The sequence below is a fragment of the Rhinoraja longicauda genome, chromosome 7, assembly GCF_053455715.1.
Source record: "Rhinoraja longicauda isolate Sanriku21f chromosome 7, sRhiLon1.1, whole genome shotgun sequence".
NCBI classification, from domain to species: Eukaryota; Metazoa; Chordata; class Chondrichthyes; order Rajiformes; family Arhynchobatidae; genus Rhinoraja; species Rhinoraja longicauda.
Genome location: NC_135959.1, coordinates 26,614,656 through 26,686,744, shown reverse-complemented (window position 1 = coordinate 26,686,744; position 72,089 = coordinate 26,614,656). Strand labels below are relative to the sequence as shown.

Here is a 72,089-nt window from a genome sequence, read left to right as displayed (position 1 = left end):
AGGACCAGAGGACATAGGTTCAAGGTGAAGGGGAAAATATTTAATAGGAATCCGAGGGGTAACTTTTTCACACAAAGGGTGGTGGGTGTATGGGATAAGTTGCCAGAGGAGGTAGTTGAGGCTGGAACTATCCCATTGTTTAAGAAACAGTTAGACAGGTACATGGATAGCACAGGTTTGGAGGGATATGGACCAAAAGCAGGCAAGTGGGACTAGTGAGCTGGGACATTGTTGGCCGGTGTGGGCGAGTTGGGCTGAAGGGCCTGTTTCCACACTGTATTACTGTATGACTCTATGACGTTATGTGGGAGGAAACTACAACACCTGGTGGGAAACCCACGTGACCATGGGGAGAATGTGCATATGTCCAAAAATGGAAGCTGTGAAGTCAGTGCCCAAGTACGGTTTAGATCTAACTATTCAATATATGGTCCCTATATTGAATATGGATAATAAAGAATAGAAGGCAGTTCCAAGAAGCTTTAGTAATAAAGTAATATTTTGAAAGTAAATCATTAAGTGAAGTGAAATAAATCTAAACCTAAACAACCCAAGAAAATAGTATTTGCCATCATGTGGTGACTTGCCACATGCATACTTGTCAAGGGCTACTGAATGACAGCAGGGAAACTTTGCATCATCTGAGGCCGCTGACAGCACCCTGCCAGGTTTCTCCAGTGACATTGGTCAAGAAAGGAATGTAGTCCATGAGACAGGGAAGATTTTGCATTCCCCATCGAAAAATGGCACGTGTTTATTAATATCCACTGAAACCTCATTAACGACCCAATGAGACATCAGTTTTTGATGCCTTGTTCAAATAAAACCTGATACAAAAACGAAATTTAAACATTTATCAATTAAAACTCAAACCAAAAAAGATAGGTGAAAGAGTGAGTTACATTTACGTAATGCATTTTGTTATCATGGGATGACCCATTGTACCTCTCAGGGGTCATAAAGTGAATTCATTACAGGATGTACAATGACCAATTTATACAAAGCCAACTCCCATAAACAGTGATGTGTCAATGACTGGATGAACCTGGTGCTGTGATGTTAATTGAAATATTGATCAAAAAAATTCCTCTGGTCATCTTCAAAATCGTCACATCAGACCATTAGCATCACCTAGAGTGAACAGGGGGAACCATAGTGTACTGTTTCATCCAAAAGATGATGTATCTGATGGTGCAGAAATCCCTCAGTACTGCACTAGTGTGCCAAGCTACACCAGAGCACTCCATATATTTCTGGAACTGAACTGTTTCCAGCCTTGGATTAGAGCTCTAGAAACATTTGCAGCTCTTTAGTTTGACCTCTGGTCTTTAGTCAGCGAGAATTGTGAGTAACAGCACTGAGATTGAGTACCAGAACTGAGTTATTTATTTTAATAATTATTAACAACTGGCTATCAATTCAAAGGGGCGGCACAGTGGCACAGTGGTAAATTTGCTCCATTTCAGCGCCAGAGACCCGAGTTTGATACTGACTATGGGTGTTGTCTGTATGGAGTTTGTACGTTCTCCCCATGACAATGTGGGTTTACTCCGGGTACTCCTGTTTCCTCCCACACTCCAAAGGCGTATAGATCTGTAGGTTAATTGGCTTCTGTTTTCCCAAAGATTTTCCCAAATGTGTAGGATTATGCTGGTGTATGGGGTGATTACTGGTTGGTGTGGACTCGATGGGCCGAATGACCTTAGTTTGCAGGGAGCGGATGCAAAAGTGGGATAAGATGGAACTAGTGTGAACGCATGATCACCTGTGCCTTCTCCCCCCTCTCCACCCCAACCCTTGTTGCGAGCCGCAATAATCGGGGACTTGTTCGCGCTGACAGTCCTGAGAAGACTCACTCGCTAAGTCAATGAGGCAGCTGGTGGCCTTTCTTCGACACGCCTCCCGCTCACACTCCCATCATAGCTGTTTCTGTAATCCTCTCCCACATATAGATGTTGTTCATTTATGCACAGAGTCTCTTGCCCAGAGTAGGGGAATCGAGGGCCAGAGGACATAGGTTCAAGGTGAAGGAGGAAAGATTTAATAGGAATCTAAGGGGTAACCTTTTCACACAAAGAGTGGTGGGTGTATGGAACAAGCTGCCAGATGAGGTAGTTGAGGCTGGGACTATCCCAACATTTAAGAAACATTTAGACAGGTACATAGATAGGACAGGTTTGGATAGATTTTGACTAAGCACAGGCAGGTGGGACTAGTGTAGCTGGGTCATGTTGGCCGGTGTGAGCAAGTTGGGCTGAAGGGCCTGTTTCCACACTGTATCACTCCAGGACTCTCTGATTTACAAACAATTCTCAGCAACACAACCTTGTCATAACCTGGGGACTGTCTGTACGTTTAAACAGGAGAGCTGCACACTGCAACCTCAAAGAGCATCTCATGGAGTGAGTTTGGTTTATTCTTCCACAGCACTAACTTGTTAGCCTCCATATCAGTTATCACTCTCCAAATATTCATGCATGTCTCTCTCTCTTGCACTATGTAGTTCCTCACCCATATCTCTAGTACTATATCACTTTTCAGATCAATCTCAATCATTTCCTGAGAGGGAGAGATTACATTTAAGATAGAGATGAAATTAAACAAAGTGGAGATGTGATCGAGATTGATTTAGATTTGGCCATCATAGGGGTGATTACATATTCCACCAAGTTTAATCAGACCAAGAGCAGGAAAATTGGAGCAGGTGGGGACTCCTAACACCCTGCCCGTGGAAGTGTAGGATAACAATGAATAATAATCCAACATTTACAGCAGTGTGCATTGATGCAGAAAGATAAAATCATAACACAATCAGGTCTCAACGACCAGATAATGTTGACTAGATACTTTGCAGTAAAAATTTTAACGACTGACTAAATTTAACTCAAAATCTCAGGTCATGTAGCAAAATATTCACAATATTAACCAAAAGATTATTACATCCTCTATTTCTTTCAACAGAGAAACTATATTGTTTATGTGTCTCAATTTATTCTGTGCCTTACAAGATAGATACAAGTTGAACTAGTAGTCATAGAGTTATAGAGTCATCTGGGCATTCATCCCATCTATTTCACTCATTATTTTATACATCTCTGTGAGATCCCCCTTCAGTTTCCTACGCTCCAAGGAATAGAGTCCTAGCCTGCACAACCTCAAGTCCTGGCAACATCCTGATTAATGTTTTCAGCACTCTTTTCAGGTTAATGGCATATTTCCTATTATTAGGTGACCAAAACTGAATACGATATCCAAAAAATGTTATTTGAATAATTCTACATTTATGATTAATTTAAGTAATTATCTTTAGATTGATCTTTACATGTTTTACTAACCAGATGAGCAATTTGATCATTTCTTTCTCATCCTTAAAAGTTTATTGTTACAATATGTACCGTGAAAAGAAAGAGGTGGGCGATCCAGTAAATCTACAATCTTTTTGTTTATATCTACTTTTCTGGTGAAATAGTTAATGGTTAAAGTATTTCTCCTTGAAGACAGATTCTCCTTGAAACCGAGTTCTCCGCTTTGAATTAATTGTACAACCGTGCCTATGTTCTGTTCTTTTCACTTTAAAAATACATCATGGGAACAGACCCGCCTATTCATGTTAGTTCTATGTTATCCCACATTCTTATCCACTCCCTACGCACTATGAGCAATTTAAGTGGCCAATTAACCTACAAGCCCACACAACTTTGGGATGTGTGTGGAAACCGGAGCACCCAGAGGAAACCTATATGGTTGCAGGGAGAACTTGCAAACTCCCAACAGACAACACCCAAGGTCAGGATGGAACCTAGATTCCTGCTCTTGTGCTGCCTTTCTCTTATCTTCCCTGTTTTCATTCAAAGCTTTCCATCTCCATCTCCTCAGGGCAAATTACCTGTGACTTAGCCAACCTTCTACTACTTGGTATCCACGTTACTGAAGAGAACCTCTTTTCCAACCCACCCTTCCCCTCCTTCTCTGCAACGTGAAGCATGTCTGATCTCCAAACTTTCCTGGTTCTGCTGAAAGGTCATCAAACTGAAATATTAATCGTGTTTCTTTCTCTGTGGATGTGGTCTGACCCGTTGAGTATTTCTGGCATTTTTAAATTTTATTTCAGATCTCCAACAACTGCAGTGTTTAGCTTTCTGAAAGCTTGTTGGTATACACATGAAATGCAAGGATTTTTTAAACGTAACATAGCTCACTTGTAATAAAGGATAAATCCATAAGTTGTTTGTGTGGCATGATGGTACAGTTGATAATGATGATTCTTATGAAGCGACTGTACATACATATAGTCATATAGAGATACAGCATGGAAACCACCCCTTCAGCGCAATGACCTATTTATACTAATCTATTTATATTTATTTATTATTTATGACCTATTTATACTAATCCTTCCCCAACCCATTTTTATCTTGTGATATTCCTATCAACTCTCCCAAGTTTCTAACTTTCATGTATACATTCAGGTAAATTTACCACAACCAATTAATCTACCAATCCACAAGTCTTTGGGATGGGATGTGGATTCTCGAGCACCCAGTGAAAACCTGGCAGTCACTGTGAGAACGTGCAAACTCCACACGTACAACACTGCTGATTAGATTTGAAGCCAGGTAACTGGTGCTGTGAGACAGTGACACTACCCACTGTGTTATTGTGCTGCCCCAAATTACAAACAGTGCTGGACATCTGCATTAGGTTGACAGATTGAACACTGGTTTCTCGGCAACTGATGTTCCGCCCACCCTTATAATCCGGCCAAAATTACGAGAGCTCAATTGAAATTCCCTGAGCGGCCACAGGTGGCATTGCGAGTGGTGAGTGCTCTTCCCATTCATGTCCCTCTGTCGTGAAAGAATCTACTATGCTCGGTTGAGCATTGAGTATTGTCGTTGCATTATCACGTGACCTCTGTTGGTGCGGAAAAATGGATAATGCAGAAAGGAGTGTGCCAGAAAATCATCGTTCAACCTGTAATAGCGTGTGCTGGGGCTGGCCATAAACATATGAGCATGGAATGTGCAGGGGGCAACAGTTAGATACCGTATGATGTTCACTCCCACATACCTTCAATGGCTCTTGGGCAGCACCTTGAAGTCATCAAGAGTACAACACAGAATCCCCTTAAAGGTGACCTTGAACCTGTGTAAACATGAAATACAAGGCACTTCCTCAAAATATCAGACTGAAGAATTGTTAATGAGACACACTGGAGAAAACATTTATTTTCGGTTATTTGAGGTAAAATTGGGAATCAGCACAATGTGGCAACAGTTAGTACTGGTGCCACACAGCTCCAATGATCTGCATTTGATCCTGACCTTGGGTGCCATCTGTGCGGAGTTCGTATATTTTCTCTTAGCATGGGTCCCTGCTCGCTTCTCCAAGCTACTTCACTTTCTTCTCACATCCTAAAGGCAGCTGGCCTCTTTAGGTGGATGAGATATAAATGGGGAGGTGAGGTATAAATGAACAGAATAATTTTATCTCTCGCAACTCACCCAATATTCAGTTCCAACAAGCACCGCACAGCTAGTAGAGACACGTCCTCTCTGTGCCGGACACACGGGTCCAATTCTGACCTTGGGTGCTGTCAGTGTGCAGTTTGGTCTTCTCCCTGAGACTGTGTGGGTTTCCTCCAGGTGCTGTGGTTTCCTCTCACATCCCAAAACATCAATGTTGGTAGGTCAATTGGCCATTGTAAATCACCTCCAGTGTGCCGATGTGTGGTAGAATCGGTGGGGTGGGGTTGATGGGAATGTGGGGAGAATCAAACATGAGATTAAAGCTTGTTCTGATTTATAGAAACATGGCTTTGCCCAAATTCACCCAGACGTTTTTAAAGCATTTTTTCAAGACAGTACTATGAATAGTAAAATGTTTTGTGATATTCATTAAAGACTGGATACAGTACATATGGCATTCCATTAGTTTAGTTATAAGTTGTGCATGGGTGAATAGCTGATGAAATGGAAGATTGATAGCAAGTGCTTGTAGAGTGATATGATAGGGGTAGCTATAGAAAATGTATGTTTCTGGTGTGTGGAGAAATCAGCCAATGAATAGTTTTCAGGGATGGGACCTTTAACCAACCCAGAGAGCACCTATATTGGGAAGAGGGGCAATAGACTGAAACTCTTGTCTAGCCAAAGATGAATTCCTAGCCCGAAGAGAATTAACAAAGAATTGAAAGATTTAATCGATTGTAAAATCGTGTGCACTTCCTGGGTTTATGTGCTGCATGCCTCAGTAACGACTTTTAGGTTAGATTCGCTGAGATCCAGTTATTTGTCCTCCGTAATGCAGGTTCCATTCCTCCTGTGGAGGGCCCCACAGTGTATCAGATTTGTATCAGATCATAAACAGATCATGTGCACTTTGATCATTGTTAACAACAAAACCCAAGTCATTATATACCTTGCCCAATAAACAAAACTGATGTATTGTAAGACAATTAAATATATCTTTTTGTGTACAATAAAAGTGTGCTTGGTTTCTCTTATTGTGAAATCCAGTTGGCCAAGCAAAGAAAGTTGATTTTTTTGTTGTCCAGGCAGGGCTGAAGTAGGTGAGAGGCTGGAAGTGTGGTCTGAAAGGTGATAAAAGAAAGTTCAGCAGACAGGATAGGCAGGAGCATGGCAGGGAAGGAGAAAGGAATTTTGGATTGAATTGGATTTATTTTAATGCAAGAGGCTTGACAAGTAAGGTTGAACTCTGGGACTGGGATGTTGTAGCTATTACAGAAGCCTGGCTAAGAGAGGAGCAAGACTGGCAGCTAAATGCTCCAGGGTTCAAGTGCTGTAGAGAGGAAGAGCTGGAGGTAAAGGTGGAGGGGTGTTGCATTTTGATTAAGGAAAGTGTCATGGCAGTCGACAAGAATCCCCTAGAAACAGACATTCTGGAAACACTCAGCAGGTCTGGCAGTATCTGTGCAAAAAAAAACCCAGTTAATGTTTCAAATCTGGGACATTTCATCAGAACTGAGAGAAAACAAGTTAGTCTAGTTCGCAAAGGTGGGGGGACATGATGGGTGGAATAGCCAACATAATCAAGGTCTATTAACAGTCCAGTCATTCCACCTTCCCACCTCTCCCATCGGGCAGAAAATACAAAAGCTTCAAAGCATGTACCGCCAGATTCGAGAGCGGCTTCTATCCTGCTATTATCAGACTCACGAACAGTCCACTCATAACCTAATGACCTATTTCTGACCTCCCAAACTACCTTGTTGCAGTCCTTGCACCTTGTTTTTAATCTGCATTTTCTCTGTAGTTGTAACACTATATTTTGCACTCTATTTATTTCCTCTTTTGTATTTACTTGATGTGCAAATGCAGGGGAGGATTTGCCTGGATAACACTCAAAACAAAGTTTTCACTGTATCTAGGTACATATGACAATATAAACCAATACCAATACAAAGGGAATTTCGCCAAGAGGGTGAAATGATAGTGTAGTTTCAAATCAGTTATCACCATTGACAAGTCTGAAGAAGGGTCTCGACATCACCCATTCCTTCTCTCCAGAGTTGCTGCCTGTCCGCTGAGTTACTCCAGCATTTTGTGTCTATCTTCGATTTAAACCAGCATCTGCAGTTCCTTCCTACACATTTTGCCTGCTTTACTGTGAAATCTCCTCAAGGTATGTCTACTTTGAAGAAGTTCTCCTCCTCTCTCCGACGAGAGTTCAGCAACATCTAGTCTGAGGAAGGGTCTCGACCCGAAACGTCTCCCATTCCTCCTCTCCAGAGATGCTGCCTGTCCTGCTGAGTTACTCCAACATTTTGTGTCAATCTTCCATTGTCTGCCTAATGTGTGCCTCGTCTGTGTAACCCTACAGCCTTGCTCTAATGCCTGTTTGACAGCTTATGCTGATCAGAGACATTTAGTTGGATAAATTACATTTAAATAATTTGAAGAGCTTAAAGTTTTGGAAAAAAAAGATAATTGTTCTAGGCACTTTCAATTTATTCTTACCGTTTCCACACAGATTAAATGAATGGGAGCGCACTGCATGCATTGGCTCTGTGAAGCTGCAGGGCCTTCGTTTCAGTGCCTTATGGAAGCTTCCCAGACACATTGTCGAGTCCAAGGGTGCAATGGAAAATTAGGTGAATATCCAGCACATTCCAGACCTTTTGTGCTGCAGGGCACAGGCGTGTAAGTCAAGAGTGTACTGAAACATGAAATGGGGGATAGATAGCAATCCTGTGCAAAACTGCTGGCCAGGCATCAGTATAAAGCAGCCCAATACCTGGTTATAACTTTACTGTTAGTGGGAGCCTGCTATGTTCAAATTGATTGCTGTGTCCTGCATTATTCTTGAAAAGCCTCACATTGCTTTTCAAAATGAGGGACACAAATGATGCCACTGGGAGGGATGCAAAATGAGCTATCGAAATGCAAATCAGTTACATCCTTTCAAACTGTGCGATGGAAGCAAGCAGAAAGCACTCCCTAATGTGAAAACACATACCTCCCGATTCAATAGACAATAGACAATAGGTGCAGGAGTAGGCCATTTAGCCCTTCGAGCCAGCACCGCCATTCAATGCGATCATGGCTGATCACTCTCAATCAGTATCCCGTTCCTGCCTTCTCCCCATACCCCCTCACTCCGCTATCCTTAAGAGCTCTATCCAGCTCTCTCTTGAAACTGAACTAGATTCAGGGACAGGTTTTTTTCCCAGCAGTTATCAGGCAACTGAACCATCGTACCAACAACTAGCGAGCAACCCTGAGCTACTATCTATTTCATTGGAGACCCTCAGACTATCTTTACTGGACTTTATCTTGCACTAAACATTATTCCCTTTTTCATGTATCTATACATTGTGGAGGGCTCGATTGTAATCGTGTATTGTCTTTCCACTGACTGGTGAACTTAAGTTTTTCACTGCACCTCGGTACACGTGAAACTAAACTAATCTAAACTAAACTAAACTAAACTAAACTAAACTAAACTAAACTAAATTAAGTGAGAAACAAACAAGGAAGATTGCTTCTATCTCATTCTGACACATGTCAAAGCCTCAACCTCAAAGCAGGAATTCCTATTACAATGTAATATTTCCACTCATGCAGCCTCTTCTGCTAGTGGAATTAGCTAAATTAAGAGATTTTTTTTACATTGATATCTGTCTTGAGGTGATTATGTTCATCCCTACCTGGGCTGCATTTAAAACCAGGCTGCACAAAAACTCAGGAGCAAATTGATGCAATTTAAGAAAAAAATGTTACAGCATTAGAAAGTTAATAATAATTGAATTTAGGTGGTAAAGTAATGCTGGGGTTAAGATGACTAAATACAAATTACTCCAATTTGCTTTCATAGTTCATGAGGTAATTTGAAGCTCTCACGTACTTGCAATTCGCTTAGCCTTGCTTATTATACACTGCCTTCCATTAAGTGAATCATGAGTACAATGACTTAAGAGACGTACAGCATAACAGAGTTGCACATGAATAAATTACTCAAGATTCAGAGAGCATTAAGGAAACTAAAGCTTGCAGGCTAATTACACTGCACTTGAAATATGTATTTGAGGCATTTGATTAAAAGTAGCAGACATCTGATTAGTTGCAATTGACTATCATGAGCTAAAAGCTCCGTGGTGGGGGCCCAATGATAATTAATTGATAAAAAATTAAACAGTTGGGTAACTTCTGATTAGACCAGTTAGGATTCAGAGATGAAATCATAAATGCTACCAACCTAATGCAATATTTCCCTCTCCCACTAAATCTAACCAAAAGTTAAAAGTAATCACATCTTAGAAAATGCATACAAATCCAACAATTGTTCTGCTGAGTGCACAGGTTTCATAAATCTTTGAACTATGGAACGGCATTTCTTACTGCAATTAAAAAAACTGCAGGCTTCAGACAATTCATAATCTCCAATGCATTCTAAGATCTTCTTGCATGTTGTACCATTTATCTCTTCTTGGATTTGGACTCCAGCAAATGTCACTGCTCCGATGAAGAGCATGCTTTTAAAACCCTTCTTTTCTCACATGAAAGGACTTCATCGAACAATCATAAAATAATTATTACTTATTTAATGATGAAACATATTATTGAATCAAGTTGAAGAAGGTAAAACAAACCAATAGAGTAAAGAGTTATTGGCGAGACCAAGCGCAGGCTCGGCGATCGTTTCGCTGAACACCTCTGCTCAGTCCGCCTAAACCTACCCGATCTCCCGGTTTCCAAACACTTTAACTCTCCCTCCCATTCCCACACTGACCTTTCTGGCCTGGGCCTCCTCCATTGTCATAGTGAGGCCCAGGGCAAATTGGAGGAACAGCACCACATATTTCACTTGGACAGCTTACACCCCAGCGGTATGAACATTGACTTCTCTAACTTCAAGTAACCCTTGCTTTCCCTCTCTCTCCATCCCCTCCCCTTCCCAGTTCTCCGACCAGTCTTACTGTCTCCGACTACATTGTATCTCTGTTTGCTTGTTACCTTCTCCCAACTAATAATGATCTATTCTACATTTTCCTTGATCTCTATTCCCTTTGACCTGTTTTCACATCTTACACCTTCTTATCTATACACTTCCTTATCTATGAACCTTTCACTCCCCTGACATCAGTCTGAAAAAGGGTCTCCACCTGAAACGTCACCCATTCTTTCTCTCCAGAGATGATGCCTGTCCCGCTGAGTTACTCCAGCATTTTGTGTCTATCTTCGACTAAAACCAGCATCTGCAGTTCCTTCCCACACAAAGTTTAGTCTGCTCTCTCATAGTGATATTTGAAATATTCTTTGCACCATTACAACAACAAAAATAGAATTAAAATTACATGCAATATCTGCTTGCAAGGAAGTAAAAGATTTGCAATTCTCTAGCGAATTTTGCATCCCTTTCAATACATCTGCAAATAAAGATCAAATTAATTAAAACAACTGGAGGAAGGTAAATTAAAGTCCCACATGTAATTAGCCTCCTATGTTTGCAAATTGTTCAATCCAATGTTATTTGCTTTACTCCAATGCTCCTCACATCTTTTCCTGAAACAATAATACAGGTGCTTGCAAATAGAAGGTTCAGAGACTCTCCTTGTAAAAGCATTAAGTCTTCAAACAGAATCGTAATTCAATAGCCTAGCCAATTTTATTCAAAGCAACTGCAATAATAGGTTAACATAACAGGCTGACCATATGAATCGTTGGGCTACTTATGAATGCAGGAATCAAAACAACAGGGGTCCCAGCACCGAGCCTTGCGGCACCCCACTAGTCACTGCCTGCCAATCTGAGAAGGACCCTATTAATTCCTACTCTTTGCTTCCTGTCTGCCAACCAGTTCCCTATCCATGTCAATACCCTACCCCCAATACCATGTGCTCTAATTTTGCATACTAATCTCTTGTGTGGGACCTTGTCAAAGGCTTTTTGAAAATCCAGATACACCACATCCACTGGCTCTCCCTTATCCATTCAACTTTTACATCCTCAAAAAATTCCAGAAGATTAGTCAAGCATGATTTCCCCATCATAAATCCATCTGACTTTGACGGATCCTGTCACTGCTTTCCAAATGCGCTGCTATAACATCTTTAATAATCGACTCCAGCATCTTCCCCATTAACGATGTAAGGTTAACTGGTCTATAATTCCCCGTTTTCTCTCTCCCTCCTTTCTTAAACAGTGGAGTTACATTGGCTACCCTCCTGTCCACAGGTACTGATCGAGAGTCGAGAGAACATTGGAAAATGATCACTAATGCATCCACGATTTCTAGGGCCACCTCCTTGAGTACTCTGGGATGCCGACCATCTGGCCCTGGGGATTTATCTGCCTTCAGTCCCAACAGTTTACCTAACTCCCGTGCTCCTAGCCTGCCCAACCTCTCCCTATAGCTCAACCACTCAAATCCTGGTAACATCCTTGTTTAATCTTCCCTGCACTCTTCCCAGCTTAATGACATCCTTCCTATAGCAGGGTGACCAAATCTGAACACAGTACTCAAAGTGAGGTCTCACCAATGCCTTTTACAATGTAAAACATAACATCCCAACTCCGATACTCAATATCCTGACGATGAAGGCCAATGTACCAAAAGCCTACTTGATCCCTCTATCTACCCGTGATGCCACTTTCGGAGAATTATGTTGCTGTGCATCTTGATCCTTCTGCTCTACAACACTCCCCAGAGCCCTGCCATTCACTGTGAAGGTCTTGCCCTGGTTTGCTTTCCCAAAATGCAACCCATCACACTTATCTGCATTAAACTCCATTAGCCATTCCTCAGCCCATTTGCCCAGCTGACTAACAGTCTGCTACTGCAGTATCTGCTCGATAGTGAAGATGGTTAATTTTAATAGCCATCTTCACTATCTACAATTTCTCCCACTTTATTGGTGACATATTGTCATATGTGGTGAGACTTTGTGAAAAACTTTGTTTTGCATGCTATCCAGGCATATCATACCATACATGAACACATCAGGTAGTGCATCATTGTGCAGAATATAGTGTTGCAGCTACAGAGAAAGTGACACATATAAATAAATGCAAGCGTACAGTCATGTAGATTGGAAGCATCCGTCAGAGATGTGGCCTGACCCATTGAGTCACTCCAGGACTTTGTGTATTACTTTTAAATAAGCCATTCAGTTCCTCGTGCCTATTACACCATTCAGCAAGTTCTACTTGAAGCTCAGGCCTAATCTGTATATCTGATCTATTAATCTGCCTTTGATCCAGGTCCACAATTTATAACGTTATCTCAGAAAAATCTCACCATCTCGCCTTGGCATCTTCAATTCAATTATGGAACACACAAAGGAACATGTGGCATGGCTTTGAATTCATTAATTTCAGTTGAAGAAAACACTTCATCAAAGCAGTACACTTACTCTAAAAACTGGCAGATGTAAAAGAATCACTTGAGCTTGGTTTTTAGAAGGTGGTGTAAGATTTGAGAAGTTTTCCCTCATTCTGCAAGCAACACCAAACCAAAGAGCTGCAGTTTGGACATTTTAAACGGGAGACTGGGGCTGATAGCGGAGAAAGGCTGCGGTCAGTTTACCAAGGGATGTCACAATCCGTGGGTCCTAAGATGGCCGCAGGACCTCGTGACCAGCCACAAAAGCAAAAACCTTACAGCCCAGTCTCTAGGTTTCTGCAAAGCCACGGCCAGAACAATGGATGGATATTGGCCATGCAGAAACCTGCGAAACCAGGTCGAAGTCCAGACACTGGGGCGCTGACATCAGCATACTCACAATGCCCCAAGCCGACCTACACAGTTAATCTCGTTAAGGGGGCACAATAGCCCATAGAAAACTACCTGGTAGGTGATGGGAAACCAGTTAAACCCATCACCTCGCAACGAAATACCAATTAACACCGTCTGGCCATCCCCGGTACCCCCCCGGACATAAGCGCAGATCAAAGGGAAAACTCAATACATATCTTTTAAACAAAGAGATCCCAAGATCTGGCGGGAGATAGGACGGGTCAGAATAGTATAACTGGCCACGTCTTTTGGGTTTTAAACTCAAGAAGAAACCTGCAACTCATGCAAGAAAACCTGCAAGGAACGCAAGCCAGGAGGAAGACGAAAAAGACAGGCAAGAAAGACACGCTCGCTGCAGGGACAGCAACGCTCGCAACGACTGGCCAGGAACGCTCGCAGCAGGGACAGCAACGCTCGCAACGACTGGCCAGGAACGCAAGAAACGGAAGGAAGAAACTCAGGGGACAAGCACGACCCTCACGGAAAGCAGCGGAGAAGCAGCACGAACAGCCAGTAACCCCAGTAATAGCCCCATGGTGAGCATGTACCCCAATCCTGCACATCCTGGACATAGTTTTAGTGTAGAGGGGAGGGTGTTTTGAATAAACGTGGGTGTGTAAATGAATATGTGTTGGTCAAGTTTGCGATGTGTCGTACGTTCCCCATCTTACAGTCAAGAATATGTCTAGTAGAACTGTGTCTAAGTATTCGTGTAGTTATGCATATGTCTTTTAGAACTGTGTCAAAGTATTCGTGTAGTTATGCATATGTCTTTTAGAACTGTGTAAAAGTATTCATGGACAATAGTCCCAAGTGCACAATAAAAGCCTTTTCTGTTTAAACCCTGGTTTTCAAATCTGGTCTGGTTGAATTTTTCTGCACTATAAACGCTCCTGCATCTAAGTCCAGTGTCTAGAACCGTAGGGGGTGAGTGGGTTGAACCACTCACGGGGAACCAGTGTGCGAGGCCTGGTCGAGGGACCAGAGCAAGGCACAGGGACCTTAGGTCGGGCGAAAGCTCGGCGCAGAAACCCCTTACAGTGGTGAAGCACATCTTAGATCGAGTTGTCTTTGAAGTGTAAGGGTTTGAACACCTTTAGGGTTGTAGAATTGTCACAGCACCGAAGAAGGCCCTTTGAAATGTGATCACTGCAGGATACAAGACATTTGCTTAAAACTTGGACTGCACCTATTTTTTTGGCATGGAAAAAATAAGGTTCAGTGTGGGACACAATTCAGATCTCACACTGCACAAGTGGGCAACATCCACTATGAAACCATCTTAGGATAATTTGCATGCTGGGAAGGGTAGTGCAAAGGCACAACAGTTAGTTGTAGCAGTCCCAAAAGCCATTGAAGGTGTACAATTCATCAAGACATTAAAATAAGCTGCCAGTTAGTATCAGCTGTTTAACATATTCATTTACCCAACGGAGAGAGAGGGAATGCAGGAGCTACTTGATGTTAGAGAAATAAATATTCATACCACTGGGCTGTAAGCTGCCCAAGCAAAATACGAGGTGCTGTTCCTCCAATTTGCATTTAGCCTCACTCTGACAATGGAGAAGGCATTGGACAGAAAGGTCAGTGTGGGAATAGGAAGGGGAATTAAAGTGTTTGGCAATCAGGAGATCAGGTAGGTCCAGGCAGTAAACCTCTTTTGCAGACCTCCCAACATTTGATTTTACGAATTCAGAATTTTGATGTCCAAAATTCAGAATTTTCCATCAAAATTCATAATATGGCGCGTAATGCAACTTTTCAGCAAACAAAAAGTATGCACGCCAAATGCATGCACGCATTGCGCTACATTCACATGTAAAAATGACTTTTATTTCCAACAGCCTGTAGTTCTTGGACTACATGTACAATATCAGGTCTATCATGAGTATATTCTAGTATTATAGAAAGGTTATTGAACAGAAATACTTTATACAACAAATAAAAAATTGTTTTGTTTTGTTTTTTCAATTTTGCTTTTTCCTTACACATCCCGATTCTCTTGGTATTGAATAAAAGAACAATGGTCATAAAATGTATATCAAGAAAGAGTTTCATTTAAAAAACTGCACATACCTAATTAAATTGAAGACATACTTGCTCCAGTGGTCTTCAAATAGCAAATCACAACGGTCCATGTCCCCCCCAACCCTACTCCCCCCCAATCCTACTCCCCCCACCCCTCTCCCTTCCCCCCACCCCCACTACTCCTCCCACTCCCCCCAGCCCTCCCCTTGCCTCATATCCACTCCCCAACCCTACTCCCCTCCCACCCCCACTCTCCCCATCCCTCCCCCCTGCCCCAAATCCACTACCCAACCCCTACTCCCCTCCCACTCTCCCCCTCCCTTCCTCCACCCCCCCGACCTCCACTCCCTCCTCCCACTCCACTACCCCCCTCCCCTCCCCCCATTTCTCTCAACATCAACGGGCCTCACGCTCTGCAGTGAGGCTAGGCCAGTGGTGAGACCGGGAGGTGAGGCGAGGCCGGGCCAGCGGCGAGGTAAGGCCGGGCTAGCGGCCAGGCCAGCGACAAGGCGAGGCCGGGCGAGCGGCAAGGGCGGGCCAGCGGCGAGGCGAATACAGCGGCAAGGGCGGGCCAGCGGCGAGGCGAGTGGCAGGGCATGCGTTTTGCGGAAAAATGTGAGGCAAAATCAGAATGGTGGAAATGAAATAAGAAAGCGAAAACTTTCCACCAAATTCGGAAGCTTTGGGAGGTCTGCATTTGTACCCTCCAAAGCCTCCACATCCTTGCAGTAATGGGGTGGCCAGAACTGATTGCAATGCTCCAAATATGGCCTCAGCAAAGCCCCTTAAAGTTGCATCATGACTTCCTAACTCTTCTACTCAATGCCACAACCAATGAAGGCAAGCATACTGCATACTGCAATTATCCTCGAAGCAATTTTATTTTCAGTTCCTTTAGGAGCTTACAGAATCTTTGTACCTTTCAGAATAAACTTACTGTAAAATGTTAATGAATAGGCAAGGAAATTGGATTTTCTTTTAAAACAATTTATTACAGATTTTTTTTACATGTGCCCCTCTCAAAAAAAAGCTAATTTATATAATGCAGATTGTAAAACGCAATATAACTACAACTTAAAGGAAATACAATGTTAAACTCAGTTGTGCCAAATTAAAAAGACACTTTTTCTCAGTTGTTCAAAGTATAACCTTTGTAGCATTTAAAAAAATTATATACATCCTCAACCATTCTTTACACCTTATCATTGCAAATTGCTCTTGGCAATGCCGTCACACAGAACGCGATAATTTATCATGTCTGTAAAAGAACCATTTAAGAAAACAATTATATGATTAGAAATAAATAAAAGTGGATAATTATCTTCCACATATTTCTTTTGTGTTACAAAATCAGAGCCAGTTAGAGGTTAGCCTTTGGTTTCAAACAACTTCTTTAAATTAGTTAGCCCTTTATTGATAATGTCCATTCCTCTGAAATTCCCACTTAATTAAGAATTACAGTATAATAATTAAACAGTTTTAACAGCAAACTGTGGTCCTTCCCAGTTTTCTCCCAAATTGTTGAAAAAGAGATCTGAGGTGATCGGATTAGGAATTCTGCATAATAGGGACCACAATTTTCTTTGGATAGGACTGCCACGATATGCAAACAAGAGATAATTTTGCTCTGAATCTTTCTGCACACAAAATTAATCCAACATCCTGCGTCTAGCTACATTTTAACTTAATTCTTAACAGCCTGACTAGGCTTCTAACACGACAGAGGTTTATCAGAAAAAAAAGTCATGTCCAATTGTTCTTTATTACAAAAAAAGTCTTTAATAAAACACAATAGGAGAATAGATCTCCTATTTTTGAGTGCAGAATGAGACGTTCTACTCAGTGTCAGTGGCACTGTCTGTACAGTATATATATATACACACACACACACACAAATATAAATACCTTTATTGCAGCAGTAGTTTTAAAGTGGAATGGAGTGCTAAAATGACTATAAACTCACGAGTCAGCCTCTTGAGAATAAGTCCAATTCCTTAAGGCTTTGGTTATTTCCAATCCACAGAGGATATTTTTGGCCATATTTATACACTACTTATCACCTCGCTGTGATGTTAAAGCTGGAGAGTAAACTCTGAGCCAGAGAAGTAATAGCATCCCTAATCGCACGTGGAACTGAAAAGTAAAAGCTCCTGTAAATTGAGGTTTCAAACCCGAGATGCAGTTCCCCGATTGTCAGGAATTTGGCAAACAAGACCCAAAGTTTTTCCTCCAGTTAGTGCCATGTACGAATATGGCAGAGGAAAAGAATAAGAGAACATGGCTATGCAGGACCAGTGTCAGCCAGCTCTTCAAAAATCTCAAAGGCAGTTGGTTTCCCATTTGCAGAAAGCAACATAAAAGCACTCCAAAAATATGCTGATTCTGTGTTATTGCCTCATTAAGCCCAGGTAAGCTGGCTCAGCCAAGGCACCCATTTGCAGTTGTACAGTTAAATTCAACACCCACATCCTGCTGATATACTTCCATAAAGTGGTTCAATAACCTCAAGTATTGAGGTTGAATTCTCTTTCTGTATTCAGTAGATAATATTAGCTGTGTTAGCCCACGTTGTGTCCTCTTTACCCAATGTCGTCAGCTCCATTTACTAAACACTGCCAAGACCATACAGTGCTTTGGTCAAAACATTAGAAAAAGTTTTATGCTGCGAACTTGGCAGTCGTAAATAACAATATTAGCATCTACACTGTAGTGCAAGTGTGTCTATGAAATGGACGAGAGCTTAGTTTAACATACAGTAAATTTAAAATAATCAGATAAATCAATCCCTATTATACATTTCATAAATCTTGCTTATTCAACACAGTTCCCAAGTCCCACGGAGTATGTACAAAATATACAAAGTTCCAGTTTTCAAACCTTAAAGCAAGATTATGCATTTAATTGAAACCTCTGAGGGAAAAAAAAAAGAGTCCGGTAGTAAGGTTTACATAAACAGTATCCTGGAGTTTGTTTGGACAATAACATCTTCTTGACGTGAAGAAGAGCCACTTGAGGGTGGATTCATGTCCTAGTTTTGATGTCTTTTCATGTGCAGAGCTAAGTGATCGGAGCGCGAGAAGCTGCGGCTACACACTGTGCACTGGAAGGGCTTTGCCCCAGTGTGTTTCCGGAAGTGGCGAGTCAGTTCGTCAGAGCGTGCAAATCTCCAGTCACAGCCTTCCCAGCTGCACTGGTAAGGTTTCTCTCCTAGAATGGAAGAGACACCGACATTAATAAACTTGATAGCAACATCACTAGTATTTCAGTCAGTCCACAGGCAGGGTCTCGACCCAAAACAGCAACAATTACATTCCCCCTCTACTGATGCTGCTCCACCCACTGAGTTCCTTCAGCAATTTGTTTATTCTCACAAAATTTCCAGGACGGATGGCACAATCTCCCTTTATTTTTCTTAACTAAATGCTTGTGGATCAAATCAAGTGAGAATTTCATTGTCCCATTTCACGACACAAGACCACAACATTCTTCTTGACTCTCAAAACCCATGCCCAAAATCATTGAGATTTTCAAATGCTGGGAGATTAAACTCCATTTACAAGTAATGTAAGTCAAGGTGGTACCACTTTTGAGCAAAGAATGTTTTATTCTATTGAAGACTGTAACATACATTTCTAAGCAATAACCAGCCTTTAAACACTTACAAAGATAGAGACAAAAATCTGGAGTAACTCGGCGGGACAGGCAGCATCTCTGGATAGAAGGAATGGGCGATATTTAGGGTCGAGATTCTTCTTCAGACTCTGAAGGGTCTGGACTATCTCTGACATCTCCCTCCCGTTTCTGGACCTCACCATCTCCATCACAGGAGAAAAATTAGTGACGGACATTTATTACAAGCCCACCGACTCGCACAGCTATCTGGACTACACTTCTTCCCACCCGGTCCCCTGCAAAAAGTCTATCCCCTACTCCCAATTCCTCCGTCTACGCCGCATCTGTGCCCGGGATGAGGTGTTTCAGACTAGGGCTTCCGAGATGTCCTCGTTTTTCAGAAAACGGGGCTTCCCCTCCTCCATTATAGATGAGGCTCTCACTAGGGTCTCTTCTACATCCCGCAGCTCCGCTCTTGCTCCCCATCCCCCCACTCGCAACAAGGACAGGATCCCCCTCGTTCTCACCTTCCACCCCACCAGCCAGCGGATCCAACATATCATCCACCAACATTTCCGTCACCTACAACAGGACCCCACCACTGGCCATATCTTCCCATCCCCTCCCCTCTCTGCATTCCGCAGAGACCGTTCCCTCCGCAACTCCCTGGTCCACTCGTCCCTTCCTACCCAAACCACCCTAACCCCGGGCACTTTCCCTTGCAACCGCACGAGATGCAACACCTGTCCCTTTACCTCCCCCCTCAACTCCATCAAAGGACCCAAACATTCTTTCCAGGTGAGACAGAGGTTCACCTGCACCTCCTCCAACCTCATCTATTGCATCCGCTGCTCTAGATGTCAACTCATCTATATCGGCGAAACCAAGCGCAGGCTCGGCGATCGCTTCGCTGAACACCTGCGCTCGGTCCGCATTAACGCCACTGATCTCCCGGTGGCCCAGCACTTCAACTCCCCCTCCCATTCCCAGTCTGACCTCTCTGTCATGGGCCTCCTCCAGTGCCATAGTGAGGCCCGCCGGAAATTGGAGGAGCAGCACCTCATATTTCGCCTGGGCAGTTTGCGGCCCGGTGGTATGAACGTCGACTTCTCCAACTTCAGATAGCTCCTCTGTCCCTCCCTTCCCCTCCTCCTTCCCAGATCTCCCTCTATCTTCCTGTCTCCACCTATATCCTTCCTTTGTCCCACCCCCGACATCAGTCTGAAGAAGGGTCTCGACCCGAAACGTCACCCATTCCTTCTCTCCCGAGATGCTGCCTGACCTGCTGAGTTACTCCAGCATTTTGTGAATAAATCGATTTGTACCAGCATCTGCAGTTATTTTCTTATACTTCTGAAGGGTCTCAACCTGAAACATCACCGATTCCTTCTATCTAGAGATGCTGCCTGTCCCGCCCCGCTGAGTTACTCCAGCATTTTGTCTCTATCTTCGGTATAAAACAACATCTGCAGTTCCTTCCTACCCCTTTAAACATGTCCAGTCTGCTCCAGCATCCAATATGATCCTGGGTGATTGAATCTTAGCCCCACGTCCATTTGCCTGCACTACCCTCAACTTCACTCTGATCCATTAAGGATGTAGTAACACAGCATTTGAAAAATCATAATATTATGCAGATGCAATAAGGCTTTATGAAGGGGAAATCACTTCTGACATATTTATTGTTTTTTGCAGATGTATTATGGGACCTAGCAGATCTGATTTCTGGATTTTCAAAAGGCTTTGGTTAAGGAAGAATATACAGGTTTTCACATAAAGCAAGGACTCACAGTTATGGGTAATATCTATCTATGCCTCAGAAGGCAGTGGAGGCCAATTCTCTGGATGCTTTCAAGAGAGAGTTAGATAGAGCTCTTAATGATAGCAGAGTCAGGGGGTATGGGGAGAAGGTAGGAACGGGGTACTGATTGTGCATGATCAGCCGTGCACCGGTGAATGGCGGTGCTGGGACTAAGGGCCGAATGGCCTACTCCTGCACCTACTGTCTATATTTCGAGATGGATATGGGAATGGGTACAGGATAGGATACCGACGGAATAAATTAGTAATTTTCAGGTTGGCAAACCAATTACCACCAGAATCTCACACATACTTCGACTCCAGCTCGGCATAATTTACACTAATAACTTGGATATAAAAAAACAGATACACTAAAAGAATGGGAAAATATTATGCGCAAAGGACCCTGAATAGGCAAGAGTACATAGGTTAGAAATAATGTACAAATAGTTAGGAACCTGGGAAAATATGAAATTGTTATACAATCCTTTGAGCAAAAAGTTGACAAAACGTTTTCTTGAATGGAGAGAAGCTGATTAATGTTCATGTGGAGCGAGATCCAAGTGCAAGGGTTCTGGGAAGAAGGAGCAAGAAAGCATGGAGGTACACCATACAAATAGGAAGTCAAATGGTAAATTAGCCTTCAATGGATGGGAAATAGAGTACAGAAAAAAAGTAGGTGCTGCTAAATTTATACAAACTATTGTTGAGGCCACATTTGGCATAATATGTGCAATTTGGGTCTATACTCATGAAAAGATATATCAATCATGGACGAAACCCACTGTACATTTACATGGATTTATTCCTGGGATAGATTAATGGAAGAACCCAGGCTTCTTACTCACTTTAGTTCAGAAAATGAAAGTTGATTCCAATGAAATGTATATCATTCTGGGCAAGATTGCAACAAATAGCAGCCAAGAGGTTGTTTCTACACAAATGAAGAAACCAAAAGGGCATAATCTTGGGATAAGATAAAGGGATAAAGGAAAACATCTCTGAAACTTGGACTCCAAAGTCCAACTTTTGAGTCCAAGTTTCAGAGATATTTTCCTTTACAAACAGCGATTCTTTGAAATGCTTTAGTTCAGTAGGCTATGCATGTCAAGCAGAAATATGTTTTGGTTCTGGTGACTGGATAGAATAGGAGGCTCGAGGCAGAATCATATGAAAACAGCCCCAGAGGCCAAATGGCCCAGCTCTGTTTTTATGTCATATGTTATTACCTTTCTTATTTAACCATGTACAAAAAGGTGTATACTCTGCAATTTTCTTGACTAAAAAGAGCTTCTTTCCAAATTATTGAACCTACCCACCCTACCAACCCATTGATGAAATTATCATTAAGAAACATCCCACGTTCAAGGAGACGAAAAATGCTTTGAAACCAAGTTTCTTATTTATGACATTTCTTTAAGCTTTTGCATTTTCACTCGTGTTAAATTTCTTTTCATTAAAAATGTTGAAAGACGGTCGAGCTAAATCGATGCAAAATTTCATTTCTAATAATGCAGCTATTTTGTCTTCAAACATCTTTCTTTGTCAGGACCCATCATTAGTCAGAGGGTGGTGAATCTGTGGAATTCATTGCCACAGAAGGCTGTGGACGCCGTCAATGGATATTTTTAAGGCAGAGACAGATTCTTGAACAGTATGGGTGTCCGGTAAATCCGAACAGTAAATCCATTTGTATTTTAATTCTGCAACTCTGATGTGATGTGCCTCTCAAATATTTATAAATTTTAGCATTATTACTCTGTTGATTTTTCTTTGCATTTTACAAATGCAAAATAAATTGCATAACAGGTGCAAAAGACTATTTACACGTGATACATAGGTCCATTTTAAGATAAAGTTACCTTACAATAAAGCACAATATTATCAAAGGCTTGCATTTATATAGCAGCTTGTTATGAATTCAGAGCATTCCAGAGCTTTGTTCAACCAATTAATTACTTCTGAAGTCATTGTTGTTATGTAGATTCAGTGGTCATTGAGCACATTGAAAGACTTCACAAAAGCAAGTGAAGCCTGAACGAGTATACCTCAGTCATCACTGGCTTCATCAAGAAATGCACGGACAACTGCATTCCAAAAAAAAAGATAATTAGGATCTAACCTAACCGCAAACCTTGGATGAACAGAGTGATTCACTCTCTACTAAATCCAGATCCTGTACTGTAAGGCCAAGTGTGATCTTTGCAAAGTTAGCACAGATGTCAACAGAGAACCCAAGGACAAATGGGAGGAGCAGTTCAATAGAGTAGATACTCGGCAACAATGGCAGGACCCAATTACCATCACAGGCTAGAAGATAAAATCAGGAGCAATGTCTATCAATGCCGCCTGTCCACTGAATGAGTCTAATGCCATTTACAACCATTTTGAATAGACAACACAAAGCTCCACCTGGGCCCATCTGCCATCCCCTGCTGGCTATCCTATACATCTCAGTGGCAGATATCAAATCTGCTTTCACAAGGCTAAACCCTCGAAAAGCGGTCAGCCCGATGGAGTCCCGAATGGTTCTGAAATCACGCACCAATCAACTGGCTAGAAACTTCACCGACATTTTCAACCTCTCACTTTCGTCTTCTGCCCCATAATCTTCATTATTCCAGCTCGAAAGAAAAAGTGATCCGTTTCAATGACTACCAACCAATATATCTAACATTCACTTCAATGAGGTGCTTTAAAGACTAGAACTGGCACACATCTGCAACAAGTCAAGTCAAGTCAAGTCAATTTATTTGTATAGCACATTTAAAAACAACCCACGTTGACCAAAGTGCTGCACATCTGACTAGGAAAAAAAAGAAACATACAGTGGCAGGCAGCCAAACACAACGGCGCGGCCATCTTGAACAAAATGTTAATTCAATCACCCACAGTCCAACAATAAAAGCACTAAACAGGCACCCAAATTACCCAACCCCAAAAACCCCCCAAAACACAGTCCAACAATAAAAGCATTAAATAGGCATTCAAATCACACACCCCAAAACCCCCAAAAACACAGTCCAACAATAAAAGCATCAAACAGGCACTCAAACCACCCAACCCCAAAAACACACAAAAAAAGAAACATCCATCAAAGAAACATCCATCACAGTGAGTCTCCTCCAGTCCTCTCTCTCCTCACTGTGATGGAAGGCCACAATGTCTTTCCTTTCTCCTGCTGTCCTCGCCCGCAGTCAGGTTGTTGTGGTTGCAGGCCGCACCGGACGGTCTACAGCGGGCCAAGCCCAAGGCGCGTCGCGTCGCAGCCGCAGCCTCCGAAGACGGCCGGCTCCGCCGATGATAAGTCCGATCCGGGGCGGGCGAACACGCTGCTGCCGCTGTTGCTGCACGTCGGGGCGGTCGTGGCTCCCGACATTGAAGCCCCCGCCCAGCAGAGAAATATCCCGCGGCCTATCTTAGGCCGCGCCGGACGGTGAAATGTCCGCGCCCCAAGCCCCGCGATCCGGGGCGGGCGAACACGCTGCCGCTGCCGGAGCTCCCGATGTCGGCATCCACGCGGCCCGAGCCTAAGGCGAGTCGCAGCCGCAGTCGCAGTCGCAGCCGCTCCCGCAGCCTCCGAAGACGGCCGGCTCCGGTGGTGGTAAGTCCGATCCGCGGGCTCCGCGAACCAGAGCCCCGGAGGCCGACAGCTCCAGGAGTTGGGCCGATGGTAGGCCGCAGCAGGAACGGAGACACGGCCCAGAAAACAAAGGTCGGGTCTCCGTTCTGAAGGGACATCTATTTACAGTGTTAGTTTCCCCCTCCCCCCCACATACACACATAGTACACAAACACAAAAACACCACATCACAACTACAATTAAGACCAAAAAAAAGACCAAAAAAAAACCCAACAAAAACACAGACAAATGGACCGCAGGTGAGCGGCAGCTGCTAGGGCAGTGCCGCCATTTTGACCCCTTTTGACAATCTAGACCCCTTGTAATTTGCCCACAGGAAAAAAAGAGGATGCCATTTCTGAAGCACAACATTCATCTGTCAATCACCTCACCAATAGGAACACCCATGTCAGGATGTTTATCTTTGGCAGCAGATAAGCATTCAACACCGTAATAATGCAAACGTTGATCCCTAAACATCTGGGCCTTGGCTTCTGTGCGTCCTGGCCTGCAGACATCATTTAGTTCGAATTGGTCAAGAGCATTTTCTCCACCCTGATCCTCAACACAGGGGCCCCTTGGGTTGTTTTGCTCAATCCCTTGCCCACCTCTACGTACACCTGAACTGCAGGGAAGAGATAAAGAACCTTGTGTCATGATATCACACCAACATAGCCCTTAATTTCTGGAAGACAAAATAATTGGCTATTGACCTATGGAAGCAAAAGGGCGAATGAACCTTGTCATTACCAAGGGAGCTGCTCTGGAGATCAAAGGTTCAAATGTCTGTATATTGTCACGTGTACTAATTAAGGTACAGTGAAACTCAAATTTGATGGACAACAGGTTCAAGTTCCTAGACATCCAAATCACCAACAAATTTGCCCGATCTTTTCACAATGGTGGAGTGTTTGAGAAAGTACATCAGCAAAATGTACTTTCTTAGGCATACAAGAAAATTTGGCATGTTCACAAGGATTTTCTCAAACCTCTACACTTGCGCTATAGAAAGCATTCTGATCAAATGCATCTCAGCTTGGTATGGTAATTGAACACCTGAATCTGCAGAGAATGGTGGGCACAGCACAGTTCATCACATGTGTAGGAAGGAACTGCAGACGCTGGTTTAAACCGAAGACATAAAAAGCTGGAGTAATTCAGCAGGATAGGCAGCATCTCTGGAGAGAAGGAATGGGTGACGTTTCGGGTCGAGACCCCTGTCCAGCTGAATTACTCCAGCTTTTTGTTCATCACATGCCCGGCCCTTCCTTCCATCCAGCCATTGAAAGGATCCTGCCACAGAAACACATCAGAAGTCACTTTACCAAATTGGCAAAGTTAAATTGGTAGCAACAAAAGCTTTAAAGAACAGATGTCTGCATTTATAAAAATTGAAAATGTACTAAATACAGAACATTCCACAATTTTATTACAAGCCATATGTTGGCATTACATCAGTTTTCTTTTTTGACTAAAATTATTATATCTACAGAAGCCAGCTAATATTAAAGACCCATATCACTCTGGTCATACACTCCTCTCACTGCTACCATTGGGGATAAGGTACAGGAACCCGAGAACTGTTACCTCCAGGTTCAAGAACAAATTCTTCCCATCAACTATCGGTTTCTTGAACCACCCTGCACAGTCTTAACCACAACTTTACCTCAGCACCCAACAACTATGAACTTTTCATCACTAAAGTTACACTAAGTACTTTGGCTTGCATTATTATGGTCTGGTTAACCTTGAATAAGTGATAATTTGTTGTGTATTTATTTAGTGTTTAATGTGCCTGTAAAGCTGCAGCAAATTTCATTGTCCTGGTCCTGATGCACATGGAAATTAAACACTCCTGACTCTCGACAATAAATATAATTGATAAACATTATTCTTTGCATTCATTGTATCAGCAATTCAAAATTTTCTCGTTCAATGTGCCAGGTGGAAACACACAGCTTATATCTTGATCAAAATAGTGCTGCTTCCCAAGTCCCACACTTTATTTGACCCCCTTTCAATCCACTCAACTCAATTGTTGTATACCTCAGTCCTCCTGAAACAGACCCCCCAGCTCCTTAAGGTAGTCAAACTTGATTGAGAAAGGGATAGAGGATAGGTCGGGCCATTTACTGGAGAGCTTGGCTTCCCTCTTCATACATTTTACACTGACTCCCAATGTATCTCAAACTGGTCAGTCAATCTGTAGACAGACTATGTATCCAAGCAGAAGATGGCAACATCATCAATGTACAGGGATCTGAGTACATGCACTGGCTGGTACCCCCTTATGGCTTTGTCTTTCCTGATGGATTCAGCAATAGTAATTAGTACTAACAATATTTTGGATGTAAAATGGCCTTCTTTGAATATAGCTTCTACTGAAGGGACAAAGGAATGAGTTCGAATAAGTAGGATAATACAGCCATTACAGACAACAGGCAGCTTAAAAATTCAGGGTACAGGTGATAAAAATGTGAAGGTAAAATAAGAGGGAGAGTTGATTTATTACAGCAGTAGTCAGAGATGACATTACTGAAGGATTGTCCAGTGAGGCGAAGTCAGAATAAATGTATTAGCCAAGTATGTGTACATACAAGGAATTTGACTTGGTGCTTCGTTCACACATGGAAAAAACACGATATTCATAGTAAACGTGATATGCAACAGACAATGGTTGGAGCTGAAAAATTTAAAAAATGGGGATGATCACTTTGTGGGGATTGCACCACAGGACCTTAAATGGTCAATGGAAAATAGAAGAACAAATGTGCCAGGAGACTGCAGGCAACATTAGGCTTGCCATGGTAGAGTGATTTTTCACTTTCCCAATATAAACTGAGACTGCTATAGAATCAAAGGCTTAGATGGGGTGGGATTTGTCAAATGTGTTCAAAAAAAAGTTTCCTCAGGCAATATGTAGAGGGCCTTACAAGGAAGAGGACAAAGTTTGATCTACTATTAGGGAATTGGGCAGAACAAGTGACTGAAGTGTCAGAAGGCGAGCCTTTTGGGACCAGCAACCACAGTTTCATTAGCTTTACAATATTTATGGATAAGTATAGGGCTAGTCCACAAGTTAAAGTTCTGAATTGTACTTTGAAGGTATTAGAGAGGAACTTGCAAAAGTTGATTGGAGTAGGTTGTTGGTGACCAAAGGGACGTCCAGAAAGTGGGATGATTTTAAAAGGGCAATAGTGAGAATTCAAGATATGCATGTTCTTGTTAGAGTGAAGAACAAGACAGGTAGAAGTAAAGAACTCTGGAAGATGAGAGAAATTGAGGCTCAGTTCAGATAAAAGGAGAAGGCATGGATCAGGTATTGGCATCTGGGATCAAATGTATCCTTATTAACATCAATGGTGTGTGCAATGGATCTTTAAGATGCACAGTCTTTGCACTGTCAAGTATTGCACTCCCAGCACAAAGTTGCACCTGGAATCACAGTGAAAGCAATATAATCCAGGGGAAAATAGTCAAACAATTCCAGGATAAATGGAAGATGAGTCTTAAGTAGTTAAGGCACCACAAACAATGTGAGCAGAGACCACACCACTGACCACATCATTTGTTAAGACTGGATGAGTTCATAATTACATCTGTTGGAAACACCAGCTGTAATATTGTGATTACAAAATTCTTGAATAAATGAGCATAGAAGTACACATGCTCCCGGCTCAATCCAACAGCGTGAAGCTTTGGTGCAGGCAGCTGTTCCACCACAACTATCCTTGGTGGAAAACTCTTTCAGATTGCAATTTATTCAACATTTCTGGAAACAATGATATTTGTTCTTGTTTACAACTTTTTCCAAACCTCTCACAAGTGTTAAATGAATACTCATTTAAATCAACTCTACAACAACAAAATATTACTGGTCATTCTTGTGAAATGCAAAACAAAAATATAGTGCCATAAATGCTTTTATGAAGATGATTTGCAAATCCAAAACATGAATAAAAGGCTGTACAGCAACATAACCAAATTAGTTTTATTCCCAGTATTGTTGCTGAACATGCAAAATAGTTTTAAATATCTAATTGGTACATACATTCATGAAAACATGTTGTAGCATTCTGCAAAGCACCTTATCAGCAGTTCTTTTGGAGTTAACATTCCTTTGAATACCAAAGGATTGAATATTGAAGATCTGAATTTTTTTAAAGAAAACACTGGTAGTGTCCAATGTTCTCCTGTGTTTCCTGTTTCAGTGGTTAGGTTGGGCAGGGCTAGGCAAACTCTACAGTGGGAACTTTTAAACTGCCATTAACCCACACAAAGTGACTCAGGGGGCATGGAAACAGACCCTTGGCCTCCTTGCTCATGCTGACCAATGTGGCCCATCAATATTAGCCCCACCTGTCCTGTTTAGTCCATATATCACTCTAAACCTCTCCTGTCCATGTACCTGCCCTAATATCTTTCAAATGTTGCTATAGTATCTGCCTCCAATACCTCCTCTGGCAGTTCATTCACCACCTGCTGTGTGAAAAAAATTGTCCCTCATGTCCATAATGAATAGGACAACGCACTACTGTACAAAACTGCAATAAATGAAAATGATTAAAAAATACTTCAGAGGCCGGAAATCTGAAATAGCAAAAGAAAATGCTGGAAACACTCAGCAGGTCAGGTAGGAATTATGGACAGAAAAAGAAACAGAGAAATTAATGTCCTCCATTGAATTGTTTATTCTCCATTTCATGTACTACCACAAAACACAGATGGTCGGGGTGGAGGTGGGAAGAACAAAAATTATGGAGAAAGGTTCTGAAGAAGGGTCCCAGCTCAAAACGTCACATGTCCATTTCCCTCCAATTTACATTACATAACATTGGTTCAAGTATTACGTTTAGTGTCACATTTTCCATATTATTCTCCTTCTGAAAGACTTAAAATTGCAAAAAATTTAGAGAACTGAAAAGGGTTATGAGCTGAACAGCTATTTAAATAAGCAACTGGAGTAGCCACTCATCTCCTCAAGTCCCATCTCAAGTTGAATAAGATCAATAACTAAATTATAACCTCAATTCTGCATTCTTATCTACATGCAGTATTTTTTAAACCCTGTAACCTATCTCCATCGTAAACATAGAAAATAGGTGCAGGAGTAGGCCAATCGGCCCTTCGAGACAGCACCGCCATTCAATATGATCATGGCTGATCATCCTAAATCCTGTTCAAGTACATGTTTAAGTACTCTACTTGCACCACTCCGAGGTAAAAATTGCCCATGGATTTTTGCCCACCAACTTCTCAATTTACCATGCAAAAAGATTTCAAAGCTCAATTTCGGAAATGTTTTGCCAATTAACCTAGGGTAAAGATGGTATATCTGTAGAAGCAAAAGTTGCTGGGAAATTGAAGTGGGGTGTTAAAAATAACTCGTTTCAAAAGCGTGGGAATCTCAATGTCAAGAGAAAAACTACATCTCAAAGTAATTCACTGGCTATTACATAAATGCAAGTATTTCTTTTCTTTCTACTACTTTATATGGTACAGCTATATTTAACTAGTTGTGTCAACCAAATAAGGTGGATCCCTATTTTAAATGAAAACACTTCAGAGTGAATCCATGTCTATCCCATCTTGAGTATTCCATTAACATTTTATTTTTAATTAAATTCTATTTAATTCTGATGAAAGATCATAGATTTTTCTCTCTCCACATTTGCTGCCAACCCATCTTTGTTTTTTTAAAATTTCAGATTTGAAAAAATCTGCTGCTTTTGGCGTTTCATTCCACTTTTGGCATCACTCCATATCACGTAGCATGAACTTGTTTTTATTTGTTAAAACATGACTTGTGTTTTATCATTGTACCCCAGGCAAAGAAATATTACATTTGAGGGCAGTCCAGTTCAAATTACACAGGGGCATTGCAGCAAATTTGGAACCAACTGAGGCACGTCTTCACAGTTCACTTCACCTTCGACTTATACTTTACACTGAGAACACAATGCTCTGACAAAGGGTTGCCATGTCCGCATTTTTGGTATTCCATTTGACGCTTAAATCCAATGTATCAATGACAATCCAAACAGATTCATTACAATTAAGTCTAACTTAAGTAGATGATGCAATTTGGGGCAAAATGCCCTCTTTGCAAGATGTCAAACTGGAGCATAGTTATAGGTGGCTCATCACCAGCTTGGTTTGGTTGCTTAAATGGCTGTAATCTGATCCAAATATACAGCATATTTTGTTGGACCAAAACTGTTACACAAACAATGGTAATTTAGTTCAACTTTTAAAATACCACATCAATTTGTTTCAAGATTGGTCTCTAGTAATGTCTAAGCCATCTTAAAGGCGATTTTCTCCAAGAATAAAAACTGCGTACCTCTAATGCTTCTCCTAATCACAGTTGGAGTTAGAAAATTCACAGGGAACTTAACGATGCATACTTCCAGAGTGCTTAGTTGAGTTTTGAGCTATGACGCGGAACCAGGCCCTTTGGCCCACTGAGTCCACGCTGACCAATGATCACCCAAACACTAGTTCTAGCCTACACACTAGGGACAATTTACAGAAGCCAATTAACCTTCAAACCTTTATGCATTTGGGTCGTTGGAGGAAATTGGAGCACCCATAGAAAACCCATGCGGATACAGGGAGAACGCATAAACTCAGTATAGATAGTACCCATATTTAGGCTCGACTCAGGTCTCTGGTGCTTAAATGCAGCAACTCTACCTCTGTGCCATTGTGTGCTCAAGTGGTGGGCAAAACAATTAGTGGGACATAATTTCCACTAACCATGTGGCAATCATTGTTTTTGTTGATAACCAGCAATTCCCTCACTTATATAGCTGTAAATTGTTTACTATTTTCCAGGAATCCAGAATTACCCATATTATTGTGCAAGTACAGTAATGGTAAAAAAAAGAACCAACATTTGACAGGATATGGTACCTAGAATTTTGTTATCTCACATGAATAATAAGTAAACCATGGAGTTACTCCCAAATAGATAGTCTCCACGTGTTACAATTACATTAGAGTCAAAATGTTGAAATTATAGTGGAATTAAAAGACTAATCCTTTACCCAAGTGAATACATCAAAATCATTGAAAGGTGATGCAAATTACTACATTCTGTTGAATATAAAGTCTAATTTATAAACACACAATTTAATTATCATGATCACAGGTTAAAAACTAGTTATCTGCCAGCATTAACTAATATAATAAACTCTCGACACTCCCAAAAGTAAAGTGTGACAATAGATTAGAGTGTGAACATACCACTCGGGGTGAAGTTGGTGCAATTCTAATTGTTTTAATGTACAATATGTCGACATACACCTTTACTTTACAAAGGAATGTCAGAAATAGGAAGAGGAATTGGCCATCCCACCTCCAGAGCCTGCTCTGACATTCAGCAAGGTCATCTACCTCAATATACATAAAATGCTGGAGTAACTCAGCAGGTCAGACAGCATCTCTGGAGAAAAGCAATAGGTGACATTTTAGGTCCAGATTCTTCTTCAGACTGAGATTCAATTAGATTCTTTAGTCTGAAGGGTCATAACCCAAAACATCACCTATCCCTGTTCTCCAGTGATGCTGCCTGACCCGCTGAGTTACTCCAGTATTTTGTGTCTATCTTTGTTGTAAACCAGGAGCTGTAGTTCCTTCCTACTCATCTACCTCAATGCTTGGTTAGTCACAATAACTAATTGTTCTAATAATAAACTAATAAATCCAATAATGACTTATCCACACCCATCCTGGATGATTCACCCGAGTATAAAATAAAATTCTCCTCATTTCAATCCGAATGACTTTCCCTTTATTTTTGAAAGTGTTCAGAGATACAGAGCGGAAACAGGCTGTTGGTAACATCATGGCTGATCATCCAAAATCAGTACCCCGTTCTGGCTTTTCCCCCGATATATCCCTTGATTCACTTAGCCCGAAGAGCTAAATCTAACTGTCATGACTTCTCCCGATAACCAATGTTACCCTTACTGATCAAGAATCTGTCAATCTCCGCCTTAAAAATACCCAATGACTTGACTTCCACAGTCATCTGCGGTAATGAATTCCACTGATTCATCATCCTTTGACTAAAGAAATTCCTCCCCATCTCCTCTCCAAAGGTATATCCTTTTATTCAGCTAACTACAACAAAATCCATCTAACTCCAAGAGAAATTATCATCTCGTCACGACCAGCAATGAGATGCCAGGGAGACAAACACAAGACGTGGCAATACTCCAGACCCACACTCCGACACCCATTAGATTCCATCACCATCTGACTGAAGGACTGCAAGAACATCCCCCTCTTTACTGAACACCACCTTTACTGAAGGCAATGGCTAGCAAACTGACCACTACCTGCAGCAGCCGGACTCAAATCAAACATGGCATCAAAGAAAATATTGCTGCAAGAAAATTAATGCTGGGTGTCCAAAGACCTACAAAGATGGCTCCTCGCAGACAACCAGCAGGTGCAATGAGTGACCATTAACTGGGCTGCTCCAAAGCACCTGCAAAGAGACCCTAGGCTTCACTCTCAGAAAATATCCGTGCTTGGCAACAAACACTAGAAGTTCCAGAAGGTAGTTAACTGCAAAAGCAAGGCATTCTTGAATTGGAAGTCACTCCAAACCTCAGTAGAAACATAGAAAATAGGTGCAGGAGGCCACTCGGCCCTTCGAGTCAGCACCGCCATTCATTGTGATCATGGCTGATCATATCATATCATATCATATATATACAGCCGGAAACAGGCCTTTTCGGCCCACCAAGTCCGTGCCGCCCAGCAATCCCCGTACATTAACACTATCCTACACCCACTAGGGACAATTTTTACATTTACCCAGCCAATTAACCTACAAACCTGTACGTCTTTGGAGTGTGGGAGGAAACCGAAGATCTCGGAGAAAACCCACGCAGGTCACGGGGAGAACGTACAAACTCCTTACAGTGCAGCACCCGTAGTCAGGATCGAACCTGAGTCTCCGGCGCTGCATTCGCTGTAAAGCAGCAACTCTACCGCTGCGCCACCGTGCCGCCCTATCATCCACAATCAGTAACCAACTTCTCCCCATATGGCTTGATTCCACTAGCCCCCAGAGCTCTATCTTGCTCTCTCTTAAATTCATCCAGTGATTTGGCCTCCACTGCCCTCTGTGGCAGAGAATTCCACAAATTCACGACACTCTGGGTGAAAAGGTTCCTTCTCACCTCAGTTTTAACTGGCCTCTCCTTTATTCTAAGACTGTGGCCCCTGGTTCTGGACTCCCCAACATTGGGAACATGTTTCCAGCATCTAGCTTGTGTAGTCCCTTTATAATTTTATATGTCTCTATAAGATCCCCCATCATCCTTCTAAACTCCAGTGAATACAAGCATAGTCTTTTCTCATAGTCTTTTCTCATATCTTTCCTCATATGACAGTCCCGCCATCCCAGGGGTCAATCTCGTGAATCTACGCTGCACTGCCTCAATTACAAGGATGTCCTTCCTCAAATTAGGAGACCAAAACTGTACACAATACTCCAGATGTGGTCTTACCAGGGCCCTATACAACTGCAGAAGAACCTCTTTACTCCTATACTGAAATCCTCTCGTTATGGTCCAACATGCCATTAGCTTTCTTCACTGCCTGCTGTACCTGCACGCCAACTTTCAGTGACTGGTGTACAAGGATACCCAGGTCTCGCTGCACTTCCCCCTTACCTAACCTGACACCATTGAGATAATAATATGCCTCCTTGTTTTTGCCGCCAAAGTGGATAACCTCACATTTATCTACATCATACTGCATCTGCCTACTCACGCAACCTGTCCAGGTCACCCTGCAACCTCCTAACATCCTCTTCGCAGTTCACACTGCCACCCAGCTTTGTGTCAACTGCAAACTTGCTAGTGTTACTTCTATTTCCTTCATCCAAATCATTAATATATATGGTAAATAGTTGCGGCCCCAACACCGAGCCTTGCAGCATTCAATTCAGCATTCCATAAGTCAATTCAGAAAAAAGTGTTCTGAACTTAAAGAAAGGTAACTTTGAGGGTATGAGACGTGAATTGTCCAAGATAGACTGGCAATTTATACTTAAAGGGTTGACGGTGGACATGCAATGGAAGGCATTTAAAGATTGCATGGATGAACTACAACAATTGTTCATCCCAGTTTGGCAAAAGAACAAACCAGGAAAGGTAGTGCATCCGTGGCTAACAAGGGAAATCAAGGATACTATTAAAACAAAAGATGAAGCATACAAATTAGCCAGAAAAAGTATCATACCAGAGGACTGGGAGAAATTCAGAGTCCAGCAGAGGAGGACAAAGGGCTTAATTAGGAAAGGGAAAATAGATTATGAGAGAAAACTGGCAGGGAACATAAAAACTCACTGCAAAATCTTTTATAGATATGTGAAGAGAAAAAGACTAGTTAAGACAAATGTAGGTCCCTTGCAGTCGGAAACAGGTGAATTGATCATAGGGAACAAGGAGATGGCAGACCAATTGAACAACTACTTTGGTTCTGTCTTCACTAGGGAAGACATAAACAATCTGCCGGAAATAGCAGGGGACCGGGGGTCTAACGAGATGGAGGAACTGAGGGTAATCCAGGTTAGTTGGGAAGTGGTGTTAGGTAAATTAAATGGACTAAAGGCCGATAAATCCCCAGGGCCAGATAGGCTGCATCCCAGAGTGCTTAAGGAAGTAGCCTCAGAAATAGTGGATGCATTAGTGATAATTTTTCAAAACTCTTTAGATTCTGGAGTAGTTCCTGAGGATTGGAGGGTAGCTAATGTAACCCCACTTTTTAAAAAGGGAGGGAGAGAGAAAACGGGGAATTATACGGGGAGTTAGCCTAACATCGGTAGTGGGGAAAATGCTAGAGTCAGTTATTAAAGATGTGATAGCATCACATTTGGAAAGTGGTGAAATCATCGGACAAAGTCAGCATGGATTTATGAAAGGCAAATCATGCCTGACGAATCTTATAGAATTTTTCGAGGATGTAACTAGTAGAGTGGATAAGGGAGAACCAGTCGATGTGTTATATCTGGACTTTCAGAAGGCCTTCGACAAGGTCCCACATAGGAGATTGGGGTACAAACTTAAAGCACACGGTATTGGGGGTTCAGTGTTGAGGTGGATAGAGAATTGGTTGGCGGACAGGAAGCAAAGAGTAGGAATAAACGGGTCCTTTCGGAATGGCAGGCAGTGACTAGTGGGGTACCGCAAGGCTCAGTGCTGGGACCCCAGTTATTTACAATATATATTAATGATTTGGACGAGGGAATTGAATGCAACATCTCTAAGTTTGCGGATGACACGAAGCTGGGTGGCAGTGTTAGCTGCGAGGAGGATGCTAGGAGGCTGCAGAGTGACTTGGATAGATTAGGAGAGTGGGCAAATGCATGGCAGATGCAATATAATGTGGATAAATGTGAGGTTATCCACTTTGGCGGCAAGAACAGGAAAGCAGAGTATTACCTGAATGGTGACCGATTGGGAGAAGGGGAGATGCAACGTGACCTGGGTGTCATGGTGCACCAGTCATTGAAAGCAAGCGTGCAGGCGCAGCAGGCAGTGAAGAAAGCGAATGGTATGTTAGCATTCATAGCAAGAGGATTTGAGTTTAGGAGCAGGGAGGTTCTGCTGCAGTTGTACAGGGCCTTGGTGAGACCGCACCTGGAGTATTGTGTACAGTTTTGGTCTCCTAATCTGAGGAAAGACATTCTAGCCTTAGAGGGAGTACAGAGAAGGTTCACCAGATTGATCCCTGGGATGGCAGGACTTTCATATGAAGAAAGACTGGATAGACTGGGCTTATACTTGCTGGAATTTAGAAGACTGAGGGGGGATCTTATTGAAACATATAAAATTCTTAAGGGGTTGGAGAGGCTAGATGCGGGAAGATTGTTCCCGATGTTGCGGAAGTCCAGAACCAGGGGTCACAGTTTAAGGATAAGGGGGAAGTCTTTTAGGACCGAGATGAGAAAACATTTCTTCACACAGAGAGTGGTGAGTCTGTGGAATTCTCTGCCGCAGAAGGTAGTTGAGGCCAGTTCATTGGCTATATTTAAGAGGGAGTTAGATGTGGACCTTATGGCTAAAGGGATCAGGGGGTATGGAGAGAAGGCAGGTACAGGTTACTGAGCTGGATGATCAGCCATGATCATATTGAATGGCGGTGCAGGCTCGAAGGGCCGAATGGCCTACTCCTGCACCTATTTTCTATGTTTCTATGTTTCTATTCCAGTAGACCAGTAGAACAGGAAAAAGCTCTTCATGGCCCCAAAAGCCGGAGACCAATATAAAACCAGTGACCCAAAGAACAGATCGAGACAGATAATTTGTTATACGCAATAGATATGAATGGGAACAATGAAATTCTTCCGTGTTGCAGGTTTAAGGGCACTTTAAATGCCACATCAAAAATAAATATCCAGTGAATTATCAGTTATCCTAAGTAAACTAGATCACAATAACACAAAAACAAAGTATGTCGAGCAACCATAGTAGTACAAAGTCTGTAGCGGTTTGGTGGGGTTGTGGTTAGGATTGTGTAAAGCAAGATAAATGTCACAGCAGGTCCAAAAACTGATTGTCACCCATCACATGCAAGGATTCTCAGGCGGCACAGCGGTAGAGTTGCTGCCTTACAGCGAATGCAGCTCCGGAGACTCAGGTTCGATCCGGACTATGGGCGCCGTCTGTACGGAGTTTGTACGTTCTCCCCGTGACCTGGAATTAAACTAACTTTCATGTCTTACCACACAATTTGTGCGCCAGTTCTATCATATGAGTATTTCCCCAAGGAAAGCCTCTGAAGCTTTTTAAAAAAACCTTTACATAGCAATTCTTGTCTAAATCGACCTGATCATTACCCAGATGAGGCCAGGCGCTCCTTTAAAAGATATAACTCGTAATTTGAAAATCCCTGTATTAAGAACATGCTTAAAGAATTTCTGGGATAACAGCAATGGCATGCAGACTGTCTAGACTGCCAGCAACTGTGTTCATATCCTTCTCACAATGTAATGAATAACAAAAGAATAAAACATGCAGTACATTTCCGGTGATATCAAGCCTCATCAAAGTTGTAGAATTAATTGCTAGTCAAACACACACACACACACACACTAAACATGCTTATGCCCGGAAACAATGAGAATTTTTTTTCAAATCCACACTTGTACATTTTTAATTTTGGTATTTGCAATGTTAACTTTGTGTAAAACATTACTTGAATATGGGGCAGCACATTGGTAGAGTTGCTGCCTTACAGGGCCAAAAGTGCGGGTTCAATCCTGGGTGCTGTCTGTACGGAGTTTGTACTTTCTCCCTGTGCTCCGATTTCCTCCCACAGTCCAATGTGTGCTAGATTGTATGTTAATTGGGTTCTATAAATTGTCCCTTGTCAGTAAGAGTATAGCATCCAACACATTTTTCTGATTTCCACACATCAAATGAATGCGTTTAAAATTCTAATATAGCTCTCTTAAACTTAGGATAAAAAGGGGAAGTGGGAAAAAAAGTGATTGAAAACTGAGGGGCTGTGGGGTGGGTAGGGAAAGCCTATCTGAAACTTTATCTAGAACAGTGAAGCATAATACCAAAACACATGCATGGCATAACACGTTTTGTGATGCCCAACGCCATACAATTGAAAACAGATTCTTCCTGACGTGGAACACAATCAGCATATTCACTTCATTCCAAATATTCAACCGCACACTTCCTGGTCTCCGTGAATTTGCTATTATGTTGCAATTTCCACACTCGGTTCCACAGGGGAAGCTGGGATCCTGTTGTCCTAGAGATGGCCATTGTCAAGCACACCAAATAGCATTGCAACAGTGGGGATGGGGGGCGCACAGTGGAGCCCCCACCCTCACATTGGCCCAACAGGCCCGCATATCCAATTATTCACGGTCTATTTGGGACCCATGTTGCTGCCAACTCCACTCCAAAGACAAACCTGTGATTTCACTACCCCCCCCACAAATCCAAGGCACAACTGTCACCGGTATTCCAAGCCTACCCCCCCTCAAGTAACAAATGATGGAGTACAAAACTCCTCCCACCCCCAGAGCACCGTGCTCCAATACCTTGAGCCCTAGGTGAAACAGAAGAATTTAGTTGGCCAACAGCCACAAGACTCAATTGCACCTTGTTACAGTCATTCTTGGTGGTAATTTCTGAGATGGTAAATTTTCTCTCTGGACTCATATTGGCCTCCAAGCACTGGCTACTTTCAGTATTTTAATGAAAATAACCAATGTAAATCCGGCAACCTTGCAGGCCTTGTGCCAAAGTTTTCTACGAAAGAGAAATCTCGCAGACCAGACAAAAAGTTCAAAAATAAGAACAACAGTTAAGTTAATCATTCTTGATCTGGATCTCAACGACAGATTACAAAAAGTGAATAAAGCCAAATTGCAACAAATTTCTCCATGCCAGTACATGTGCTGTAAATGAAGACAGTTGCACAAAAATTAAATTCTTCGGAGGCTTGCTCACATTTGGAATGATCTCATCGGTTGACTGTATGTGCATATAAGTTAATTACCAGTCAACCTATCATTCTTTGCTTCAACATACAAACTTTCAATCTATGCGTTTAGGACCTCACCAAATGACTGGGCTGCACAACTGATCCATTTTACCTGAAATTACATGTTTGACTGTCTTAAGGTAAATTAGTTTGCCACACATTGTACTTCAAAGCAACAGTATTGGTTTTATGAATAGTTGGCTGTGTTTCCCAATTGCTTATGCAACATGTCACGTTGATCTGTCCACTTAAATTCAGCAAGTCTGAAACCATACATAAACTCAAAACTATACGGAAACAGGAAAACTGAAATATCTATGTACTAAAACTCTCGTTTGTTTGTTTGTTCCTGAACTACAGCCAATACGGTCAGATAGCGCAACAATTTTAAGCCCACCTTACTCACCTTTGTCTCTTTGGTGCTAATGGAAGTTTCATTGAAATCGGTGTTATATTTTTTAAGTTATTTGCATTTTAAAGTTTAAATCTATCTCCTAGGGAGGGAGGGGGGGGAGGGAGGAAAGGAGGGGGATGGAATGGGGGGAAGGGGGAGAGGAAGGGGGGTGGAGGGAGGGGGGAGAAGGGGAGGAGGAGGGAGGGCGAGGAGGGAGGGAGGGGACGGGAGGGAGGGGACGGGAGGGTGGTTGGGGGGAGAGGGGAGGGTGGAGTGGGGGAGGAGGAAGGAGAGGGTGCTGCACCAATGCAGGAGAGGTTTGGGCCCAACGGGTCCACTTGGTCTAGTAACATTTAAATTTCAGGCTTAAAAGTTTCACTATTTCACAAACAATAATATTTGCAACCTGAGTTTTGCTCTGAGTTCAACAGCGAAACAGTGAACCAAAGCTACTAACTTGACTAGTTTTCTGTTCTGACCATATTCAATTGTATAAGAAAATAGGACCAGGAGTAGGGAACTCAGATACGATTGAATAGCGGAGTAGACCTGATGAGCTGAATGACCTAATTCTGCTCCTACATCTTATAGTTTTTGTGATCTAAATATTTGGCTGATGGTGGGCCCGTTGGTGGGCCAAAGAGCCAGTTGCACTTGGTGGGCCAAAGAGCCAGTTTCTGTGCAATATGACCTTTTTGTTTTTTAATGGTTCACAGAAGAACATGACCCATGACAAATAAACTGATGCTTGTTTGAAATCACGTTCCTCTGCATAGACTATTTGACCTTCCTAATCAAGAACCTATCAATCTCTGCCTTAAAAAATACCTAATGTCTTGGCCACCACAACTGTCTGTGGCAATGAATTCCACAGATTTGCCACCGTTTGGCTAAAGAAATCCCCCCTCATCCCCAATTTAAAGCTACGGCCTTTTATTCTGAGGCTGGGCCTTCTGGTTCTAGACTCTCCCAATAATGTTCACAAATTCAAAAGTGATAGGAGAAGAATTAGGCCATTCTGCCCATCTTGTCTACTCCGCTATTCAATCATGGCTGATCCATCTTTCCCTCTCAACCCCATTCTCCTGCCTTCTCCCCATAACCCTAACACCCGTACTAATCAAGAATATATCCCGAGGAATCTATCCTTAAGAATCTGGCTTAAAAATATAATGGAAGCATCCTTTCCACATCCACTCTATCTTGGCCTTTTATTATACGGTAGGTTTCAATGAGATCCCCCCTCATCCTTCTAAACTCCAGCGAGTACAGGCCCAGACTCTTTTTACTCTCCTGATCTCTACCCTATTACAGACCCTACCCCTTTTGCTGCAACCTTAAACATTTCCAACATTTTATGTTTCAGTTTCAGATTTCTAAAATCTCTAAATTTTTGCTTTTGGTTTCAAATCCCTGACTTGTGGTTACAAGAAAAGACTTTCACTAGTCATTAGTTCCGTTGAGATTGCCGCTCCATTTAATCCATATGTATATTTGTAGCAACATATCTTAGAGCATATGATAAATGTAAATGTTATAGGTACAGGACAACTAGAGGAAGATCATCCACGACCATAGCTATGCTGATTTGTACTCAAGATTAGATTGGTAAGATCTGAATTTGCAAATAGAGTTCAATTACAGCTTCAATAGAGTAGGAGTGTCATATTCTGCTTGAGCTGAAACAACTATTCAGATGTAAGCAAGTAGCAAGAGCTCTCCATCTACTCTTAAAAAAACTGTGTGAGAATGAGAATATAAACTTCTCCATGGGTTTATGCTGAATCTTTTAGGAAGTCCTTCATCTTCAACAGTTTCCAAGCACCACCTGTACTTGTGAAAGAAAGTATTAACAGCTCAAACACACTTCTTATGAATCATTAGATTACCTCTGGTGCTATTTTAAGTACTTTCTATGCTTCCTAAATATTAATATTTCTGCATTGCAAGATATTAATTCTTGTTTAATAAACATGAAGACACAGTAAAAAGCTATTGGTTTCTACTGCTAGTTGAACTGAATTAGACCAGATTATCTTGTCCTTTTCTTAATGCAGTTTCTTCATTTCTTCCACAAGCATACTTTTGTTCCCCAAATCAACAAAATAAAATTATCAATAATATAAATATTATAGGCAGACACAACCACAACTTTAAAGATTTCTTCTTACCATAATCATACTGGATTTCGCCAGCAAGAGACATGGTTAGTATGAAAACAATGTGAAATGAGTCCCAACAATATTAAACCAGTTTAACTGGACCAAAGCAAAACATTTAGAATACTATTTTTGAATTTCCTACATCGCAATAGTATCTACTAGATCCATACTTGTACATCATGCCACACAAATCAAAATAGCATGCTTTGACTTGTCAACTTCCTCTATTTTAAATACAAATTGCAATTCTTAAAAAAAAATCTTACCAGTGTGAGTTCTCAGGTGTGCTTTTAAGTGTGAACTTTTGGTGTACACTTTAGAGCAACCTTTAAACAAAGCAGAGAATCTGATGGTTAAACACATGTTTGATCTAAAAACAGGATAGCACATTTTAAAATACTAGCAAATCATTTTGATCATCACTTTATAAACATGTCATTAAGTCATCCTTCAGCTCATTTTTTTTTAAGTGCTCAACCGTGTTTACTCAAAAGCCGTAACTCAATACAGCGTACAACTCTGCATAGATCCCAATATTGCACTTTACACTGGCTAAATATCACATCATACCATCACAACCAGGTACTGTTCATGGCAACAAGCATTGCAGTGTTCTGAGAAATCCTAACGTAAAATGGGAGGGAAAAAGTTACTTCTGTATTCATTTTCCAATGCAGGTACAAAGAACAAAATAACTTGAATTCAATATAATTTAATTATTTGTAAATACAAAAAAAAACAGTTAATGATAGGAAACCAAGTTATTGTCAAAATAAGATATCTGGTTTATTAATTTCCTTCAGAGATTGCCACTAGCCCCAACAATACAAATCCTTAAATTCCCCCTGAAATGATCAAACAAACCATGATTAAATGCAATGGCTGTCTCACCAACAGTCTGTTTGTTCCTTCCCTCTCTGTATGTTTCTTTAGTATGTGTTAAATTAATGTTTTTAGTATTCTTTAGCTTGTTTTATGTGGAGAGTGAGTGGGGGGGTCGGGGATTTTTTTTTAAAATCCCTTACTCGACAGAGATGAGATTTTATTCCGTATCGTATCTCCGTCTGCACTGCGGCCTAACATCGAGGAGTTGTCGGCCTCTGCTGGGGACCGACCGGGAGCTCCAACCTCGGGAACCTGTGGACAACATCGAGGAGCTTGCGATCCCTGTCGGGGACCGATCTCTGAACTCCAATTGCGGGAGCCTGTGGACTTTAACATCGTGGAGCTCGTGGTCTCTGGTTAGAGACCGACTTCGGGAGCTCCAAGCCGCAGGAGCTTCGACCGCCCCGACGCGGGAGCTTCGATCGCCCCGACTTTGGATGGTTTGACTGCCCCGACCGCGGGAGAAAAATGAGGGAAGAAGATTAGACTTTATTGCCTTCCATCACAGTGAGGAATGTGGTGGATGTTTATGTTAACTTTATGTAGTAGTGTGTCTTGTTGTATTTTTTAGTATGACTGTATGGTAATACAAATATCACTGTACCTTAATTGGAATACATGCCAATAAAGGACTTTTGAAACCATTGAATCGTGAAAAAAATATATATATAAAAAGAGAATTGGTACATGCAGTTAAAAACGACTGACTAAACTGCTAAGGATCACTTCATTACAGTATGATGGGATGGCAACACTGTGAAGGGATATGGTTTCAGGATTTTGCAAAAACATCTCATGGCAGTACTTCAAAGCAAAACAGTAAAGTTATACCAATCCTCATCTTTCAACCATCATGGCAAAAATTGATAATAGCAACCGTTATATGAAAGACCCCACATTTTCTACATTACAGCCTTAATAGTATTTTACTGGCTTGGGATGGTCTGGATCATTTATTCGTCAAACGATCATCAAAAAATGCAGTCCCTAAACTGGTATAATTTAGTTATGGACCTGGCTTGTTTGGGTAATCAAAGAAAATTGGCTACAGATTTTTTTTTCTTAAGCTGCAGAAGAATTAAGAATTGATTACTTAGGTGGATATTTTAATATATAAATTGACTGCAGTTTCAAAAGTAATTTAATTAAACGTGAATTATTGCAATGCTTGATTGCAATGCTTAATTAGGTCAATCACTTGACCTGAGCATTGCGATAAGAATCCGGCAAAAATCCCGATTTGAAACTCTGTTAGGTTCCAAATGCAATCAGTCAGTGTCCAAAATAACATGCGCATTCATCACAAGTCACACTGTGGCTCAATATGTATGGAGCACAGGACTAGTTTGTGTCTAGTGTTGCACGGCTGATTATAGACAGAGACAACATCTATCCTCTGTTTGCAAGATTAACATTAGAAAATTATTGTAATGATGACTGAAAGCAATTTAAAATGCCATAAACTTTTACTTATCTTGCTCAGATTTATTTGATCGTATTTCACATGAAATATTAAATAAAACCCATTTGCCTATAGAATCAGATTTCAATCTCAAATGACAGCAATCTTTTGAATCTTGCCACAACACACAATCAAATGATTATTTGGATTACAATCAAATCATGAAATCAACTTATCTTTAAAGCTACAAAACCAATGTAATGAAATCTCCACCTGAAGGAGCAATGTAATGAAATCTCCACCTCATAGTTCCAGTGACCCAGGATCAATGTCGACTGACATTGCATGGAGTTTGCAGGTTTTGCCCCATGGGTTTCCTCTGTATGCTCTGATTTCCTGCCATATCCCAACAATGGACAAATTGCTTGGTTAATTGTCTCGAGTATAAGGAAAATGGTAGAATCTGAAGAGTTTGATGGAAACGTGATGAGATTAAAACAGGATTAGTGTAAATAAGTGCCGGAGGGTCAGTCTAGATTCAGAAGGTCAAAGGGTCTGGCTCCATGCTGTATGCCTTTGACTGCAGACATTCTACGGCACCTAGCATGAGAGAAATATAGTTTTGGCCTGCTTTACCTTAACAGCTGGACAAGCCAGCCACACAAGTGAAATTAATTATAATAGTAGTTATAGCTGGTACTATTAAGGAAAACCAGGAGAGTAAATAGGAGACACGAGATAGCTGATAAAGTAAGACACAGATAGAATAAGAGCAGATAAAGTAAGAGACTCCAAAGAGATTCTACAAGTATATTAATGACAAACAAAATAACTTGGGAGAGAATAGAGCTCCTTAAAAATCCACAAGTCGTCTATGTCTGAAGGCACAGGAGATGGGAAAGGTGTGCAATGAAAATTTCTCTACTGTATTTACCATGGAGAAAGACATGGAAGCTAGCGAACAGGAGGAAGGTAGTAGTGATGTGTTGAAGAGAGTCCACATGACAGAAGAGGTGGTCTTAAAACACATTAAGGTAAATAAATCCCAGGGGCCTGGTCAAATAAATCCTACGGCATTGTGGAACCTAGGGAATAAATTGTAGGCTCACAATGTCTGTGCCAAATATGATGCCGAGTTAAACTAATCATTCTGCCTGCACATAGAAAATAGGCGCAGGAGTAGGCCATTCGGCCCTTCGAGCCAGCACTACCATTCAATATGATCATGGCTAATCATCCAAAATCAGTACCCCGTTCCTGCTTTCTCCCCATATCCTTTGATTCCGTTAGCCCTAAGAGCTATATCTAACTCTCATGACTTCTCCCGATAACCAATGTTGCCTTTACTTATCTCTTGAATACATCCAGTGATTTGGCCTCCACTGCCTTCTGTGGCAGAGAATTCTCGATAAACTACATGATCTGCACCGATGAGCCAAAACATTATGACCACTGAGAGGTGAAGTGAATAATATTGATTATCTTGTTACAATGGCACTTGTCAAGGGGTGGGATATATCAGGCAGCAAGTGAACAGTCAGTTCTTGAAGTTGATGTGCTGGATGCAGGAGAAATGGGCAGGAGCAACTTTGACAAGGGTTACATTGTTATGGCCAGATGACTGGGTCAGTACATCTCTGAAACGGCAAGACTTGTGGGGTGCTCCCGGTCAGCAATGGTGAGTACCTATCGACGGTGGATCGAGGAGGGACAAACCACAAACCGGCGACAGGGTGTTGGGCGCCCAAGGCTCATCGATGCACGAGGGCAACGAAGGCTCTCCCGTCTGGTCCAAACCGACAGAAGGTCTACTGTGGCACAAGTCACAGAAAATTTTAATGGTGGTCATGGGATGAAAGTGTCACAATACACATGCATCGCACCCTGCTGCGTATGGAGCTGCACACGGAGGACCAACAGCGTATTAGGCAGGTGGTCATAATGTTTTGGCTCATCAGGTCATAATGCTTTGGCTCATCGGTGTATAGCCCTCTATTCCCTGAATATTCGTGTGCTATTCTAAAATCCTCTTAAATGCCTTTATCACATGTTTCTACCACCACCGCTGGTAGCACATTCCAAGCATCTACCACTGTGTGGGGGAAAAATTACCCTGCACATCTCCTTTAATTTCTCCTCCTCTGATCTTAAAGCTAACCCTCTCGTATTTTACATTTCCACCGTAGGAAAAAGATTCTGACTGTCTACGCTACCTATTCCCCTCATAATTTTATAAACTTCTATCAGGTTCCCCCCCTCAGCCTCCTGGATGCTTATCTGTGGTTTAACTTACCTGACTGCATAGTATTTACGCATTCATTTTGCGTATTCGCATTCATTTTATATCTCCTGACATCAAGGCGATGCTTCTCTGAGCACTGAGAAAAATCAATCATCCCCTTCACCATAAACACTTTTGTCAAAACATTCATGACAAAATTGCCAATTGGAAAAAGTAATGCAAGCTGCACTGACAACAATAGCAAACTCCAGCAAATCCCATCCCCCCACAACCATGAGTCAAGGTCACGCAGCCACCAAATTCATGTTGTTCATTAAACATCCCTTCACCAATCCTCTTTTCTTCACCACACCCACACCTTCTCCTTTCCGTTGCGATCAACTGCATCCAAATTCCACTAAACAGCTTCACACTCAGGTCAATTGCCAGTGGCTAAATAACCTACATGTCTTTGGTATTTAAGGAAAATAAAGCACCCAGAGGAAAAACATTAGCTCTCAGGAAGAACATATAAACTACTCAAGAGATCCTGCTTGAATTTAGGATGCTGAAGCTGTAAGGCAGCATCTTGACAACACCCCCGCCGATCTCCATGCACACTTCCTTCCAAACCCCATCCCACCGCCCTCTTCACCCAGTTCCTATCCCCTCTTCCATCCACCCGTCATCTACCTCTCCCCACACCAAATCCACTATTTCATCCCATACCCACCTCGCCCCGACCCTGTTCTTCATCCCACCCTGCTCTACATATCACTCCCTTAACTCATCGGATTCCACCACCTGACTGAACTCCAAATCAACCAACCCCCCCCCACCCGGACCCACCTTCATTTGCCAAATCTTCACCCATCCCTTCCCACTCACCTCTTTTGACCAGTTATCTCCATTCTACTCCATCAGAAGGATTCAGACCTTAAATGTTGTCTGTCCATTTCCCTCTGCAGATATTGCCTGGCTTAGCGATTGCCACACAGCTTTTTTCTTAAATCTCTACAACTGTGCTGCAGTGAAAGTCACAAGTAATCACAGAAGGGAAATAGGTAGGCAATTCAAGACTGCAAGACTGTGTGGATGTTTTGACGCCCATCATTTATGCTTCAAGAGAAACTGTGTAGCATGCAGAGTGTCTGAATTTAGAAGTAACCTGGCTGGTTCACAAGTGATTGTTTGAAGACCTGTGTTGCCATTGCAGACATTTCTATATAACACCATTTTTTAAAGTAATGTAGACTGATATAGGACTCTTAACATGATATAATGGCTGCAATCTTTACAAGGCCAGTCAGGGAAATTTTGAATGCAGACACTTAAAGAATACGCAAATCAGGCTTGAAGAAATTAATTTTCAAATTGGTTGTGTAAGGCCTGGCATTTAAATGGTTTTGAAAGAGAAAAGAAGAGACTACAGTATTATGGCTGGAAAAATGAAAATCAACTTCAGATGTTCAAATAGTATACTGCTAACTATTAAAAGTTAATGAAGGCAAATCTAACACATCCAAATTGCAGTTAGGTCAAGACCCACACATCACACCAACATGCAAACATAAACCATTTCTAATGAGCCAACACCATCCTCGATCCCAAGGGTTCTAGTGCACTCATATCCCCCTTACTTTCAAATATTTTTTAATGACCTAGTAGACTAAATAATATAAACATCTGATTTTTCAGATGTTTATATTATTTGACAAAGCATTAAACTGATTGTAATAACTTCCCCAGTTCCTATTATTAAATTTTAACTTGGAATTACTGCTTTAAGTAGTAGGACAATTGGTCAGATTCCCAGAGAAAGTATCTAGATCGGAACAAAATTATGGACTGTAATTATGACTGACACTAACAAACCCAGTAGGGAATTCCGAGAAACCTTTCTTACAAAGAAAGTAGATAAAATTTGGTTCCTGGCACAATAAGAAGCCATTAAAATCAATTGCACTCTTTTAATAACTTACTCATTCCCAGGATGTAGACACAGATGGAAATGCTAGCATTTATTGGTTGTGCATTTTTGCCCTTCAAACTATGACTTGTTAAAATCACTTCAGAGGATAGTTAAGAGTCAACCACAGTGATGAACCAAGAGTCACAAATAGCCCAAAGTGGATTAGTCTGTCACATTCCCCTCCTCCAGGACATCAATGAACTGGATGTTTTTTCCCCCCACAAATCAATATTCATAGTTACCACAACTAATTCTAACTTTTTATTCCACATATATTTATTTACACAAATCAAAATGTCGCCACAACATGATGAGATTCAAACTCAAAACGCATTTGAGACGCATAAATAAAGGAGGGATGCAGAATCGATGTGCTGATCAAAGTGCAATGAAGTTCAGCAGAAGGAAATGCAGAAAATAAGTGGAAAAAATATAACTATTTAACAACTCGTTCATTTTGACCCACAATACATACCTGGAAAGTCACAGTGATGAATTCTTCTCTTCTCCAGCTCTGGATTATTTCTCCGGTTGAACTTAGCTGGTGAGATGTTTTGTTGCGTCACTGGCAGGTTAGCTGAGAGGGTGTGGGTCGGAGTAGGTGACCCCAACTTGCATGCAATCGAAGCAGCATATGACGGAGGTGGCGTCATGGTTTGCAACAGTTCTGGTTGCCTGTCGGGGCTCCCAGGCTCAGAATTGGGAGGTGATGGGGGCAGATACATGGGCTGTTGCTGGAAGAACTGCGATGCCATGGAAAAGTTGCCTGCTGAGATAGAATGAAAGTGCTTCATTACCGTCTGAGGATGCCCCGTTGCCAGAGTGTTCATGCCTGTCATGCCTGATGCTATTGAAGCATTGGTAAAGTTGCCCATACATGATGCGTTGCCTTGTGCATGAGGAGTGTCGCCATGGATGCCCACCAAGTCTGGGGAACTCAGTAACCGGTACAGCTGACCTTGTTGAGAGTTTGCAGGCAAATGCATTTCAGGAGTGGGCAGCTCCTGCTTAATGAACGCAGTGTTGACATCGGTAGACTGTGTGGTGTTAAACACACTAGTGAACTCCGGCAGGGCTTGGGTGTTAAGTGTTCTGCCTGCTTGGGTGAAAGCATTAACATCTTCCGAATGGGGCTGGGCCATGGGTGGTCTTTGTGGCTTATAAAGGCCAGTGCGGAGGTAAGTAACATCCGGCAGAATCACGTTGATATTGACGTTGTACGGTGATGGCTTTTCATCCTGGAAGAACTCATCCACTACAGAGGCACTGTCCCGTCTGTACTTCTTCAGCTCAGGGAGAGGTAGCAGCTGGGGCGACAGATACTTCTCCATCTCACACCGCGTCTGTACAAGAAGTAAATTGCAGCAATTAATACATGGAGCAAATTAAAAAGATTAAAATACTTACAAAAACATCAAGGCCCTACTTAAACATTGCCAATATGAAACCAACCATGTCACTTCACACATGGCATTGGCAAGACCAACGTTTGAAGTTTCTTTTCAATAGGTAAAAATAGCCATTTTCGAACCATTGTAATCGTAACGGTGAAAGTACTCTAATTAATACTGTTTCATACGCATAATTGACAATGAAGGAAAGGAAATACATTTCGCAAATGTGATCCTGCGAGACTCGAGATTTTGCTTCCATTAACCTTCTTATAGGTTTGGAAAATGCTAATGAAGAATCCTTGCATAGATGCTCCAGTACAAGCACATCATGCATGAAGACACAATGTGCTGGAGTAATTCAGTGGGACAGGCAGCATCTTTGGAGAAGAAATGGGTGACGTTTCGGGTTGAGACCTTTCTTCAGACTGTGAATCAGGAGGGAGGGAAACTAGAGATATGGAAGGGCAAGGTGCGAAAGAGACAGATCAAAGCAGAGGTTTGATGGCTAAGGCTCAGCCAACAATGAATCATTCTGCATTTCCTTGACCATCGTCTGCTTTGATCTGTCGCTGTCACACCCTTCTCAGTTCTTCGGAAAATAGTTTCTCGAGTCAATTTCCTCTCCTCTCTGTAATCTGCAAACATCTTTTACTGTTATAGGAAGGAACTGCAGATACTGGTTTAAACTGAAGATAACCACAACATGCTGGAGTAGCAGCGGGGCAGGCAGCATCTCTGAATAGAAGGAACAGGTGACGTTTCGGGTCAAGATTATCTGTTTGTCAGTGAGTCAGCACATAGGCAGCAGATTCTCTTGTTAAAAACAGTAAGATGACAACACTATTCTCTCAGAATGAAATAAAATCAATATGATAATCACACAATGCTCAAGACTCAAAACAAAGTAAACGCCAAATGAAATGTGGACACCCGGAGTACAAGAGTATGGCTCAGTTTGCTATACATTCTTTTCCTTCATCAAAAGGCTTGTGCTTTCATGCCCTGCCCCAAGAACAAGCACTAAACTCCAGGTAAACACACTGTGGGGATTTTCTATTTACAATTGCCTGCCATTCTTTCCACTTTATCAGCACTGCCATTTATCAAAATGGGACATTCCAAAAGGAAAGCAATGAGTTCTAAATAAATTAATCCCTTTCCTTTCCAGTCAAGAAAGGAACAGTGTCCCAATGTCCACCCTGTTCTAAATGGGTGGACAAATGTGACCGACCAACTTGCTTATCATCAGCTGGTCTACTTAAATGTCAGCCAGAAAATCACAATCAGCAAAAACCTCTGATAGATTTGGTTTCCTGGCCAGACTCTGTGGTGATCTTGCACCAATGCTCTTCCTATATTATTTGTTTAGACCAGATGATCATCTCCATTCAAGTTTGGGAATTGTGGTACAAAACGTGGATAATTTACAGGTGACTTTTGGCAAGCATGGACTTCAGGCCTCTATCTAATTAATTGATTCCTGAAGCACAAACATAGCACATCAACACTGGGGTGTTATGTGATACACAGAGGCCACGGTTCAGAATGGAAACAATAAACCCTTGCCTACAAATCCCCAGCATGCAAACATCCATTCTCAGGTAAGCTATCCTGGAGGTCTTTCAACAAAAAGGACACGAATTGCAGAAGAACCATCAGCCTGAACAGACTTTCGATATTATGGAGCTCTATTAGACCCAATTGTAAGCAGTTGTCCAGGAAGCTTTGAACAGGATGTAAACAGCAAAGCATTTCCCAATTTTAGGGGGCAGTTTACAAAAATTAGTCCTTCATAGCAACTGTGGCATGGATTCTAAAGGGCAGAATATTCCATGGCCTGGTATAAAAGTTGTGTTTATTTAGTTTTTACATTTTTGGAAATGAGGACTTGAGTTTTGCTTTTTTGAAGCACACACAAAACATGATGATTCGATCGTGCAAAGTGCATTTAGGATTAATAGTTTTGGATCTAAGATTTCCCATCAGCAAAATAACATGATATTTCTGAATGTAAAATCCCTTTGAATTAAAAGGAAACAATTCCTGCATAGCATGTGTAGTTTGATATAAATGTGTGCTATTCTCTTGACTGGAAACATCTTTTAAACATCAACTCCCATCAACATGTCAACCCATTAAGTGCTTAAGTAAATGACGTTGAATTAACGAAAGTAAATGAATTAAAGTAAATTAACTAAGTAAATGACATGTAACTGAATTTGAACTTGTTCGTAAAATACAAAAATGCTTTAAGGAAAACAGGTGATCACCCTACTCTATATAAAACTATTTTCAATAATAGCCAACTGAATTTTGTGTACTTGGATCTGAAGAATGACAAATAATGCCTAAATGTTGATTATGTGCATTTAGTGAAATTGATATTACTCTCCAAAAACAAGGTACATCAAAAATTTACAAAAGCACCACATCACCATTTACAAATAATAGTTTTACATTGGAACATCATTAAAAATCTAAAGGGTGTACTGCAAATTTCTAATTTAGGTGAATGTGTATGGCACATTCACATGGCAAACACATTCAAGCTGGCATATTAGCGTTCAGGAATTTTACAGGTTTTTTTTTTTAAAGACTTTCCTGGAAAAACTTTAAAATAACTTTTATATGATAACGACTTACTGAAACATAGTTGGGGAGAAATTATTCTTGAACTTTAAGCTAAATTAGCATTGCTATTTGATTGGAGATGCAGTTACAACCCATGGCACATACAGAATTAACGAACAAAGCTAATTTTCTCTCCTAGTCTAGTTTGTAAAATACATAGTTAACCTTGTTTCAACAATGTTCAAATGTTATATAAAAGGTAACTAGAGGACATTCCGTGCAGAGGTTTAAACTTGATCTATCTATTCATCTTATTTTACAGAAACAATTTCTTAAAGATTAATTAACATAAAGGAACATTAAAAATATTGCGTTTAGATTACTCACCTCTCTAACCTTTTCCCATAAAGTACAGCTGTGATAAAGTGGGTTTAATGTCAACTTCAGCAAACAATTCCGATTGGAGTATAAAGTTTATCTCTCCAGGTGCAGATATTTAAGCATGCAATGAACTGAATTTTAAATGATACTGCATTATAAAAGTTAATGTTTAATGAAACTGATACAGTTGCAGGAACAAAAACAATGAAAGAATAATTTAAAAAGATGAATGTGCTAATGGTTTGTAAACTTGTGGGTCACAAGGGAACATTTGGCTGCAGTTCTTCACAAGCTTCAAAAGTATATTTTAAATCTTAGAGTCAGAGTCACTTGCCTTCTTATTCTCTAAGCTGCTTTCTTTTTGTTGATTAAACAACTGAAAATTTAGAGAAACTTATTGTGTTCAATGTGTTTTGCTCAATTGTTAAAAAAACAAACATTGTACAACATCTGGAATGAGACTAAGGCAGTCAGAGCAAGAATGTAAGTCAGAAAGAATGTATATAAAGTGAGTGAGATAAAGGAAAGCACAGATGTAGACATGATTTTAAAAATTACTCCAATTTTGACTAATTTCAAAATCAGAAACATTGCAGTCATACGGCAGGAAAACAGGCCCTTTAACCCTGCTTTTTCATGCCAACCAAAATACCCCATTTCAGCTAATCCCATTGCCTGTGTTTGACTCAGTTTCCTTTAAACCTTTCCTACCCATGAATGATGTTCTTAAATCAATAGCACAAAAAAAAATTCAAACTGTTGACAATCCCAGAATTTGCCTTTGTTTAGCAGCTACACAGATTGCTCATTTACCCATATCACTTTCATCCAAGAATAAATAGTGAAATAACAGCATAGGGGAATTTAATATTTACTCATCCAACCCTCAAGGAGACTATGACTAATTAGTTACAGAAATGTATTATTCAAATCATACTGGTTTAAGTACAGAGGCTTTATTATTGCAGAATTCCGTTTCATAGGTGAGAAAAGTTTCTGTACAATGCAAAACAAAAATTGTACAACACTGTCTGTAAAAGATGAGGCAAGGAAAGTTATTCATGAGGCATCAGCTCATTATACACCAGGGTGTCAGGCTGATGAAAAGTTGAGTGTGAGATCCCAGGTCCTGGAAGTAAGGTTGATAGTTTTAAGAAAAGTTAGATAAATTAGTAAAACCCCATTATAATCTGCTATAATGTCAGAAGTGTTAATCCTCTGTAATGTTACTAGCTCAGTATTATACAGATGTTTCATTGCAAATGGATACAAAAAGACAATGTATTTTAAATTAGTTCTCTCAATGTAGGTGTGTTAATTTGTGGAAGAACCCCTATTTGCTCTGTATAATCATTTATAGCACATATGCAACAGGTGCGATCTACATACTGATGCAAATGAATCTTCTGCACCATGCTGCAGGCTCACCATTTATTACTAACATCGCACAAACACTGGCTGTGTACTTAACAAGCACATTTGCCCATGTAAATAATTCTCCCATTCAACAACTGTTGCATGTGTAAAAGAATGATACGTAATCGTGAAAATCATTCAGGATATAATCATCCTCAGAAAACATTTTTAAGCTTGTTTGTTTAAACTGGTACGGAGTGCAACACCTCATAGAGACGGCAGCAAGAACGGCATAGTGAGCAAACACATTGATGCCATTTATAAAACCATTCCCTCACTAGGATCCATTATCATCGAGCCAATCTTTTTAGTTACTCCAGTTTGTCTTTGCTAAATCATCAGTCAGTCATTTTTTCACGCAATTGTGTGAATAACCTCTGCTAAATCTGTTAGTCATTGGAAAATCAATCAGCTGCAATGTTTATTCCTGACATACTGCACGCGGAATTCCACCAGTAACTGAGCCAGCACAAAAATATTCCCTGTACTTAATTCGCAGCAAACAAAATTAACTTTACCCCTGATCATGTATTTTAGAGAATTATGAATATTATCATAATGTAGAAAGTCTAACCATCACCCGTCCACTTACCTGTTCATTGGTCAACATTCTTGATCCTTCATCACTTCTCTCATCTAATCTGAAACTTTTCAGCTATAAGGCTAAACTTAAGTTTCATTTTCCCGTCAGGTTGTACACTCTCCCAGAATATCCAGCTATGATCTTCTTAAATGGACAACATGCTCCCAGGTCTGCGAGACCAGCTCTTCATGCTAATCTATATGTACATTATCTTTATCCTAAAACCAGATGTTGGTATTAATGAATCAGTTTTCTATTGTGTAGTATGACGAAGTCTCCTTGTCCATTGTTAAACCAATGTAACCCATCAATGCCAGAAAAATCACCTCACAAAGAGAGGGCCTCTGGAATCAAAGTTGAATTGACAACATAAATTAGGTGGAGGCTTAAAATATTTTATTCAGAAATGGTCTTACACACTCTTCCTCCATAAGAAAAGGTTAATTTATTGATGGCAACCCCATGTCTCTAAGTCACTTCTTGATTGTAATCTTTCTTGACTAACATCAACTCCGTAGGAACCGGTAATCCTGTGGTTTTCTTTCTGTGGTCCCTTCTTCCTGCTCTCGTCAGCTTAGGTTACAGAAACTATGAACCAATAATCAGCCTCTTTAACTTAATCTTTCGAGGAAACTCAAAACTTCCAGATAGTTTACCTCCCCTAATCCTTCCTCCCACACAATTTTAAACCCGAGGTGTATAATCCATACTTTGTTTTTAAATGTACATTTCCTGATTTAAAGGCAAACCAAGCCATCCAATCTTTTACTTGGCCAGCATTTGTTTACGTTAATAAACAAAACTTCAGTTGGATCAGAGGCTTGGTTTCCGGAACCTTGATATGGCTCAGAGCAAAAGTGAGCTTAGAGGTGCAAACAAAAATGTGCCTGGCCCTAAAATTTCCATCATCCACATCTTCCCATTTCTGTGACCTCTTCCAGCCTTGAACTTCCAAAGTTTTTAAAAGTATAGCCTTGTGTACATTATTGTTCGCTCTAAGATCGAGCATGCCTGATTGTTTTCCCAGGATGCATTTAAATATTCTTAGAAGAACTGGAAGTGAAGGTTTCAGTGTGGGACATGAGCAGAAACTGCGAGATATATATATATATTGGGAAAATTCTGGCCAGTAATGAATGACCTTTTAAAGTTTCATTCTGGAACCACAGAAAATGGACATATGAAAGCCAAATGTGGCTGGTTATCCACCTTAATTACACACAAGGTATCAAATGTTAGGAAAATCTTTAAATGAATTATTTTTTATTAAGTTCCTCCCCTCTTCTTTCTTAACACATGTCTTCCAAAAGCATGCCCACATTTTCACACAAAGGATGATGGGTGTATGGAATGAGCTGCCAGAGGAGGTAGTTGAGGCAGGTACTATTGCACTTGTAAGAAACATTTAGATAGGTACATGGATAGGACAGGTGTAAAGGGATATGGGCCAAACAAAGGCAGGTGGGACTCATGTGGATGGGGCAAGTTGGGCCAAAGGGCCCGTTTCCTCGCTCTAAGACTCTATGAAATTTCCATTATCATAAATCATTCAAAACTCACAATCTGAACCTTCATGCCCCTTCATTACCACTCTAATTCCAGAATTTGGCAGAGTGACAAAAAAAAAGTCTAAACTGGAAGAACTGCTGCACAAGTTCACATGTGTGGGAGGACTGGTGACTAATGAGTAACTCTGCCTTTGTTTTAAGCATTGTGCATTAGGAAGTTGATGTTTCCTGGAATACAACCCAATTGTAAGTTATTTAGGTCAAATCACATTACAGATCTTATGTTCAGTGCAGGGCCGGTCAGGGGAAAGTGAAAGCTAAGATAGCGCAAGACTTAAGGAAGAAATTACGACTGAGAAAAGGATGGTACACATTACTGCAACTGTGTCTAATCCTATTGAAGAGGTTGAGGAATGAGAGAACACTCATATTGCTATATGAATATGAAAATGAATAAAGATTCTGCACTTGCTAACATACATGAGAGTAGCAGGAGATGGATGAAGTGTAGCAAGCTGAATTAATTTTATAATGATTCAGCAAAATTCCCCCACTTTTATCCACTATATTGTGGATATAGCCTCCATTAGCCGCAAAGATAAAAGCCGCCATTGATAAAGAATAGAATTGTGTACCAATACCCACTTTCTCAAACTGCCTTGTATTTTTATTGATTTGTGAACCCTTGCCCCCACAATCCTCTGTTCTTGCACCAGTTAGAACAGTATCCTTTCTTCTGTATTGTCTTTCCTCACTTTTCCTATCTGTAAATAGTGTAGTACAGTGCATAGATACATAAAGGAATAACATTTAGTGCAAGGCAAACCCAGCAAAGTCCGGTCAAGGATAGTCCGAACGACATCAGAGGTAGATATTAGTTCAGCACTGCTCTCTGGTTGTGGTAGGATGATTCAGTTGCCTGATAACAGCTGGGAAAAAAACTATCCCTGAATCTGGTGCTGTATGTTTTCACACTTCTATACCTTTTGCCTGATGGGAGAGGGGAGAAAAGGAAATGGCCAGTGTGCGACCAGTCCTTAATGATTATGCTGCTGGCCTTGCTTTGGCAGCGCAAGGTATAAATGGAATCAATAAAAGGTTGGTTTGTGCAATGGCCTGGGCTGTGTCCACAATTTGCTGCAATTTCTTATGGTCCTGGATGGAGCTGTTCCCAAACCAAGCTGTGATGCATCCCTGATAAAATGCTTTCTATGGTGCATCTGAAGAAGGTGAGAGTTGTAGGAGACATGCCAAACTTTCTATGCCTTTGAAGGAAGTAGAGGAGTCGGTGTGCCTTCTTGGTTGCTGCTTCAATATGGGTGGCCCAGGAGAAGTTGTTGATGATATTGATTCCGAGGAATTTGATGTTTTCGACCATCTTAACTTCGGCACCGTCAATGCAAACTGGGGTATGTGTACTGCTTTGCTTCCTGAAGTCGATCACTAACTCCTTTGTCTTGCTGACATTCACTACCTCTTTTGTCTTGCTGATGGTTCCAGCAATGGTTGCTCAACAATGAACTTCCTCCAGCTCAAGAAAGAACCATTCACCACATCTCTGTTGTATTTGCCAACTTTACGCCCATGCTATTATTAGCCCTTTTATGTGTTCTTCAATTTTGCTGATAATTCATTAATATGGCATTTTATCAAAACCTCATTGGTAGTCCATGTATAAGACATTGATTGCATTGAGTTCATCAATTCTCTACATTAATTCACCAAATAATTCCATCAAATTGGTTAAACGCAACTTGCACTGAACAATTCTATGCTCACTTGCATTAATTCGTTCATTTTCTTCAAGGTGACTGACTGAAGATGTGCTTGTAAAAGCTTTCCCACCATAGAAGTCAAATTTATTAGCCTGTAGTTACTGCACTTATACCATACTTCCTTTTCTGAACAAAGAAAGAACACTTTTACTCTCAAGTGCTCCGACACCATCCCTGTATCCAAAGAGATGACTATACATTCAAAGTCCTTGGACAAGACCTTAATAATGCCCTCAGTAACAATATGCAATCCCTTCATGAACTTTACACCTTCACGTAAATCCTTCTATAATTTACATGTCTATGGAATATATTTGGATTTTCAGTAATGTTGGCAGTTAATCTTTTGTCACACATTCTCCTTGCTCCTTCCGTCTTTTTGTATTTGGCTTGGCTTTCACTGTCTTTTTTACACTCGTTATATAGAAGAAAATAATCAAGTGTTTAGCAGAGCTGTGAATTACATGCAGCTAAGTGATGCAAGAACAACTGGCAAGGAACCTGCAGACAGGACTGATCACCTGCCCAGAGGTGAAGGAGCATGGAGACAGGAGAGGCTGCAGTTGCCGGAATCCAGAGCAACAATCTGCTGGAGAAACTCGATGGGTCGAGCAGCATCTGTGGTGGGGGAGAGAATGGTTGAAGCATGATGTTGGGTTTCGACCCGAACGTCAACAATTCCTTTTGCTCCAGATGCTATTCGACCCTGCTTATTTCCTCCAGCTGATTGTTTGGAGCTACTTTGTCTGACTTGGAAGGCAAGTCACTTTCAGTCTCAAAGTTACAAAGAAATATGCACGAGTTAAAGTTACATTTAGTTAAGGCTAAGTAACAGCACTAGAATGCAGAGCAATGGTATCCAACCACAGTATGTTTTAATAATATGATGCCATTTGATTGTTATTGCTTGCAGTTTCTAATATTTTCTTTATATTACTTTATATTATCCTGATTGTGGAATTTACTTCATTTTATAAACTTTTCAGTCAGAGAGTGGTGAAGGTGTGGAATTCTCTGCCTCAGAAGGCAGTGGAGGCCAGTTCGTTGGATGCTTTCAAGAGAGAGCTGGATAGAGCTCTTAAGGATAGCGGAGTGAGGGGGTATGGGGAGAAGGCAGGAACGGGGTACTGATTGAGAGTGATCAGCCATGATCGCATTGAATGGCGGTGCTGGCTTGAAGGGCTGAATGGCCTACTCCTGCACCTATTGTCTATTGTTCAGTAGTTCTGGATTTTGATGCCCAGACTTGACTGGATTTTCCTATCAAGATGTTCCCTCTTGACCTTGTACTGGCTGTCAAATATGCAAGACAACCTCTTGCACTACCATGTACTTTAAAAAAAATTGTGTATGGTACTAATATCTTGCTTTTTTTTCCTTTTGCAGTCTCTGCTTTTTACTATTTACTGCAGAATTTTACATAATTTAAGTATGATTTATTTGGGTGTTTGTCCGAGTCTTTGTGCTTGTGATGCTGCTGCAAGCCAGATTTTCATTGTACCTGTACCTACTTGTGTCTATAGTAAACTCATCTTGAACTAGACTTAATGTGTATGAAAATTCCTCGTCCCACAAAGTAAGGCGAGATAGCCAGTACCTGCAATAGCTCTTAATATCCCCCCACCCCCCCAAAAAAAAATACCTCACTCTCTATGACAGCAGCAACCTCAACTCAATAGCCAGGCAACCAGCCTCTATGGGTCTTGTGGAAGATCCAGGCATGTATTTTGCAAATAACATCCAGCTCGAAGTTAAAAGCCAAGGATGAACTTGCAACTGAACAAATAAAAGCTAAATCAAAAAAGAATATGACAAGCTTTGCACTAAATAAGCCTGAAGCAATTAGGCTGCACAAACCATTAGAAAATCAATGTCTTCTCTCAACAACCCAGGCATGTTCATGTTTCATCAGTATAAGAGTTGATGGAGTCCAAGACTGTTGCTCGGAATTCAGTTAACTAATAACGATCCTGTAAAATGTTTCTACCACATCCAACTGAAATGAAAAAACCTTAGCAATAGATTGCATTAATGCTGATTTATACAACACAATTTAAGGCAATGAATTAACAGTAACACAAAACCCTAATGGTACTTCTTATTAAAACATCAGATGTGCCGGTGGTAATAGTGAGCAAGCTTAATATAGGTAAACATCTTTTACAGGGATCTGTCATGCTCATGAACGTTTGACAGCTTGCACATCTAGCCCTACCATTTGCTTGGGATAGAATTGTAGCGAGTCATCTGAAACTGGTATCAGGAATTAGCAGCCACCTCCAGCATACCAGAAACATTTAATGGCACACTCACAACACTAATCCAAACCAGCTGCTTCTTATTCTATACATATTTTAAATTGACACATTTTGAACTACCCGAATACATAAACTTTATAATGAGAACCTCAATTTTACAATCAACACCTACTTTTTAAACAAACTTACAAAACACTGGAAATGCTTTGAAGATTTTGCTATTTGTGAAGTGTACTTAAAAATACCTTAGAGAAACCACAATATTGAGCATGTGAATTGAACAAAAAAGAATTACAATGGTTAAAGTAATACAAAAAAAGGTAGGCTTTTGAATATCTTAAAATACTTTACAGTTAATGGACTGCAGGCACTACGTTGGAAATGTGGCCAGCAACTTACACGCTGCATGCTCCGAGAAACAGCAAAGTCCCAAAGACTAAGTTATCTACTTTTTCTATGTTAATTGCTGAGAACCTATTGCATCTTTTTACCCCATGCTGAGGAAATAAGTGTACTTATTCCTAGTGAGGTCAAATAAAGTTGAGTAAATTCTACGCCCCCAGACAGTTGTTCAAATATTTTCCGAAACAGATAAAAATATCCGAAATAGAAAGTGCCATTGGGTAACAGCCTGACAGTGATGGAACACTGGTTAAGGCAGGGAAGAGCGGAAAAGGTGGGTGGGGTGTTGTGGATGCTCCTACAGTCACCAGGAAAACATTCAACAACCCCACTGCCATTGAAGAAATCAGTGCCACATTCCCCCTCCATCTGTAAAAGCTCCACACCACGCCAGATATATCTTAGCAATATTTTTGTCGCCCACCAGTGAAAATCAACCGACTAACGGAAAATCTGATCAATGGCTGGATAAGAGCAAACATACCAGGAATTTTGACTCCATCAAACCTTGAAACAAAAAGATGTTACAAAGTTTGGTATTGGCCACACGTTTAAGAGTTTTCTGATTATAGATCTTCCAGCTGTCGTTGGCATATTTTCGGTACACGGCTCAGAGAGAATTTCAAAAGTGCTGGGAAGTTTTTTCTGGTCTCAATGACTCGCTGTGTGGGCGAGGAGGGAGTCAAATGCTTTAATGCTGCAAGGCAAGTGCGAAACCAGCTGCGGTTCTCAGCAACCTTAAATCAGAAATAAAACTCCTTCGCCCTTGCCTGGTACATACTCCACATTGTATAGTCCGAGGGAGAGTCAGAGAATGTGTTATCCTTCACACCCCAATGCACGTATGTACACAATCATCGCCTGACACTCATTTTGCAGCAGGATTACAAGAGAATGTTGCTGGTTCACCATTCACTCCACAGACTTTAGCACAAAATGTTAGGCAGAACTTCCAGTACAGCACCGATGAGCTCTGCACAGCAAGATGATCTATCTTCCAACCCAACGTTAAATCTGAGAGGCTTCCTACTCCCTCTCTCTGTTGCTTGGCAAATCTTACAGTACAACTCACTTGTTGTCTTCAATGTCCTTGCCAATATTTGTCCTTCAGTCAACATTTCTCTAAAACACAATATCTAGTTATTATCATACTGCCATGTGATCTTAGATTGTTGTCTGCAAACTTGCTGCAATGCTTTCCATATAAAAATATCTTTGCTTCAGAATTTCACCACTGGATGTAAAGAGATTTGGACATTCTTTAAGAGCCACCAATGAATGCCATTGTGAAAAATATGCCTTTCTTCCTTCTTATCACATCAATTTAACCTGCTCCTACACTGCCGGTTTACACAGGAGCCATTCCCGCTTGGGACCCATACCTACAACTACCGAGGAATTCTCCAGAAAATCATATTTTGCAGCGCACAAAGCAATCACGATAAAATACTGAATGGCAACAACTCTTACCCAATGACTTCCCACCGTTTCCAGACCTTGAAGCGAGCTTTTTTTTGTTATGCTCAGGGCACGCTAGCAGTTAGCGCTGCTACAGTGCAAGAATCTCCCAAGCCTGGTCGAGCTAGGCGCAAAATCTCTGACTGACAAGTGAGTGACCCCCAAGATCAATGGCAGCTACTGGTGAAACCGAAATCAGGTGGTGCCGACACCACCGACTGCTCTCTGCACTCGTCCACTGCATTCAACGCCCGTATCCACATTCCAACTGCATCAGCAAGAGGTGAAGTTTGGGGACATCTCCACCCACCTCCCTCCCCTTTCGAGAAACAAGAATTATTGAGGAGGAAAATCAAACGGGGGGGTAAGGGGAAACGACGAAACAATACTTCCTGAATCCACACTTTTGCAAACTCATTGCAACCCCTGACAGATCTTATTGTCGACCGAAAACACAACATGAAAAGGAAACCTCCATCCGTGACAGATATGAAAAAGAAATTGTTGCAGCTCGATTGACTACGCAGTTAAACAGCCAACGAAGTGTAAAACGATGGAGGGCGGTCAATTGTTGAAACCAATGGGTTTAAAAAATTAAAAAAAAGACTGGCTGCAAAGTACTCAAAAAAAGAAATAAACAAGGTTTTGGAGTAACTCGAGCAGCATATCTAGAGAACATGGATAAAGCTGGCTAGAGTACTTAAAAAGGCTGGCTACAGAGTACGAACGAAAGCTGGCTAAAGGGTGTGAACGAAAGCTGGCTAGAGTGTGAATGAAAGCTGGCTACAGAGGACTTTAAAAAAGCTAGCTAGAGAGTTTGAAAGAAAACAGGCTGCACAGTATTTAAAAAGACTAGCCACAGAGTACTTTAAAAGCTAGCTACAGAGCATGAGATAAAACTAGCTGTAGAGTTTTTGAAAAGACTGGCTATGAAGTTTTTGAAAAGGCTGGCTATGAAGTTTTTGAAAAGGCTGGCTGCAGAGCATTTAAAAAGCTAGCTACAGAGCATGAAAGAAAACTGGATACATAGTATGAAAGCTGGTGACAAAGCATTTATGAAAGTTGTCTCCAAAGTATTTATGAAGGCTGGCAACTCCATACATACTTTTTTTATTTTTAAAGGTTGGCAACAAAGCACTAAATGACTGGCTGCAGAGTTACGCGACTGATTGGGAATATGTTTTGTAGTAATGTGTACAAGTGTGGTATCTGGGGAAGTCTGGTCTGCCTTGCCCTGCCCTGCTCTCCTCTCTGGAGCCGTACCTGGGCTAGCTCATCGACCGCCGACATCCCCGCCGCGGGACTCTTCATGACCCCGAACATCGCCGCCTGCTCCTCCGAGTTCATGCTCACCGACCTGAGCTGCGTGAAGACGGGCTCGTCGGCACCCTGGCTGCCCGGCAAGACCCTGCTGGTCATTGGGGTCCGCGGGGCGGTGGGGGACTTCCACACATCAATTGGACACCTCTGTCCGGGCGAGGGAGCAGCATCTGTCGCAGCCTCAGCCACAGCTCCCGCTCTCAGTGGCCCCGGGGAGAGGCGAGCGTCTAAAACATTCCCGCACTTTGCTATCTCCACCTCCCTCCCGCTGCCGGGCTGCCTTTGACTGGCACCCGGCCTCTCCAATTCAGAGGCTTCCTCTTCCCGACTGATGGGCCAGACGTCTAATCAACGCGGGGCGGGGGAGGACCCAAGGGCGAGCTCTGCTAATCCACCCAGCACCAAATCTTATTATTGACAAGATGACACCCAAACTCCATTCAACCCACAGCTCGTCTAACCTGGTGCGCAGATTGCCCGCCCTCTCGGCTCTTTGAAAAGTTCTTGTGATACAATTGTTGTTGTGCATTGCGAAAGACTTGCAATTCTACAGAAACCTTCCTCGTCCCTCACCACCTCATGGGTTGTTGTCCATGTACACAGAACAACGCAGGCACACTTCCTTTCCCAACAACTTACCACAGGTGTGTAGGAAGGAACTGCAGATGCTGGTTTACGCCAAAGGTAGACACACCAACCTGACCGTGGGAGAAGACATTGTGGCCTTCCATCACAGTGAGGAGAGGAGACTCACTGTGATGGATGTTTCTTTTTTTTTGTGTGTTGGTTGGGGTTGTGTAATTTGCCTATTTTAATGCTTTTATTGTGTAATTTACCTATTTTAATGCTTTTATTGCTGGACTGTGGGTGACTGAATTTCGTCCAAAAAACTTGTTTTTTGGATAACAAATAAAGATATCTTGAATCTTGAAGACACTAAAGGCAGCATCTCTGGAGAAAAGGAATACTTGACGTTTCGGGTTGAGACCCTTCTTCAGGCTGAGAGGTAGGGGAGAGGGAAACGAGAGATATCAAAAGGTACAGAGAACAAATGAATGAAAGGTATGCAAAAGGACCAATCAAGATTCAAGATAGCTTTATTTGTCATCCAATATTGGACGAAATTCAGTCACCCACAGTCCAACAATAAAAGCATTAAATAGGCACTAAAATTACACAACCCCAAAAACACAGTCCAACAATAAAAACATTAAATAGGCATTAAAATTACACAACCCCAAAAACAAGCAATGAATGCAGTGACTTGTGGGGTGCCGCAAGGCTCGGTGCTTGGACCCCAGTTATTTACAATACATATTAATGACTTAGACGAGGGAATTAAATACAACATCTCCAAGTTTGCGGATGACACAAAGCTGGGTGGCAGTGTGAGCTGCGAGGAGGATACTATGAGGCTGCAGTGTGACTTGGATAGGTTGGGTGAGTGGGCAGATACATGGCAGATGCAGCATAATGTGGATAAATGTGAGGTTATCCACTTTGGTGGCAAGAACAAGAAGGCAGATTATTATCTGAATGGTGTAGGAAAGAATTGCAGATGCTGGTTTAAATCCAAGGTAGACACAAAATGCTGGAGTAACTCAGCGGGACAGGCAGCATCTCTGAATGGTGTCAGATTAGGAAAGGGGGAGGTGCAACGAGACCTGGGTGTGCTTGTACATCAGTGACTGAAAGTAAGCATGCAGGTACAGCAGCCAGTGAAGAAAGCTAATGGTATGTTGCCTTCACTGCGAGAGAATTTGAGTATAGGAGCAAGGAGGTCCTACTGCCATTGTGAGACCGCACGTGGAGTATTGTGTGCAATTTTGGTCTCCTAATTTGAGGAAGGACATTATTGCTATTGAGGGAGTGTAGCGCAGGTTCACCAGATTAATTCCTGGGATGGCGGGACTGACATATAATAATAATAATAATAATACATTTTATTTATATAGCGCTTTTCATATACTCAAAGACGCTTTACAGAGATTTTGAGAACATAGGGAAATTAATAAATAGATAAATAAGTAAATAAATAAATGAACAGAGAAAGGAGACAGTAGGTGAGGTGACCTTCAGTGGTTGAAGGCAGTGCTGAACAGGTGAGACTTCAGCGATGTTTTGAATGTGGTGAGTGTGGGGGAAAGAATGGGCCAACTGGGCTTGTATTCACTGAAATTTAGAAGGATGAATGGGGAACTTATAGAAACATAAAATCTTTAAAGGATTGGACAGGCTAGATGCAGGAAAAATGTTCCCGATGTTGGGGAAGTCCAGAACCAGGGGTCACAATTTAAGAATAAGGGGTAGGCCATTTAGGACTGAGATGAGGAAAAGCATCTTCACCCAGAGAGTTGTGAATCTGTGGAATTCTCTGCCACAGAAGGTAGTAGAGGCCAATTCACTGGATGTTTTCAAGCGAGAGTTAGATTTGGCTCTTAGGGCTAAAGGAATCAAGGAATATGGGGAAAAAGCAGGAATGATGTACTGATTTTAGATGATCAGCCATGATCATATTGAATGGTGGTGCTGGCTCGAAGGGCCGAATGGCACCTATTTTTCTATGTTTCTAATGATGATCAAGGAAAGGTGGAGCTCACAATGGTTTATTGCTGGCTGTGGAGAAGGCGATAACGAGTAATACAAACAGTGAAACTAATCAGGACAACAGTGAAATTAGTGCGATGACTTGGCTGGGGGAGGGACAGAGAGAGAATGAATACATAGGATTGGGTTTAGAGAGGTACAGTGAAAAGCTTTGTTTTGAATGCTATCCAATCAGATCAGATAACGCTATATATAAATAAATCAAGTCAAACTCAAGTACAATGAAGGTACAATGCAGAATTTAGTTCTGAACATTAGTTCCATAGAGAATGGGATAAAGGTGAATCAGACAGTATCACAGTTTATGCAAGGACTGTTCAGATGCCAGATTAAAGAGGGGAAGAAGCTGTTCGTGAGTCCAGTGGTTTGCACTTTCAAGCATCTGTACCTTCTGTTCATCAGGAGCAGAGAGAAGAAGGAATGACCATAATGGGACAAGTCTTTGATTATACTGACTGCTTTTTGGAGGCAATCTGAAGTGGAGATGGAGCTTGAAGATTTTGAAGGCACATTATCACAATGGCTTCAGTGGTCCCTAAAAATGTGCAAAGTTCTATACATCCAGTGATGAACTTCCGAAGGAACTTGAAGCTCTCAATCATTCCCACTTTGGAATGTGTACATTCTCTTTATGTACACAATCTTGCCCCACACATCTCCTTTAAACATTCCCTTCCTATCTTATACCCTGTAGTACTTGACATTTCAATTCTGGGGGGGGAAATGACTTTCTACCCTATCTAAGCCGCTCATAATTTTATATACTTCTCTATCAGATCGTTCCTCAGTCTCTAACATTCCAAATAAATAATATCTAATTGTCCAAGCATGCACTTACTGCTGTCTTCCTAGATGGTCCTTTCAGATTGAGAAGATAACTTGGTTCCATTCTGTTTTTTCAAGGGGGCTAATGAGGCCAATGTTGGAACTAGACTCTCCCACATATTGGGTAGGAATTGCCTGCGGATGGGTTGAGTGTGAATCGGCTCTACCCAGGGCCGATTTTACAGCATTATGGGCCCCCGGGCAAAGCAGTGTACTGGGGCCCCTACCGTTACTCTCCCCCACCCCCCTTTCCCTACCAGCCCCCCCCCCTGTCGTGCCGGCGAAAAGCACTTACCGAAAAGCACTTACAGATCGCTGTAAGAAGAACTTAGGGGCCGAAAATGTTGCGAAAAAAGCACTTATTCAACCTACATTTTTAAAGTAGTATTTATTTATTGCAAGTCACTTAACATACACAGATCAGCATGGGGCCCCTATGCTCGTGGGCCCCCGGGCAAGTGCCCATCAGGCTAATGCATTAAGACGGCCCTGGCTCTACCATTTACACAGAGATTTTACGGTCTTTGAATGTGTGGACTCAAAGTCTTGATGCTATCCTGAATGTACCTTCTCTGCATTGAGATGTCATTGGTCAGAGATATCAGGTGTCAGTGGGAATACTGCATTTTTTCAAGAATTTTTTTGGCCAAATTTGAATACTTTCTGGAAACACACGGAACTGCAGATGCTTCAATCTTGCATAAAACACAAAGTGCTGGAGTAATTCAATTGATCCCGAAGTGTCTGTGGAAGGAATGGATAGGCAATGTTTCAGATCACAAAATGTTGCCTATCGATTTCTTCTAGAAACGTTGCCTAACCCCCTGAGGTAGTCCAGTATTTCGGTTTTTACTTTTGAACACTGTCTTCTGTTTATTCCACCCTCCCCCCACCCCCTTCCCCCCACCGAGTTACATTTTACTTTTGAAAAATTGCTTCTGTTTTTACTTCCAATGATAGAGCTCAGAATACGGTGTTTAGGATTCTGGTGCCAGGTATGCTTAGAAATTGCTAATTAATTCAATGTGGGTGTCACTGTCTCTTAAACATTTATCTAAAAGCAAAGTGCAGCAGATACTAAACATCCGGAATACAAACAGAAAATGCTGGATCTGCTCAGTTGGTTACACAACAACTGTGGAGAGTAAAATGTCATTACCAGATTAGTTAATGCCTTTTCATCAGAACTGAGAAATGTTAGAATTGAAACACTGTCCCAGACTTTCACTTTTGTGTTCTATACTTTTCCCCTTCCCCTTCCTCCGAAAGGCTATAATTACAAAATATTAACCAGTTTCACAGATCCTAGCAGACCTGGTGGGTATGTTAAGAATACCCACCAATTTGAAAAGTCCGGGAGCAGAGCAAGGACGCCCGTTGGCTGAGCAGTAAAGTAAGTGCTAATCACAGTTGAACAGGCAGTTTAAAAAGAGCGCCAAAAGGAAGCTAGTAGTCAATTTGAAAAGTCCGGGAGCAGAGCAAGGACGCCCGTTGGCTGAGCAGTAAAGTAAGTGCTAATCACAGTTGAACAGGCAGTTTAAAAAGAGCGCCAAAAGGAAGCTAGTAGTCAATTTGAAAAGTCCGGGAGCAGAGCAAGGACGCCCGTTGGCTGAGAAGAAAAGTAAGTGCTAGTTTAAGTGCCCAGTGAGAAAAGTGCGAGTCTTTGGCTGCGAGTCTTTGGCGAGAAGGCTGAGGTGAGGAGGATACAATTGTTTTAAGCCAGAGCTGGTTATAGGCACAAGGGGATGGCGGAAAAGTTGGTGCGGTGTGTTTCCTGCAGGATGTGGGAAGACAGGGACGTCGCTGGAGCTTCTGGGAGCTACACCTGCAAGAACTGTGTCCAGGTGCAGCTCCTGAAGGGACGTGTGGTGGAGTTGGAGAGGCAGTTGGATGACCTCAGGGCCATCCGGGAATGCGAGAGTTTCCTCGACAGGACCTATTGTGAGGCTGTCACGCCAAGGGTCCAGGTCGAGCGAAGGTGGGAGACTGTTTCCGGGGGGAGTGGACGTGGACGTGGACTACAGGAGACCCCAGTGGCTGTGCCTATTGCAAATAGGTATACCGTCTTGGGAACTGTCGGGGCAGAAGACGTTTCCAGTCCGAGTGGCGGACCTGTTGGCAAGGATACTCGACAGGGGAGACCGAAGTCTGGAAGAGCCGTAGTGGTCGGTGACTCCATAGTCCGAGGGACGGACAGAAGATTCTGTGGCAGCAGGAGGGACTTGAGGATGGTCTGTTGCCTCCCTGGTGCCAGGGTTCAACACATCACAGACCGGCTTCAGAAAATCCTAGCGAGGGAAGGCGATCAACCAGAGGTCGTTGTGCACGTGGGCACGAATGACGTCGGGCGGAAGAGGAAGGAGGTGCTACAGCGGGAGTTTAGAGAGTTGGGAAAAACGCTGAGAAGTAGGACGTCGAAGGTAGTTATCTCTGGACTGCTACCGGTACCTCGTGCTGGTGAGGCCAGGAACAGAGAGATAGAGGGTATGAATTTATGGCTGAGGGACTGGTGCAGAGAGCAGGGATTTAGATTTCTGGACCACTGGGATCTCTTCTGGACTAGGGGTGACTTGTACAAAAGGGACGGGTTGCATCTTAACAGCAGGGGGACAAACATTCTGGCAGGCAGGTTTGCTAGTGTGACACCTGTGGCTTTAAACTAAGTAGTGGGGGGGAGGGGTTAACAAATTGTGAATATGAAGATGAGGTAAAAGGGAATACAGGAGATATTGCAAAAGACTCTTGGAAGAATGGGAACAGAAGTTCTAGAGCGGAAAAGAAATTAAGGGCAGGGCCAATTGTGAACAATGTGAGAGGGGAGGTAAATACAGAAGTTAAAGTGTTGTACTTAAATGCGCGTAGTATAAAAAATAAAGTGGATGAGCTTGAGGCTCAGTTAGTCATGGGCAAGTATGATGTTGTAGGGATCACTGAGACATGGCTACAAGAGGACCAGGGCTGGGAACTGAATATTCAGGGGTACACAACGTATAGAAAAGACAGACAGGTGGGCAGAGGGGGCGGGGTTGCTCTGATGGTAAGGAATGATATTCATTCCCTTGCAAGGGGTGACATAGAATCAGGAGATGTTGAATCAGTATGGATAGAAATGAGAAATTGTAAGGGTAAAAAGACCCTAATGGGAGTTATCTATAGGCCCCCAAACAGTAGCCTCGACATAGGGTGCAAGTTGAATCAGGAGATAAAATTGGCGTGTCAAAAATGTAATGCTACGGTGGTTATGGGAGATTTCAACATGCAGGTAGACTGGGAAAATCAGGTTGGAAATGGACCCCAGGAAAGAGAGTTTGTAGAGTGCCTTCGAGATGGATTCTTAGAACAGCTTGTACTGGAGCCTACCAGGGAGAAGGCAATTCTGGATTTAGTGTTGTGTAATGATCCTGATCTGATAAGGGGACTAGAAGTAAAAGAGCCATTAGGAGGCAGTGATCACAACATGATAAGTTTTACTCTGCAAATGGAAAGGCAGAAGGGAAAATCGGAAGTGTCGGTATTACAGTATAGCAAAGGGGATTACAGAGGCATGAGGCAGGAGCTGGCCAAAATTGACTGGAAGGAGGCCCTAGCAGGGAAGACGGTAGAACAGCAATGGCAGGTATTCCTGGGAATAATGCAGAGGTTGCAGGATCAATTTATTCCAAAGAGGTGGAAAGACTCTAAGGGGAGTAAGAGCACCTGTGGCTGACAAGGGAAGTCAGGGACAGCATAAAAATTAAGGAGAGGAAGTATAACATAGCAAAGAAGAGTGGGAAGACAGAGGATTGGGACTCTTTTAAAGAGCAACAAAAGTTAACTAAAAAGGCAATACGGGGAGAAAAGATGAGGTACGAGGGTAAACTAGCCAATAATATAAAGGAGGATAGCAAAAGTTTTTTTAGGTACGTGAAGAGGAAAAAAATAGTCAAGGCAAATGTGGGTCCCTTGAAGACAGAAGCAGGGGAATTTATTATGGGGAACAAAGAAATGGCAGACGAGTTAAACCGTTACTTTGGATCTGTCTTCACTGAGGAAGATACACACAATCTCCCAAATGTTCTAGGGGCCGGAGAACCTAGGGTGATGGAGGAACTGAAGGAAATCCACATTAGGCAGGAAATGGTTTTGGGTAGACTGATGGGACTGAAGGCTGATAAATCCCCAGGGCCTGATGGTCTGCATCCCAGAGTACTTAAGGAGGTGGCTCTAGAAATAGTGGAAGCATTGGAGATCATTTTTCAATGTTCTATAGATTCAGGATCAGTTCCTGTGGATTGGAGAATAGCAAATGTTATCCCACTTTTTAAGAAAGGAGGGAGAGAGAAAACGGGTAATTATAGACCAGTTAGTCTGACATCAGTGGTGGGGAAGATGCTGGAGTCAATTATAAAAGACGAAATTGCTGAGCATTTGGATAGCAGTAACGGGATCATTCCGAGTCAGCATGGATTTACGAAGGGGAAATCATGCTTGACAAATTTACTGGAATTTTTTGAGGATGTAACTAGGAAAATTGACAAGGGAGAGTCAGTGGATGTGGTGTACCTCGACTTTCAGAAAGCCTTCGACAAGGTCCCACATAGGAGATTAGTGGGCAAAATTAGGGCACATGGTATTGGGAGTAGGGTACTGAAATGGGTCCCTTTCGGAATGGCAGGCAGTGACCAGTGGGGTACCGCAAGGTTCGGTGCTGGGACCCCAGCTATTTACGATATACATTAATGACTTAGACGAAGGGATTAAAAGTACCATTAGCAAATTTGCAGATGATACTAAGTTGGGGGGTAGTGTGAATTGTGAGGAAGATGCAATAAGGCTGCAGGGTGACTTGGACAGGTTGTGTGAGTGGGCGGATACATGGCAGATGCAGTTTAATGTAGATAAGTGTGAGGTTATTCACTTTGGAAGTAAGAATAGAAAGGCAGATTATTATCTGAATGGTGTCAAGTTAGGAGGAGGGGGGGTTCAACGAGATCTGGGTGTCCTAGTGCATCAGTCAATGAAAGGAAGCATGCAGGTTCAGCAGGCAGTGAAGAAAGCCAATGGAATGTTGGCCTTCGTAACAAGAGGAGTTGAGTATAGGAGCAAAGAGGTCCTTCTACAGTTGTACCGGGCCCTGGTGAGACCGCACCTGGAGTACTGTGTGCAGTTTTGGTCCCCAAATTTGAGGAAGGATATTCTTACTATGGAGGGCGTGCAGCGTAGGTTCACTAGGTTAATTCCCGGAATGGCGGGACTGTCGTATGTTGAAAGGCTGGAGCGATTGGGCTTGTATACACTGGAATTTAGAAGGATGAGGGGGGATCTTATTGAAACATATAAGATAATTAGGGGATTGGACACATTAGAGGCAGATAACATGTTCCCAATGTTGGTGGAGTCCAGAACAAGGGGCCACAGTTTGAGAATAAGGGGTAGGCCATTTAGAACGGAGATGAGGAAGAACTTTTTCAGTCAGAGGGTGGTGAAGGTGTGGAATTCTCTGCCTCAGAAGGCAGTGGAGGCCAGTTCGTTGGATGCTTTCAAGAGAGAGCTGGATAGAGCTCTTAAGGATAGCGGAGTGAGGGGGTATGGGGAGAAGGCAGGAACGGGGTACTGATTGAGAGTGATCAGCCATGATCGCATTGAATGGCGGTGCTGGCTTGAAGGGCTGAATGGCCTACTCCTGCACCTATGGTCTATTGTCTATTGTCTATTTAATTCTGTG

General features: G+C 41.8%; 1 protein-coding gene across 1 annotated transcript; it reads right to left on the bottom strand.

Moving 5' to 3' along the window:
- Positions 1-18,074: 18,074 nt before the first annotated feature.
- LOC144595499 (Krueppel-like factor 5) lies at positions 18,075-63,052 on the bottom strand. The gene is made up of 4 exons (XM_078403023.1): positions 62,897-63,052; positions 48,363-49,230; positions 41,674-41,733; positions 18,075-18,492 (listed from the first exon to the last, which is right to left on the bottom strand). Exons 1-4 carry the CDS (start codon positions 63,050-63,052, stop codon positions 18,314-18,316), a joined length of 1,263 nt encoding a protein of 420 aa, XP_078259149.1. The 3' UTR covers positions 18,075-18,313.
- Between the last annotated feature and the right edge of the window lie 9,037 nt (positions 63,053-72,089).

Bases quoted from the DNA above. Each gene is read 5' to 3' on its own strand.
- LOC144595499 (XM_078403023.1), bottom strand. From the start codon at position 63,052: ATGACCAGCAGGGTCTTGCCGGGCAGCCAGGGTGCCGACGAGCCCGTC. The intron at 49,231-62,896 runs GTACGGCTCCAG...CTTCTTGTACAG, and splicing joins CGGTCGATGAGCTAGCCCAG to ACGCGGTGTGAGATGGAGAA. The intron at 41,734-48,362 runs GTATGTATTGTG...CTTTGTTTAAAG, and splicing joins TCATCACTGTGACTTTCCAG to GTTGCTCTAAAGTGTACACC.